This window comes from Diorhabda sublineata, chromosome 2 (assembly GCF_026230105.1).
Source record: "Diorhabda sublineata isolate icDioSubl1.1 chromosome 2, icDioSubl1.1, whole genome shotgun sequence".
NCBI lineage: Eukaryota > Metazoa > Arthropoda > Insecta > Coleoptera > Chrysomelidae > Diorhabda > Diorhabda sublineata.
Genome location: NC_079475.1, coordinates 36,720,008 through 36,777,941, shown reverse-complemented (window position 1 = coordinate 36,777,941; position 57,934 = coordinate 36,720,008). Strand labels below are relative to the sequence as shown.

Here is a 57,934-nt window from a genome sequence, read left to right as displayed (position 1 = left end):
AGAAAGGAAGAGTCAGAAAAAAAGTGTTTAATAGAGCATACTCTTATACGAACTTCATAAGGATTTGGGTCAAAACACTATGAGAACTTATTGGATTGAGGCTGCTTAACCAGGACCACATCTGGTGCCAGTTAAGCAATGAATTGCTGCTGTTCAACATATCCGGTCATTTTGTGTTTGTTAACAGAGTCTTGAGATTTTACTTCCATGTTCCTTACTACATGTTCAATAGTTGGGAGGCAACCAATTGGAAAGAAGTATTTGGAAATCATTGTGGTAGTGACGCCGGGGATTTCCAGAAATTTGGTGCGATAGTTCATCAAATGTGCATCCAGCTCTACTGGTCAGTTTCTCTTTTCCACAATAGTGGCTTCGACAGTCTTTTTTAGCTTTCCAAAAACCCTTTCTGGAGTGCTATTAGCTTCTGGTTAGTAAGGTGTGCATGCCTACTTTTCGCACTACAGCCGAAAAAGAAATCAGAAATGAAATAGTGGGTCATTGTCTGATTTAAGAAAGTCAGAGACCTCTAGCGACGAAAACTATTTCTGCAGACCTCGACGAAACTATATCTACTAGGTACGAATTATATTGACATCAACATCTTCTTTTGCTTTCCTTTTTTTGAAGAAATAAATTCCACGTGCGCACCTACCAGGATTTTCATGATAACCTTAAAATTAAGACGGTCATTCAACTCACATGTGGAAGAAGTTGATCGCAATCTGGTAAAAAATTCAGAAAACGACTCATTTGGAAGTTGGCGAGCTTTCCTAAATCTGAGAGTTTTAAAATAAATGTTTGTTCAAGCAGTTGATGTGCCCCCATATGTTACATCAGTTCATGTGATATGGAGCGAACGGGATTTTTTTTACTCATGCCGCTATTAACTCCGACTCCAAAAACATATGTTTCGAAAATATTTTCGTAGTGGTTGACCTCAAGAAGAAAGTTTCGAATGTGGAGTGAGCTGTGTCCTTACTGATACCTTCTAAATGAGTGGATTGCAAGTCGTGCTTGAGGAACTTACCATTGAAAAAACTTTTTGTCCTTAAAAAATAAAGAATAACTTGTATCCATTGATAATTTATCTCAGAAAAAAATGTAGCTCTATCTTATACGAAATTTGATCTATTTCAGATAGTGCTATCCTGTAGAAACCATCTTCTGTAGCAATATTATATCATTATGAACATAAACGATTCAACGAAACAAGAAACATTCCGGTTTTGCAATAAACATTCAAAAATATTCTTTCCCCCTTCACTTTCATATTCGTCTTATCTCACTCAAGATGCTTAAACATAATTCGCAATTATATTTATCCATATCAATTGACCTTTCTACATTAGTGATTGTCTTTTATTGTTAGAAAAAGTTGATGTAATAAACATGTGGAAGTATGTGCTTTTCATTTTTAATCTTCTTTTGGCAGTAACAGTTCAAAGTGATCTTAGATTCAGAAGACAAAGTGATATTAATAATTTTATAATAGAAACGTTTAATAATTGTAATTGTGTGAATTATTACCAGTGCGACTCAAATAATGAAATCGTCACCGACGGCGAGGGTTTATTAGAGCCGAGGTGAGTTATTTGTTCATAAATATCTATTGAATTCGAAACTAGCAAATTCTATTCCCTTATTCTCAGTCACGTCTTCTTTACAAATCACGTGTTTCAGACTAAACAATGAATGATTCTGAATAAAGAAATAGTAGATGTAATGAAATTCATCAAGCGTAGGTTTCGAAAAATATATCAAAAATTCACAGCAATCGAACTTATCCGACGGGGACACAATATCCTCAAGAATTAATTTTGATTTTTTATTATTCAAATCAAATAAAAAATTGTTGTTTAATCATGAGTTTGCGGAAAACATTTAAAATTAGATGACATAAGACTAGGCTAAGTATCAAGACTGCTGAAGTAAATAATTATCCCTTAAGGGCGACAACCTTATGAAGCCGAGGGTCTCTGGCATCAGGATTCATGAGTTGCCAAAGGATATATATCTATTGGTACCTGTGGTACATATAACTTTTATATCATATCATTTCGATTGGAATAATAAATATTTTTTTGAATGTAAATTGACTTATACAGGGTGTCGCACGACGAGTTAAAATTATTTGTAAATGGCAAAATACTCATAGTAAAATCATGAAAATTTCTACGTTTCCCGTTCTGCCGGAAGTTGACAGTAACATTGTTATTTTAAATAGAACACCCTGTATATTAATACATTTTTGAAATTTGCGTAATATTTTAATATACTTTTATCTAAAAACTTTTTTCGAAAAACGCTTACTTTTTGAGTTATTATTTTTTTTGTAAAAAATTTGACCATTGCAGACTCTCATAAATTGTTTTTTACGAGGATACCCTTAAATATATGGAAATGGTTTCTGTTCGATTGCTTTTAGCACGGTCAAACCAATTTCAATATATGTTGACAAATATTTCCTTTTATACAAGGTGTGCAAAAAATTTATTCAAAGTTTAACTTCATAAATATCAAATTTCTTTATTTTTTTAAATAGAACCATCCGGTTTTTTGTGTTTTAATGCAATCAGTAGTGAAAAATAAGGCAAATTCATATATATTTATCTATAGTTATATAGCTAAACCTCACCATTATCCAGATATTAAGTATTTTCTGTACATTTTTAGAGATGCAGGTGCAGTTTAAATTTTATTTTGACCCGTTGATACAAGCACTAAGAAATAAAAAAGTATTTTTCTTTATCTTGTCAAGGTCTGAAAAAAAATCAAATCAAATTGTAATTACTATTCCTATTCCAACCATTGGTCGTTTCCGATATATTTGAGGTTTTAAATTATTATTATATTTTTTTAGAAGTTTTAATTTTTTATGTATACTTTTAGTAGGCTTTGCAATAAATGTCTAACAGTTATTAGTCAATTGTTGATACTTTCGAAATTCGTTAAAATGCCTCGTTCTCAATTTAATAACGAATAAATAAAATTTAAACCATACCTGCATCTCTAAAAATTTATAGAAAACATTTAATATCTGGATAATGGTAAGGTTTAGATATAGAAAAGTATAAAGATAGTTTTAACACGTCGTGGGACACCATATATATATATATATATATATATATATATATATATATATATATATATATATATATATATATATATATATATACGCTACACACAGGCCGTCTATTCCCATTCCTTGCCTTCGCATTCTATACCCAAACTCCTCCCTACATTAGATCTCTTTGTGCCCCCGCATACCATCTCTTTTTAGGTCTTCCTTTTTTTCGTGCTCCTGCCATATTTATATCGGTCATTTTCTTTGCCTCTCTTGATTCCAACATTCTTTCTAAGTGTCCCAGACATCCTAGTCTACCGGAATTCATGATTTTGCTAATTTCTTGTTGATCATACGGGTTCCAAGAAATTACCGGGTGTGTCCTCCTTCTACATATGTTTACTTCCTTTTCCCTCCTAATATCCTCCCAAGTATATTCTTCTTTCATATATATCTTCTCCGTTTCACTTGCCTACAAAAGTGTCGGTCTGATGACTATGAGATACAGATGTAGTTTAGTTTTTTTTAGATTAGTATCTTGTTTATCGTTTGTTTGGTTCCTCGAGTTAACCTTGGTTCTATTTTTTTTTCTCTTGACATCATTTTCTCTCATAAATGTTCCAAGATAGATGTAACTGTTGCTAGAATTCAATTATTTTTGGGTGTGTAATTCCTTTCTAGAATTTCCCTTATTTTCATCATTTCTGGGATACTTCATTTTCATGAATTTGGATTTCGGATTTAGGTTCGCTACTTCTGCCATTTCTATGGAAGTCCTGCACATACGTTTGAATTCCCTTTTACTTTATAAAATACCACGTCATCCGCATATGCTAGCAACTGTGTTTAATCCGCTTTCTCGTAGTATCCATTCCACTATTATGTTGTACAACTTAGTGAGTTGTTTCAGTCCTGTATTGTACTCCATTCTCTGTGTCTGCTTAAGAGTGAATAAATGGTCTGTTACAGATTTTCCAGTTCGATCTGGATATTTCGCCATTAATTTGTCAGTGTGTCCAAAAATTCAGTTCCTCGACAATTTGGACAGTTATCCTATTCAGTTCTTTTATCTAGTCTCTTCATCATTCTATTTTTCTTTGTATCTTCAATCCACACATTGTTATTTTCAGCTTAAATTTGTTGATTAGGGCCCACGATTCCGAACCATAGATCAACATTGATAGTAGCAATGAGTCGTAGATTATCGTTTGTGAACGTGTTTTTATCTCTTTTTTGTTGAAAATCTTTTGTACGGTGCTAAATATGTGGATATATAGCTACCTCTCCATCAATTCTTTCATTTTCTCTTACAGTTCTCTCTAGATACTAGCTTGTAAGCGCTCTTCTTTTCCTGTTGGTTTTTTGCATGCCCATGCACTGCTGAGATCTGGAATACATGTGCTGGAAACTTAACAGTCTTCTAGAGAACTTCTATGGTCGTACATACAACATCAAAGCTCATCCTCAGCCTTTAAACCTGCTTGTTAATTAATCATACATACATTTCATGGATAGTGTTTGTTCTTCATAAACATGTAGCAGCAACCGCGAGTTTCTTTCGGAACTAGACAATCCTGAAACAAAACTTTGAATGGACCTGATCTCAGAAGAACAAACGCACCAAACAAGCCCATCTCAAACAAATTTCACAGGACAAAGGACGCTCATTTTGAAAAAGGTGATGGTCAGATGATCAATATCTGTCGCTACGAAGGATACTCGGTTTTTTTCTATCTAGCATTGTTGGCAGATTTCTTGTATATGTTGGATGTGATTGAATTATATATTTCAGCGATCTTAACTACTTGAAAAGGCTGAAAATTATAACAATAGTCTGCATGAAAGATGAGTTAGAACTTATATTAGAGTTATATTTTTTTAATTAAAGGCTCAAGGACATCAACGAAGAATCTCAAAACAATACCAGAATTATATGTAAAGGCGGAAAATTCGAAGGCGAAATAGTTTGCTGTAAGCTTAATGATAACAATAGAACTGAGGTAATTATAATCGATAACAAAGAAAAGCATGTAAAAACTAATAGTAGCGGGGTGTTCTATATTTTAGAGTATAGATTTTAAAAATAGTACAAATAGAATTTCTACAGAAAAACCAATTCACGAATGTGGTGCACAAAGAACTCAAATCAACGTAAGAATTATAGTCGATAAAGAGGATAACAATGATATAATTCCTATTGGCGGAGAATTCCCTTGGATAGCAGCTATATATGAAAAAGACAATGCGGGCAAATGGGTTTTTTATTGCAGCGGGGCGTTAATACATCCTAAAGTTATTTTGACAGCTAATCATTACTTTCATAGGTAAGTATCTCAATTTGTTTTGTAAATTATACGGATTTTGACGGATATCGATAATCTAACTCGAAATTTAATTTTTGACTTCCACACTTTTCTATAAATAAAATAGTTTTAAAGCTTCACCAAGGAAAGTCTTATTTCTAAAAGTGTTCAATGTCGAATGACAGAAGTTTCTTTCTACAGGGACAATCCGTAAGTGAAGGAATCCACCTGCCCATTAGTCAGCTCAAGCTAAAACCGTGACACCTAGATATTCATTTATTGAACAAGAAAAATCCGGGATTGTTGATAATTTTTATTAGCATGACAAAGAACAATAATTATATGTGATTAGTAATTATTACTAATTACATATAATTATCCATTCAAATTATTATTTCGACATCAATAATATTATATTTAAAATGGTTTCAACACATATGCGATATAGCGTTATATAAGTTATTTCAAGTAAAAAGTTATTTCTAGAATTTTCGGCTCTTAGCCTGGTTTTCAACTCAAGTACACAGCTCTATCCCACTACAAATATAAAGTTTTATACAATCGATCAATAAGTCAACTATTTGACAGATAGAGGTCACCATAAATAACATTTTTATATTTTTTATTCGACGAAGATCTTTCAGTTTACATACATACAGGTCTAGAAACGAGGTTAACAGGGTGGGTTCATTTCACAGGCTCTAAATTACCTCACTCTGTGGCCGCCAGGTCGGTGTTGTAATCAAGAGATAGTGTTGAATTGTATTATTTCAATAATAATAGTTATTATTATTTCTAAAGGTAATAAAATGTTATAAATAAAAGTAGTTAATATGTAACGTGATTATATAAAATTAGTTAAATGAGTACAAAATTGTCATCTCTACCCTACATGTAACTGTCTTCTACCCATCTTTAGCATCTCTAGATAGCAGCGCCGCACCATGGCTATTTTGAACACTTCGAATCAGAACAACAAGAAAACAGACCTGTATCTAGGACTTTGATCTACAGCTATAAAATTCCATCCAATAGATTAACTGTTAGCAACAATTAAACATGATTTTTTGCCGTAAAAATTATCACTCAGGCTAAGGTTTAGCTTATAAAGTATTCTTGTGACTACTTTTTTAGAAAATTAGCCACAAAGTTTAAAGAGATAGTAGACATCAGAAAAATATCATATGGAAATGTTTACACACTTATACATGAACATGTTAGCATGAAAAAGGCTCTTATAAAATAGGTGCAGCACTGTACCACAAAGCGTTAAAAGCGAATTTCTTTACACCTACCATATTTTCTGGATATAGCTCCCAGCGACTACAAACTACTCCAAAGAAGACATATCAAGAAAATTGGAAAGTCATCGCTGAAAGAGAAGCCTATTTTGAAAGTAAATAAAACTTTACGTTGATTGTATCATTTCAGCTACTAAAACAATCTACAGATGTTAATACAAAGATACATGGGAAATTATAACCAAGGAAGATCTCATTAGACACCTAAAGTCGCTAGGTTTGGCAGACAATTATAACTGGGAGCGTCTCAAATAGAATACTAGCTAGATCCATGTTCTGAACATTCTAAGGGGAGTGACAATATTAGAATAGCTAAAAATTTTGAGGATGACCAGTGCCACAGCAAGTAATAGGGGCACAATAGATCCTTTGGGTCACAGTGTTTATGACGCTCTGATTTACATACAGACGTACATCATTCTCGAGAAAAGCTGTCTGGATAAACAAAACTAGTTTGTTGTTTAAAAGATGGGACTTAATCGATTTTTTTAAACAAAACTACTTCCTACTTTATTATTTCAGAAAATTTTATTCACATTCATATAAAGGCAAACGCGCGTGATAATTTCGAGACAATTGGATTAAAATACTACGTTTTCTTAGGTGACAATATCTAGATTTCCTTTTTGGTCAGTCTTGAAAGCAAAAATTTAAAACAATATCTTTATGAAATATGTTTTTATTGTAGAAAAAATGCAATTGACTATAAAGTAGTTGTAACTGGAGACGTGGAACTGAGCTCTATTGGAAAAGATGTCAATAATGAAAGAAATATAGTGGAGATTGTGAATCACCCCAAATTTTACTCAGGTGGCTTGTACAACGATGGATCTTTATTATTTCTAGATAAACCATTCGATATCTCCAAAACCAATTCTATAAATACGATTTGCCTACCTCCTGATAATCTAGAAATGGATAGTGGTAGTTGTTTAACTGCTGGATGGGGTAAAGGATCAATTATCGACGGTAAGATTAAAAACTTAAAATATCCTTGCACATTTTAAATTAAATTTGATCTAATTTTCTGTTGATTTAATCTAAAAATAAATAATCTGAATCAGTCCATAGTTGTCCAGATAGAATATTGGTTTATCAATTATAGATATAAATATGCCAAATGAGTTATTGAAAATGTGAAAAAAATATCAACTTGGTTTTTCCTTCAATGTTTGTCTTCATCTTCTTCTTCTTCTTCTTCATCGTACGTTAGGACTTAGTCTTGTGTTTGCATCAATGGTTGCCTAGCTACAGCTGGGATGATGAAGGCCAGCTTTCATACCATCTTGTAGGTGGTCATCCTAGTGATCGGCATGTATTCGGTTTATCTTCCTTTGCAATCTTTGCCAACCTGTCATCTGACATTCCGTCTACGTGGTTGTGGTCTCTCCATTTCTTTCGCCGATTTCTCGCCCAACTCACTACATCCTGGATATCACATATCTCCCTTATTTCATCATTTCTCTTGTAGTTAAATAATGTATGCCCCCTATTGATCTCAGCGTTCGCATTCCAGAAGTTCTTTAAAGCCATTTAGTTATGGTGTTCTCTGCTCTGGTCATTACTGGTCTCACACAGGTCTTGTATATTCTGACTTTACTCCTGGTAGTCATACATTTATTTCATTATTTATTATTATTATTTTATTAGTACTAATCATTTCTTTGTGTTTCGCTTAAGTGATCCCTTAATTCTAAATGTTGTCTCTTGTACTGATTCCGTTATTCATTAATTTTTGTCCACTATGCTTCTTGGTGTTTAGATTTCCAATATTTATTTGTGTCTCAACTTTCTTTCTAAGTTGCATTATATATTTCCATCCTCATATATATATTCATGCTTCATTTATTAGGGAATCTTCAGCTGAATCTATTTTATAGGGGTCCAAGTACTTAAAAAAGTAGCTTTACCACTGGTTCCTCGTATTCAATGCCAAGAACAACTTCGACAAACCAGATTGGGTACGAAATTCAACCTTCATGATTCGTTCATCTGTGCGGGTGGCGAAAAAGGCAAAGATGCTTGCAGGGGAGATGGGGGAAGTCCGTTAATGTGTTTGCTACCCGGCGAAAGAAGATACTTTCATATGGGCATAGTGTCTTGGGGTGTTGGATGTGGTGATGAAAATGTTCCAGGTATATATACCAATGTTATTAAAATTAAATCTTGGATCATAGAAGAGCTACAAAAGAAAGATATTAATGTATAATAAGTGTTAACTAATATTATCTAGTATTATTTGGAATGGAAGGAAGCTTTAGTTTGTATTCAATAAAATCTAAAAACAAGAAATCGCTTTTTATTTTAATAATGTGATATTTATTACTCACACTAACCAATAAACCATGTATACAAACATTTTTATACTTACATTCAGAGATTGACTCAACTTACAACATAATTTTTCTGCTTTCAATTTTCCGAAAACGGATACTAAGGTTTGATGAACTTAGTTTTGAGAAAGAAAAAGAGTGGTCTTTGGAGAGGAAATTTGTTACTTGAATATAAAATTCCCTCCTCAAGTCTACAATATTTTGAAAAAGTGTAATTTCTATATTAATATATAGACAGAAAAGTTTTTATTTTGGAAACACAAGTTAAAGGTAGTTAAACAACAGTGAATAGATTAATTGATAGAAGTTAACCAACTAACAACTGATTGAATTTATTCTACGTTATTTAGATTATCCATTAAACCACATATTCTACCCTTAAAGTTTCATAGAAGCTTTTTATCTGTTAGTTGATTTAAAAAATTTCTAATCTGAAGGATTACAGAAAAAGTTATTTCAGTAATTTTAGACTCATAGCTTCCCAGTGATGCAGCTTGGTATAAAAGTAAAATTGAATATGTTCAAACTGGGAAAAATTTCTGAATCATAAACATGATTCGGTTGAATATTTTGCACCATAAGGACGATTTGGCTAAAGCTAAAAATGTGTGTACTATTATGATTTTGTAAACTATTTCTCTTTATAAAATAGATTCACGTATCTCTAGTTTGATTAAGTCAACACTTATTATTATTATCTTTAGAAAGGTCACCTAATGCAAGCTATTTATAGGTAATTTTGGAAATACCACAAAATAAAAGATTTTATTAGGAACTAGTAGACCTGTCAGACTTCGTACTGCCTCAATCGATAAATCAAAGACCTAAACTTTTGTATAAAATAAACTAAAAAAAACCAAAAGTTTTCTTATTATTTTCGATTAATTACACATAATGTTGCTTACTTACAAAAGAGAGTTTTGCTGAAATACTGGCTAATTATAATTTGATATTGACAGACACACAGTCGATCTGGTAAACTACATTTTTGGTTTTGTTTTGTGATGTGTAAATAAACAAGAACACGCGACGTATAAATGTCCAAGTGCGAAACTGGCAAACTCCAAGTTGATTCCGCAAGGTTCCAACGACTGGCTTTTATTTATTGTCATCGCAAAGGCCAGACGTACCGGAAATTATAAACGTTTAAAATCAAATGACTTTATTCATCACCTTTTTCATAGCTAATCTTGTTCCATTGTTCAATCGAAGTTGCTTAATGTTACGCAGCACGACGACAACTGATCGTAATTTTAACTGCAAATTGTGAGGTGGTAATCCAGGCAATTCCAATGAATTTAAAAACTTCGTGGGATAGTTGACTACACATCCTGGTTCATAACGGTGTCGACTGATTTCAAGGACTTTCCCGGAAAGAATTCTGAATGGTCGCATTGAGATTCTCGACATCTTTATTTTTCGCCGCCAATTTTGCTCGTTGACCCAGCCAATTATAATAATTAAAATACTCGCATGTTAGCACTAAAGTGTCACTATCACAAGAGATCAACTTAAGAAGAGCACATAACTTGAAATGTCACTATTACAAAGTTTCGCCGAAGTAAAGAAAGTTCTCGTGTACGTAGTGGTAATCGTCATTCACAAAGATATAAGGATGCACTCTTTGTCTTAGATATCGTCCGATATATTGGTTGTTTGTCCAATGTCAAATATAGCTGTGTTCAAAAGTTTAATTTGTGACAAAACATTAAGGGAAAACAAACATTTTTTTATTTAATTCCGAGCATTTTCATATTTATTCACCTTTTAAACCATCTCTGCTTCTCAGCTTTAACTGAAACTAACTAAATAGTTTGGAAATCTAGAAAGATGTCCACATCATGCATGAATTTGTGTAGAATATGAAAGGGAGAAGGCTTCCATTTGTACAATTTAGTATATGAATAAATAATCACTTCATGGATAATATATAGTTTTAATAGTATTAACTCTAAATAAAATAAATTGAAAATCAAGGACTGATCTAATCTATATGTAGTTGTATCGCCGTGCAATATTATATATTTATAAATGCAAATGTAATCACGACATTCCGGTTTTTCCAAACACTCTCAGACATCTGAAATCTCTTTTGTCTTATCCAATCCTCCGAATACTACTATTGAACGTGAACTTTAACCTTTTTCGCAATACCATGCTTTCTTATCATCATAACAGATATTTAGAGTGTTCTTTCACATTTGAATAACATTTATAAAATATGTCGTTGTATAGATTTTGGTGGAGATTTGTGTTTGTTAATTGTTTGTGGGTGACAGTTCTAAGTGGTAGAAGATTTAAAAGAGAAGATATTGTAAATGTTGCCATAGAATTATTCAACAATTGTAAATGTGTTTATGATTACCAATGTAGCACAGTCAATGGGGAGAATATGATAGATCAAAGGTAATTTTTATGACTAATACTTCCCGAAATCAAATTTGAAATCATCCTAATGATTTGCAAAGCTGTGGGTAGTAGATTCTGCAAGATATCAGGTAAATGCCCTTTTGGTATGGTAAATTTGGCCAGAGGAATTTGAGGTGCCATATACTGAATGAGATATTATGAGAATATTTCAAATGAGTAAGGAAAATTGAAGTATATATCTGATTTAAAATTCAAAACTGGCTTTCAAGGCCGAACGAGGGTTGTTGGACCACTCTGATGAGATGTAACAACGTCGAAACTACTCAGTGGTAACAAACTCCTCCTTGTAACTACGAACCATTGGGGAAAAAGTATCGACAATATTCGTCGAGACATTAGCCAAGAAAAAAGTGTTTTTCTCCTTTGAAGAACGGTAGAATACATTTTCGAAATATTAAATTTCAAAATTATTTCAGAGGTGAATAGTAGGAATTGTTTATTTCCCTCCATGATGTCAGAAGTGTAAAAATATTTCAGTAACCGAAAAAAAATTATATATAGCCCAAAAACTTTTTTAAAATTTTATTCTTAAGTTACCGTCTTTTATATAATATATAGAAATCTAATTTAGGGAGTTTTTTAAACATAATCACCTTCCTCATGTACTCAGATACCTTTGACACTTTTTGACAATTGAAATAACATTTAACCATTTAACGTGTCTTGGTCATTGAACAATCAGAAGGAAACTAAGATGACAGTTTTTAATATTACCAAACAATGATATTTGTTGTTGCAGTTTCTCTATAATTTGTATAGAAAAAAAGGATTTTCAATTTAGAACTGAGAACAGATATTTAAAATTGAGATAAGTAGAATTTACAGCGAAAACAAAGTTATCGAAAATTATATTTGTGTTGTTTGCTATTCAGGAGGTTAGGTTTACAAACATTTTTGATGCTTTCCAATTGCACAATTTGGGCACTCAACACATGTTCCAAATTGTCGTTTTGCAAAATCTATGCGTATACCTGATTTAAAAAGCTAAAGAATGTTTAGTTCTGATGCTGCTTTGATGTAAGATGACTCTCCAGTCCATCATTCCTCATTTGAGGCTCTAATTCAGCATCGAACGTCAATATGAAACTGCTTCTTCAAAAGTAGGCTTCAAACACAAACTGTACGAGTAGAATTGAGAAACGAAACATCTACTTTATTTGTAATTAGATTTACATCGCATCAAAACCGTGCTATTCATAACATTATTCTCTTATATTATCAGGTGCAAAAACAAACTCGGCATATGCATTATTACTTAATGAAGATTATAAAAGGGCCCAAAAAAGTAATCTATAGTAAAAATTCTAGTTCTATTGTTTGGAAGAAGAATTAAGCAGCAGAATATCATTATACCCTCTTTTCCCCTTCTCCATTTATAATTTTAGGGGTTTAGTGATGACTTGATGTAGTTGATTGTGTTGTTGGAGTCGCGCTAATTTCTTCTATCCTATTAATAAATATTACTAGCTATTAACTGATTTTCTCTAAAAAGGTAGCGTACAAAGATTCATGATATAAATCTTCTTTTTCTCATTTTTTTTTGACCCTCTCCTTATCAATTTACCCATTTCCTTCATATTTCCCCGTTCTGTGCCATTATCATCACTTGATTCACACTGTTGTCATTTTTTCCTTGATTTTTTGTTGTTGTAAGTTGTTTCTCATAATATCGTTTTTTATTCTACCAATCTTAAGTAGTTTTTCTTTGTATTTTTCATAGGTACTTCATCTCTATTGCGTTTACTTTACTAGATATTTTATTATTAGTATATACACAGTATATCTTTCTGTGATTTTCTGAAATAATTAGAATGTCGTCTGCATATACTAAGCAAAGTTTATTGGAAGCATGTTGAAGTATGCTATGTTCGTTATAATATGAATAAATCACAAAATACTTTCAATTTGAACAAATATTTAAATATTTGAATAAATGGATATAAAACATTTTATTTGGTGAAACTACTAATTTTTTTTCAATTGATTTTTCGTTTCATTGAAGATCCGGTGGTGAACCTAAGAACTCAACCAAAATAACGTGCAAAGGTGGACGATTCGATGGAGAAATAATCTGTTGCAAACAGACATATACCAACTGGACCGAAATAACTAATTTAGACTATAAAAATAATACTAAAACAGAAATGTTTCTTAAATGCGGAATACAGAGAGCTAAAATCAACGTGCGGGTATTAACCGATGAAGAAGATGGCAACGTTCCTTTTAATGGAGAATTTCCTTGGATAGTAGCTATTTACAAAAAAAATATAGCAGGGCGATGGGTTTTTTATTGCAGTGGGGCATTGATACATCCTAGGGTTATTTTAACGGCAAACCATTACTTTCGAAGGTGAGTAGCACAGAATAAAATTTTAATCTAACAATAAGATCAAATACCACATACTAGAAACGCATGTCGTCATATGGTGAGACTCAAACAATAATACAAATCTTGCTAATATGTTGGTAAATGGCAAAAATAAGATTAATTGTACATATATTGGTGGAGCCCAAGAGCAATTAGCAAGACTGGGAGAATCCATCAAATCAATTAGACAAAGTTCCCATTAACATTATAATATGTAAAAGATGGTTCCAACAATGCTTATACCTGGAAAAAGAGCTCATATACGAGGATATATTGAAGAATTCCTACTCTACTCTAGAACCAAACAAAATTTCCATGTCAAAATATTTTAATACTCAACATATTCTGCTCTTAATTGGACCTTTAAAATTCAAAGCCTAAATCACGAATTTTTTCCATGGCAACAGGAGATTTGTGAGCAGGAGCGTTGTCCTGCAAAAACAAAACACCTTTGGATAGCTTTCGAATAGTAATCTCCAGTTATTGTTCTTCCATGATTACTCCATGGCAATCCCAAAAAACTGAAGCAAGAACTCAGAGAACCAGAGTGTCGCCATTCTATCGATTGTTGCTTTGTTTATGGATCGTAGAAATGTACACAAGTCTCATCCATAGTAACAATTCGGTTTAAGAAGTCTACATCTTTACCAAATCGAGCACAGATCGAACGCGATGCTTCTACCTTTGCACGCTTTTGGTCAACGTTCAAACAGTTGGGATCCATTTTGCAGCAATTTTTCTCATGTCCAAATTGACGTGAACGCATTTGTATGGAATATTCAGTGCTTCAAATATCCGTTTTAGCCTAATTCGACAGTCTGATAAAATCATGTCATGAACTGCATCGATATTTTCGGGGACTGACACAGAAACTTGCCTTCCCGATCGGTCATCATCTTCAATGGAAAATTTACCTCTTTTCAAGCTTGCAGTCCAATTTTTCACGCATACGAAGGACCTTGATCGACAAGGGCGAGAGAAGGACACATATTCAATGGTTTTGAGTTCTTGATGACAAATCTAGGCATAAATTGGAGTCAAAACAGATTGTACTTGCTCAACTTATGATTATAAAAGATATAATATATTTTACACTATAACCAAGAATATTTTGAATACAAATTTATTCATTGTAGTAAAAATGCAGCTGACTTCAAAGTAACTGCAGGTGGCTATATAGAATTAAGCAGAATTGAGGATAATTTAAACTCTACAAGACAAGTAGTTGAAATTGTGAACCATCCCAAATTTGACAAAGATTCTCTTTACAATGATGGTACTTTGTTATTCTTAAACGAAGCTTTTGAAATCACTAAAACTAATTCAATTAATACCATTTGCATGCCCCCTGATGATCTAAAAATCAATAATAGTAGATGTCTGGTTGCTGGATGGGGTAAAGGTTCAACTATCGATGGTAAGAATGAAAACTTTCATTTATGTTGTATTAAAAGTATATTTTTATATAATTCTTGCTTGCACTACCAATTTTTTCCTTGGGTTTAATAACTTGATTTATATTGCATTGATAGGTTCTCCTCAAATCTCTGTAAAAGATAAGTTGGTCAAAAAAATCTGTTAATACCACAACAAGGGCCCCCTTAAGAGAGTGCCTGTATGCAAAAAAGAATTTTGGATGCCCTTAAGGCATTTCGGATCATATTTCTTTATTTATTTTATTGAAGATATGTAGTTGTTTGAAAGAAAGCAAAGAACTGAACTTTATTAGAAGACTAAAATATTAAAATGAAACAAACATAACAATATAAGCTAAACTAAATTCTTGTTCACGCCCATTTCAAAGTATTACTTAACTAATGAGGTACAGACAAGTTTATAAATACTAGAAAATACCCAAAACTAAAAATCAAAAAATATAAGTACTACTTTCTACTTAGATATTTTCAAACATATGCAGATACTTCTGATATCGTATAGGTACCTAGGTAGCACATCATCATCAAGTCGTGTGACTAACTAAGAAAAATATATTTTTTGTCAAAAATCAATTTTATTCATCAATGTAATCTCCTTCAAGAGCAATATAATCATTCCAACGCTTCTCTCACTTCTCGATACCGTGCTTGTAAAATGATTTGTTTATTGTCTCAAAATATGCTTCAGTTTCAGCAATTGCTTCTTCATTTGAGCTGAATTTCTTACCGGTGAGCATTTTTTTGAGAACAGCGAATAGTCAGTAGCTCTTGGGGCTCAGGTCTAGATGAGAAAGCAGTTCGTTCAATTTGACCATCGTTACCATCGTCTTCTGAATCGTTGAATTATCTTGGTGAAACAATGGTTTTTCATCGACATATGCGGCCGTTTTTTCTTGATTTTTGCATTCAAATGGTTCAACAACTCTATGTAGTATTCGCCTATTAATTGTCTCTTCCTTTTGGAGATAGTCGATGAACAATATTCCATGCGCATCCCAAAATACTAAAGCCATAACCTTTCCAGCGTCCAAAAGAACAATAGTCAGTGCCTTTGGACGCTTTGGACGTGGTTCACCAGCTGCAGTCCACTCAGGTGATGGTCGATGCAAAAAATCTGATTTTTTACGTGTAAACATAGCCAAACACTGCTTTGAATCAGCAACACGTTGTTGTTTTTGATCGACTGTGAGTAAACGCGGCACCCAGTTTGAATAAAGCTTTCTCGTGGTCAAATGTAGGTACAATAGAAAAAAAATAGCTATTGTAGTATAGAGACGTTAGCCGTTGCAAAGTCATTAATTACATCGCTAAAATTTATGCTATCAAAAATTTTCTTGTTCCATTGCTAATATTACTAGCCCAGACTGTCTTCATTGAAGCATTGCAATATTTAAATGATTTTTAACTTTGAAAAAGATCGCTCTCCAGAAACTACAGATACAGGCAATGCCAGAAGAATTCTTAATGAAGTGGTTACGTCTGTAAGGATGGAGATTAAATTGTTTTCAAATATATATTGTAAAATACTTCAGGCGCCAGTATTATCAGCTAACAACTTTAATGCTTTAATCTCATTGAACAAATCATTGTTCTATGTCTGTATCCTTATTATTCTGATCTGTCAGTTGTTATTCAACATAACGTTTTAAGAGATCAATGACACTTTATTTGAATATGTTGCTAAAAAATCCGAAAATATGATCAAACTTATTTAATGAATCCAATCGATTTTTTATAGAGCTCAAAGTTTGATCTATAATATTCATAGTCAAACAGTTTCCTACCGACCGTTGGTAACGATGGAAAGTTTTCTCCAATTTCGAGAGAGACAGCTACTAAATTTTTGAATTAAGTTTAGGATAGTTCAATATTTGTTCGCTGACCATCTTTATAAGAAATAAAACGTCATGCCAAACAATAATTCCACAAATAAATTGATAATTTTGTACAGATGTTAAAAGGGAGCTCGCTTTATATCTCGCATCAATGTGAAAGGAATTATCTTAAGCTACTTCTAGAAGTCTTTCGTAAACCTTAATTAAATAAATTTCAAGGAGCTTTATTCATTAATTCCGCTGGTCCGTCTTGTCTCACTTAGAGGCTTTTAACATAACATAACCTTTTTATGGTCGACGAAAAAAAGAAAAGAAACTTATATAACTCTTGTACAAGATTAAAAAAGTCTATTGTTGTATCTCACACCTTAGAAGCATCAATACTGTTAAGTTCAAAGTATAATCCGCACAAGGTACAAAAAGGCTCTCAGATCGCATCAAGGAAGTCCAATATTAATTTCTCAACTTTTATTTTAGAAATAAATGCTGCTTCAGGCTGTTTTGGTTTTGTTTGCAAATTTTTTTTCGAATTTTTATTAATCCATGGGTTTTAGTGTTCTTAAAGGATGAAGCCTTTGTGTATTGCACACTTTGACAATATGGAGTGGGGCCCCTGACCATAATAATATCATTATACCAGCAACTTATGTATATTCTTAATTCTTTTTAATAATGGAAATTTAATGGGAAAGTACAGTATCTGTAAACTGTAAATCTACAATTAAATATTTTTTTTTACTTATAAAATTTGTAACTACCAATGGCTTGAATTATTTTTACTGACAAAACTGACTTACAAAAAATGTATTATTTGATATTAAATCAAATTACTGAATCGTTTAAAAGCATAATTCTGTTCTTCATCTTCCATAACACTATTTTCTTTCTTCCAAAGAGTATATCCACATGAAAAACTGATAAAATCTAGAATCACACCAATAATCAAAAAAAGAAAGACATTTTCGTTACCAAATTGTGTCTTTATAAGATCTGTTATAGAACCGACACACCAAAAAATATTAATAAACATGCAGTATGCTGCAGCACTTATAAAAGGTACCATGGCTTCGGTACCATTGAAGCTTATTCCTAAAATCATTGGTATACATGTTACCAGGAACATCGACTGGAAAGCCACATTGATTTGAAATGGTCGAAAAGTCCGTGAAACTATCTTGGATTTTTCTACGCAGTAATAAATGCTAATGGAGCAATGGATAGCGAATAAAATTACAACGATAAAGGTGATTCCTTTCAAAATCAAGTTATTACTGCTCATTTACACGAAGCTGTATTGAGATAGATTATGATTAACATGTGACTTTTGTTATATTCAGTTTATTTCAAAGCAAAGGTGTACTCTGATAGAGCAAATTATTTTGCTTAACCAATGAGAATAAAGGAATATATTGATGTGTTCAATCACATTTCAACGTTGTGATTGTGACGATAGCCTAATTGTTTCCTATATGTTCAACTTTTCCGAGACTACAATTGGGTTAACCTAATCATGATCTGATTGTTCAGAAGCAATCACGTTCAGAACATATGCCAACCGAACGGGTCCAAAACCTATCAGCTGATTGCGGATCTTAAACCAAAACGGGATTTCCATTCAATTCAATCTTCCGTTGAAATTTCAAATTTGATTTGATTGTTACTACTTTACTTATTTTTCCATGATATTTATACTGTTGTATAATAAATATTTACGATATGTGTCTAAATATTCATATTACTAAATGAGATGGGATATATACGATACGAATATAGTACATTATTTCACCTACTACCAATAATGTTAATTATTTACTCAAAATGAGTCAATATTCCTGAAATTAATGATTAGAATCATGTAACAAGCAAGCGTTGCAGTTTGGTATAATTTTATCGACATGAGTTCCGACTATGAAAGTGTGGATTCTGATATAGCACTTGCTACAAATAACGCAATACAAACCCTATTACCCGCTAAATTCCGCAATAGATACGAAAAAGAATAAAAGCGATTCGAAACACTGGTGCAGTTCAAAAAAAGTCCGTAATATATCGGAGAAAATTTTATTAACTTATTTTGCTGGGAAAGCTGAAAAAGAAAAAGCATCATCATTATGGACACATTATAGTATGCTGAGAACAATGATATTTGTGAAGAAAAATGTGGACATAAGTAAATATTCACAGCTATTGGCTTTTTTGAAGCGGAAAAGTGTCGCTGAAGGATATGTAGAAACATCCTTAGAAAACAAAAAAATATAGCTACTAAAATAATGGGAGGAGAAACTGTTTCTACAAAAATTCAATTGAAATTGAAAACTACAATTCTTCAATTGCCTCCACGTCAGGTGGAATAAACGTCACTAATTGTACAGGTGTTGTGTTTAATTATTATTATAAATGAGGTTTCATAGTTTCATAGCTCATAGTATCTATCGTAATGTTTGATATTACATATTGTTAGTACTCTTAGAATCATACATTGAGCCAATCGAATTCTGTTATTGAATTTTACATGTCCATCGCGACCAGAGAATCCGACGTACGGAAACTCTGGTAAGAATCTCGTCTTGGGCTAGTATCAGTAATGGATGACGTCACAACCAGTCGTCATATTGTCTTGGGGAGGCATTGCATTATTTACATTAAAATTATTATATTATAGAAACTAGAGTCGAGACATCAACAACATAAAGAATAATGAGAAGCACAGAGATGAAAATACTGCGAGCCATCAAGGGAGTCACTCTCTGGCACCGAAAAACGAATAAGGAATAATGACATAAGAGAAGAATTGGGCGTACAGGATGTGGTGATATGGATCAGGACACGAAAAAGATTCTGGAGGGATAACGTAGAAAGAATGCCACAAAACAGATGGGCAATGTGAGCTATAACTCAAAGACCGAACACACGCAGACCTGTAGGCAGACCACCAAAGAGGTGGTACGAGAGCTTCAATTCAGCTTCTCAGGAAGATCCAGGAAGAGGGCCAAACGTACAGGATTGAACAGTATCTGGTCCTATTAAAAGAGGAAGAAGAAGAAGAAGAAAATTATTATTAGTAGTGATGATTTATTTTCCCCTTTTTGGCCAAAGATATCCATTTCAATGAAAAATGCGTTCGGAACAATCTCTATACCCAAATGACACAAAACTTAGTCCAACTCGAAAATATTGTCAATTTTTCAGGTCATGTTGCTCGAAATGACCTATAACGAAACGTAGTGACGTTTCTAATGTAACCTAGGACAGTGAATTTAGTTGACATTAGCTTTGTTCGCGGGTCAGATTCCGAATCGGACCGACCGCAGGCGCACTTTCAAAATTGTTCCTCGCGGTTAGTTGAGTTCTCAATTTTTGGTTTCGTGTTCGCGGGTCCCATCGATTCGGGTTAATGGTTGATTACGAATCAGTTGAAGAAGTTCGCGGATTATTATTGGAGGATAAAAATCTCAGCTGCTTCATTAGCACTAGTTGTAAATCAATTATATAATACCCCTATATTGCTAGTGGCCATAAGTGGAAGCGTGGCCCATGAAATGAGCTTACGTATACGGAGATTCTAATGGTGCATTCCAATAAGCCTTCACGACGATCCAGAGCGTCATAACGGTAAACCAAAGAGAATTTCGAAGGTTTCCAATCGTTAGGGTAAATAATAATAAACTGCAAACCAGAAGAAATAAAGCGAAGGCTTCAAGAAGTTGTGTTAGTAAAATATTTGATGGTGCGTCACAAGAATGCTTCAAAAATACCATATGGCATCGAATAATGAGATAGATTTTCATTCCCATGGTTGCAATCTGTGTTGCTTCAGTTTTCAAAATTCCGCCAATTCTTGACGAGGATCGTAATGAGCGTTAGTCACGACCACGTAGTCGCTATGAAGAACGGTCAAAAGAATATTTCAAGCGCCGTGAACGCACTATTAGTATCTCCGAATGCCCATAAATCGGTTACCAATCGATTTGTTCTCAATTCTAAATTGACCTATGAACAGAGCTAATAATTAGCCATAAAGTTATTATTAAAGATAGAGAAACCGAGGTATGGGAGCTTGTGCAAATAGGCCAGAACTTCTAATAGAGAGAAAAAATATCGGTATCACCACTCTTTACACTATTCTGATTAGATCGCCATTTCGTGCAGCGTGGTTTAAAACATCGGCCATATTGTCGTGGTGGACAAAGATTTTTTTATCATTTGTGTATGGAAAATTGATTGTTTTCAGCGTTTTTATACAAAAAAATTAAAATGAAATGACATTATTAATAGTAATTTTGATGTAAATAACCAATGTTTGTCTCTCAAGACAATATGGCGCTTGGTTGTAACGTAAAGTTTCGAATGATGGGAAGGAAGAGAATAACAAGTTTTGATTTTAATAGTAGAGTATAGAGGGATAGAAAGTGGTAAACCGGGACTCTTACTCTCCCTTCCAATAGTACAATTCCATCTACTTACGTTTCGCTCTCTCTATATTTAATATTAATTCTATGTAATTAGCACTGCTGTGTTTAAGTTATTCTTATTGCGTCTAACTTTGTAAAATAACGATCCGAGAAACAAATGATGATGAGAATTATTATGATAAATGAGACTTGTCAACAAAGTAGTCTTGAAACTTTTAAAAAGTAGATTTGTTGGCAACGAGAACACGGCAAAAATGTTTGCAAAAAATATCTGTTGTTTAGAACTTGGAAAAAAATAATTTCTTATTATTTATTTAGAATTACCTTAAGTTACGAACTAAACTTTCTTTACCAATCGATTTCCATTTATAGGTACAAGAGTACTGAAAAAAGTGGATTTACCTTTGGTGTCAAATAGTAAATGTCAAGAGCAACTACGAAGAACCAGATTAGGTAGAAGATTCATTCTTCACGATTCATTCATTTGTGCAGGTGGTGAGAAAGACAAAGATGCTTGCCAAGGTGATGGAGGAAGTCCCTTGATGTGTTTATTATCTGACGAAAGAAGATATTTTCACATGGGAATAGTGTCTTGGGGAATAGGATGTGGTAGTGAGAATGTACCGGGAGTATATGCTAGTGTTATTAAAATGAAATCTTGGATATTAGATGAATTAAATAAGAAGGAAATCAAGTTATAAGTTATCTATAATTATAAGATTTGTAGATAAATTAAAATTGTTAAATTTTGTACAAAGTCGATCAATTATTTTAAATTGAACAAATTTCGTAATTAACTGATCCTCATTGAACTTTAATTATAAATAATGTTGATTTTCCTCAACTTTTCACTTCTAAGGCTCATTTTTATGTTTAATTCTATTGATTTTAAGTCTATTTATATATAGAAAAACTTTTGTGGGTGTTCTAGTTATTACAGAGAATGTAGGGTCTAAGTCCATTGAACTAACCCTTCAGGATTAGTAAACAATTAGATAAAACACAGATTTGATTTATTTGTCTATCTGTTTATTTACCTGTCGGACCTATTCTAAACTGTAAGTAGTTTTTCGCATATTTAAACAACTTTATTAATCAAGCCTTTTTCGTCTGTCCAGAATAATGCTTCTTTCAAATGTTGACATAGTCCAAGCTGCTGCCTTGGTCAGAGAAGGGCAAAGCTTGCGATACGTTTGGGGTAGCGAATTCTAGCATTTACGATACAATTAGGCGTTTCTGGGAGACTGGTAGCTACGATAGGAGGGCCGGCAGTGCACGACCAAGGGCAATAACGGCAGTAGACGATCGGTTTATTACGTTGTCGGTATTGTGAGACGGCTCCTGAGGTTCGGGAAAGACTAGAAGTGGCTCGAAATACACGTGTTAGTGCAGACACAGTGCGGCGAAGACTGAAGGAGCATGAAATTGTATCAAGACGACCCGCGACAGAGCCCCAATTCCTGGAAAGGCATCGAATAGAAAGGCGATTTTTTGTCAATCCTTATTCTCATTGGACTCTGGAGCAATGGGGTACTGGTTTATTCATAGATGAGTCTCGAATTGCTCTATACCACCATTTGCTCCATTTATTGGAGAGCAAATCATTTTAATGCAGGATAATGCTCGTTCACATATCGCCAGAATTATTTCTGAATACTTGGAGCAAGTGGGAATTACAGTTCTGGACTGGCCTGCACGATCGTCCGATATGGATCCCATAGAGCATTTGTGGCATACTTTATGGAGGAGTGTTAGACGTCGTCATCCTCCTCCTAGTAATTTAAATCAGTACAAATGACTCTTCGAGAAGAATGGGATGCTATGTCGGTGTAGCGCGTTCGGAATTTAATTTCTTCAGCAGCCCTTCGCCGTAGCAGTGGGAGTAATACCTTCTATTAATATTACAAAAATTGCTAGAAAACCTGATAAAAATGAAGAATAAAGTTTTACCTTAATTCAAAGAAGTCAATCCAAAATGCTACGAATGATAGCTGATGCTCCATTGTACGTGTCAAACCAGACTCTCCATGAAAATCTAAGAATCCTCTTCGTACTGGACATAATTACAGAACACAGCACAAAACATCATAAAAGCCTAGAATCATCCCTTACTCTATCCCCTTTTAGAACCCCTAGCTGATAGAAGACTGAAAAGGAACTGCCCAGCTAATATAACAATAACCTTATCACGCTAAGAGGCGCCCCCATGCTCTTGAGCCAACTTTCTAGCTTATAGAACTGTTATGGTTTTGATTGCTAATTAAAGTTTAACCAAAAAAGACGGTCATGTTATGAAAATGGGAGAAGAACGTTTAATACATAAGATATATGAAGAATGAACTTACAAAAAAAGACAGCAAGATCGGGGAGGATCTGGATTGAAGAAATTTAGAAGGCAGGAGAAAATACAGTATAGAAATGAATGGATACAGCTGTGGAAAAGGGAGACCTCGTAATGGTCCTAGGCTACCAGTAGAAAGCAACCGAAAAATTAGTCCTTGAAACTGAAGTGTTAGTAAAGATTGACATGTCGGATGTTATTAGGAAATTTACTGTCTTAAGGATAATAAGATAAGAGAAAATTAGGACCTACAATCAAAACAAAACCAAAGTTGTCACTAGCAGTAAACAACCGAAAAATTAGTCCTTGAAACTGAAGTGTTAGTAAAGATTGACATGTCGGATGTTATTAGGAAATTTACTGTCTCAAGAATAATATTATAAGAGAAAATTAGGACCTACAATCAAAATTAGTCCTTAACATTGAAGTGTTAGTAAAGATTGACAACATTTCGGATGTTATTAGGAAATTTAATGTCTCAAGGATAATATTATAAGAGAAAATTAGGACCTACAATCAAAACAAAACCAAAGTTGTTACTAGCAGTAAACAACCGAAAAATTAGTCCTTGAAATTGAAGTGTTAGTAAAGATTGACAACATTTCGGATGTTATTAGGAAATTTACTGTCTTAAGGATAATATTATAAGAGAAAATTAGGACCTACAATCAAAACAAAACCAAAATTAAATATCCAGAACGCTCCAGGGAGTTCTGGATATTTAATTGAAGTAGATTTATCATTCTACTATGACGAATGCACACTTTTTAGTAATAAAACACAAATATATTTTCAACTATTTATATTTGATAATCCAACAAACATCTTTGATCTAAACTAATATCACCCAAATTGTGCGATTGCCACTGTACAAATTCTTTTTTTTTTTTTTTATTAGAGGTATTCATATCTCAACAATTTGGCATTAAAAAATCACTAGAATTTGTTTATTATATCACTTTTAGTCAGAGCAGGATTCATTAGAATGGAAAAAGTGTAAATGTACCTCTAACCAATGGAATTTGGAAAATACACTCTTCAGTAAAGTTAAGCTGTTATTTTGTTGAAATTTATCAATAGTTTTTTGTTGTTCAGAACATAAATTTACTGAGATGCAAAAAATGAAACATGTTGTCATGAACATTTACCGTCAAATAAAAATCTTATCGCCAAAGTGTACTGCTGATTGGGGAAGGTTTCTTACCGGTACAAGTGGTGCAAACATTGGAAAGCTTTTTATTAAAAATAAAAAGAGAATGCTTAAGCTCCACTTGTTACTATTTCTTTTGGTTCAGTTTTTAAATTTCTGATGCATTCAGGAAATTTTGAAAAATATTTGTAGTAATCAACTCAATTCCTTTTTGTTTAATGAGTTTAATAAGTTTAATAAAAAGAAAACCTCAAAGTATTTTAAAAAATAAAACAATTTACATATTTTTACCACATAAATTAATAAATCCTGCCCCATAAATGGCAACAATGTGTGAGCTTTACACAGTTTGTTCACAAAATTATGGAAAAAATTCACAACCCTTAGAAAAAACCTACAGGCTTCTACAGTTTAAGCAAAAAGTAATATGTACCCTTTGAAAAACTCCCTATTTGTATACATTATAACTGAATTTTCTGATTTGAAAATTAGTGCAAATATTAAAATTGTTCATTTTGTTAATATTTAAAACATATTTTATTATGTACGTCCAATTATCTAATGTAAATTTGAGCTAATCTACTAATGACTAGATTGATTCAACATGAGATATATCGAAGAATAATATTTGGATTAACTACACATTTGTTATTGTCAGAGGGAATTGTCTTAGATAGACCAACCACCACGTATTTATTTTAATATAGCTCCAAAGCCGAAAAGAAGACATAAGGGGATGATTCTGAATAAAACGGTGAAATAAAACGAGTTTTAATATGGTTGGACTGAATGGTCTTCGAGTAGTAGATGCATGAACTTTAACCCTTTGAGTTAGTTTACTTAGGCGAAGTTACAGTGGACGAGTCTGACTGATTATTTGAATTTGAGAAGCAGGCGTTGATTTTTGCGGTGTCCTTGTCAGTTGGCGTTGACCGCAAACAATCGCCTGTCGTTTGTTTTTAACATCTTTCAGTTACAATTAAGATTAATTCCAATTATAATTATTTTATTCCCGTTTCTTTTTTGATACGCTGTTTAAGATGAATTAAAAAATTCATTTTATGACAACGAAAATGATAGTTCTAGTGAAGTAGAAATAAAAGTTATATGATAACAGTGAGTTGGGAGAATGAAAATAATGAAAACGACCATAAATTGGAAAGTGATACTGACGATAGTGAAGTAATTTCAGTACATCGAAAGTGCACGGGGCTTTTGCCGAGCGATAGTGAATCTTCTATCGAACAATTGCAAGAACAATGGATTTGAAACGAGAAAAAGAAAACAATTTCAAGAAATAGCTGGACACCACCATTGAAAGTGCTAGACCAAATTCTTACTGAAATTGATGATGATGATAGTAGAAGAAACGAATAGATATGCCAGTCGAATAAGAAAGGTCAAATAAACGAAGCCTCAAGTGGTTTCCAGTAATTGTGGATAAAATGAAAAAATATATTACATTATATATTCTAACGTTAAAAGTAAATAAAATTTAAATTGAGTTCATATTGGTCGAAAAGAACTATTATAAATACTCCAATTTTTGCAGTCACAATGCTACAGGATAAGTTTTTGATATCACAAGATTCCTTCACTTTACAGACAATGAAAAGTTATATAAAAATGATAGGATTAAGATCAGAAATTTAGTTCATTATCTGAATAATAGATTCGACAATAATTAGGCTGAAAACAGACGGAGCGACATTCAGACGAATTTAAATTTCATCGCCATAACATGTACTGAACATAGACGGAGTCAAAACAGTATCAAAAACCTGAGCAAACCAAACCAAAATAGTAAATTCGCTATTTTTGCATACTTTTTAATTATTTTTGTTACCTTCATTACTCATAGGTAAGGCCCTACAAGATGGCATGTTTTGTAAAATGCCACACGGTACAAAATCATTAGACTTTAACCCTTAATTTTGCAGGATACATGATTTTTTGTTTAAATTTAGCGCGTTTATTTTAGTTCCATTATCTACCGCATCGACTCTTTAGGCCTTGTATGTTTAATTTGCAAATTGGAACAGTGAAATCAGCAACATCCAAGGAAATGGCGTCGGCCTCCTGTTGGGTAAGTTTAAAGTCAATTTACTATTATTTATCATCTGAATTCGGCTTTTTAAAATTATGATTCACCTGTATTGACATGTAAACATATGTTTTCAACATAAACTAGTTCAATTCAATTGATATTGATCTAGAAAATTACGTTTTACCCTCCGAATCCTGTAGGATACATTGCGAATTCGGTTGATGATTTTTATGAGAAAAAAAGTCTTTACTTCAATAACTATAGTAAATTCACGTTTAATAATTTTGTAAAAATCATATTAATGTCAAACAATCGAGTATAATTAAAAAAATTTCAAATTCATTTTACATCAATTTAAAATTTATTTAGTTTTATTATTTTGGTTTTCGTTTTATTTAGGAATTTGTTAGCATTTTTGTCTTCTCAACCTCATTTTGATGTTTTTTTCTATTTCAAGCAAAAATTTTACTTCAAGAGCAGCTTCATTACTTCCTAAGCCAAAGGTGGACCCCGAAGATGAGGAAGAAAATTTGGAGGATGAAGATGTATTACTTTAGGCAGCGAGCAAATTGTTAGATGTAACGTTGAAGTACGTTTTAATGCAGAGGATGCTTCACAAGCTCCAGAGGTGTCAAAAGATGAATCAATGATGGATGGGTCGACTGCTGACGAACCAGTATCGGTAGATGAATTCTACAGATCTCCTAATGAGAGATCTTTGTCCATCTGTAAGCACAATTGAACAGCAGAATGAGCCAGCATCACTCACTGATAATCTAGCTACCACCTCACATCCGTCTGGAGCAACTCGTCACCGGAGACATCAACCTCAAATCATAAAACCAATATATTTTATTTTTTATTAATTTTAATTAGCTTAAGGAAAAAAATGTTTTGGGTTTAATTGTAATATTTATGTATGAATAAAAGGTTTTATTACTTAAATTTATGTGAGTTTCATTACTTGTACCATCAACCTTAAACCAGTTTATTTGGCAATGTATCCTACAAGAAACATCTCATCCAAAAATTAACCCAAATTCTTCAAATTATGAAATTATCTTATTTAGACCTAAAAGAACAATTTGAACAAAAAAAATTTTTCAATCAATAAATTAAGCTCTTGCCAAGTTAAGTGTTAAGTTAGTTCTTGTTCTTTATAAATATTTCTATGTTGTTTCATTTATATGTTCATTTACATTTTACAACTCTTACTTATTAATTCATATAGCAACCAATTAAATCAGTTATATATGCATAAAAGTCTTTCAGACAAATAATTCAGTACTCAAAGGGTTAAGGTCCCGCATTTGTCTCGGTATGTCGAAAGAAAATATTTTTCTAGGTTTTCTTCAAGTAAAATTCTAAATTAGTTCATATAAAAATAAGATTTGTTATAAATATGCTACTCGATAAATTGTGATTGTATTCTGTAGTGAATTTTCCTGCATTGTATTTTTTTAATATTCATCAAATGTTTAAAATTACGTGGTATATATTTGAAGCCACCACAGTTCTACTACTTACACGATTACTTCTAAAAATTACGATTAAAAACAAAAGTTTCACCTAAAAATTTGCAATTTAGAGTTTTTACTAGCTCAAAGCGATCTACCTACACCATATATATTTAAAAATGGACGAATTTCGGAAATCTTTTTAAATATATTATTCTTGACATATCATTCTTAAATTCTAAATATTCTGGACGAAAATGTCAGATCACAACAAACACAATTTAAGTATAATGTCATTCTATCACTTACTAGAGGTCAATTATCAATATTAAAAATAAATATGTAGACGTATAAAATTTAGATTATTTTTTTCATCTATTTAATTATCTTTTATTCTTCAGAAGCTTAGGACGTGTTATCACCTAGTTGATAATTTTTTTTTTAAATTGTCATACATTTGAAAATTCAATTTCTTCTAAACATTAAACAGTTCACTCACATTGTATGTTGACTACAACCAATATTATAAAATGTCACCTATAGAGTTGTTCGACCTATTTTTTAATGAAGATGTTTGCCAACATTTGCATACAGAGACATTTTTTAAAAACTATGCTGATCCAAACATCACAGTTGATAAACTAAAATGCTTTATTGGAATTCTTGTTTTTAGAAGGTATAACATCCTCCCCGAAAAACGTCGTTATTTGGATTATGGCCACTTTTGAATAGCTGAATTAAATGTTTCTTAAAAAATTTGTCTCCCAGCAAAACCCAAACTATGATGTATCAATTATCAAATATTTTGACCTTCATCCTAGTAAGCAATGCATCCGTAGAAAACCGATACGGTTTGGTTTTAAAATGTGGTGCATGTACAGCCCCATTTGTTTGAATGTAGAAATAGCAATGGAGAAACATTTTCCATACAACTTTTTCTTTGATAACCTTTTTACAAGCTTCAATCTGTTAGTCAACAAAAAGATCATGAGTAAACAATATAAAAGATGATCGCAAGAGCGAACGAACGGGGTTTTCTTAAATAGATGGAGCTTCAACTACTGTCGAATAAAATTACTGTTGGACTGTTGGCGACTTTCAACCTCTGTCTTAATATGTCTCCTGTAGAGTTGTGTTCGAGCTATTTTTCGATGAAGATGTTTTCCAACATTTGACTTGGGATTAAACTATATTGGATAATTGGAAAATTACAAATATCTATCGAGAATAAGTTATTGGTATACAAGATATTACTTGAACCTATTTGAACATATGGAATCCAACTGTGGGGTACAGCGTCAATATAAAACATAAATATTATCTCGAGAGATTTAAGTTAAAGTTCTAAAAATGGTAACAAATGCTCCATGGCATATGCCCATTAACATCAATGCTATGGATCTAGAGGTGTTTTTGGTAAGAGAAACAATTAAGTGAAAGTGAAAAGTATAATGAGAGACTTCAGTTCTACCCCAATCGATTGGCCGAGAACCTAGTGTTAGAACCTATTATCTGACGTAATCTCAAATGATATTGCTAGCAGATTTTAATATATTTTATATAGAGTAGTTTTAGTTCGGAAATATTTTATTATAATTTAGCATATTTAGTTTTAAATTTCTTTAATTCCTTATTTATTAAACCTTTAATATGTTTTTTTTTTAATATATTTTTTTTTAATAATTTCTTCAAACAATCATTTTATTCCATATTATGGTATTTAGTATATTTAAGTCTATTTTTTTACTTTTATACAGTGACTTCAGCTCATTAACCTTGTAATTAATATATTGAGCAATAACTAAAAAAAGTCATTCGTCTGCCCTGCGATGGTTAGGTTTTTTCCAACCAAAATATTCTAGTAAACACGACCCTAAATCTAAAGAAATAACTACTTGAAAAATAAAAGAATTTCAAATAGGAGAAATAATTACACTTCAAACTATCAGGCTGTAGTTTTTGTCAGGTATTGAATTATATATGTAACAGTTAAAATCCGTTTTCAGTTTATTCTATTTCCGGTCAAGAGAATATTAGTTTTCACACAGTCATTTCGTTGAAACTTGTTTTCACGAGTAAAAACTAGTTTTTCCTCATTTTTCACTAAGAAATACTATAATTTACTAGCTTTTTTTCATTTAAAAGAATTTTCAGTTGAAACTAACTTCAATTGGGGAATTCTACTAATGGAAAACAGTTTTTCCAGTAAAAAAATTTATTGTTTTAAAACCGAAAAAACAGAATATTCGCTTTGGAAAGCAGTGAAAAAGGTCGAGCGCCCGCAATCAATAAACCACCCCATCGGCTCTTTAGAAAGCCACTAGATAAGAGACGACAAAAACGAATGTTCTTGATAACCACTTGGAAAAGTTCTTACAACCAAATACTTCAATATAGTCATGAAGAAGAATTAAAACAATCAATCGTATCAATTAGAACTACTACTAACAAAAATATCTGAGAGAAATCAAAGATCTCAATATGAAGAAATCACCACGGTATGACTTGATGAATACTAAAGTCCTCCTCGAACTGCCCCAGTGTGCTTTAAAGTTGATAACAGGTATTTATACCACAATTTTGAGGTTGGGACATTTTCCAATCCAATGGAAAGTGGTCCAGATCATCTTAATCCCCAAACCTGGTAAACCAACCGAATATGTAACTTTTTATTGGTCTATTAGCTTACACCTTATCTTATCCAAAATACTAGAAAAGCTATTAAAAACTTAACTATAAACAATCATCTCAGGAAATCAATTTCGTTTTCAAGAGGAGCATTGCCACTATTGAACAGGTACAATGGGTCACTAACAAAATAATGCAATGTCTAGAAGATAGAAAGTACTGCTCTACTGTTTTCTGGGATGTGAGCCAGGCTCTTGACAAAGTCGAATTTACTGAACTGTTATATAAGATTGAGAATTAACCTTTTCCTCAACCTTAAATCCTATTTAATTAATTCCTTGTTGAATGCCAACATGAACACTCGAAGTTTCATCCCATAAAATCTGGAGTTCCACAGGGAAGTGTACTCTTCTTTACCTACTATACTCTTTGGACTTGCCTACTTTGTGAGAACTAGTTTTACCTAATCAAAACTAAAATTAACTGAAAACGGGTCTTAACTTTAACATGTATAACAAGAAATGTAATAGAATTATAAACTCCAATCCAATTTTGATATGCTGGACATAGAAACCGATATGTTTGAAATGTTATTTCTATTCAAAAGGATCTAAGATTTATCTTATTTTTTTAACAAACAAGACATCCAATTAGGTTACTTTTCACAAATAAGTGATGTGATGACAAGATATTATCCTCATTCAGAATAAAAAATTCCTTAAAGTTAAGCATCCTCCGGTTCTAGAAGATGTTGTGCTTCTATGATGTTGGGGTGGAAAGTTTGAGGGAAACGTTTGTTGAGAGCTGCAGCTGTTGTGATAGTTTGTTGACGTTTGATAATTAGAAGTGCTATAGCAGCAGCTACGCTAATGAAAAGTAAGGCGACCAACACTCCTCCCACTGAAACAAACACGGCACACATTTTTTGAATATAGTTTCAAAGGAGACAAATATATTCAACAGGAGGAAACTTTAATGTCTTGATATATAGAAAAAAAATACATAAAATATGAGAGATTAAATTATACAGGTTGAAAACTTTTATTATCAATTTGGTATATGTTACAAAATGAAATAAGAATATATCACAATTTTAAATATCCAAATTAGATATTGCTGTTTTAAATAACTTACCAGTAACCATAAGAATTGATCCGATGCTATACCTTCCCGGCTTGTCACTTAAAATATCAATAATGTTACCCATAGAACCGTTATTGGGTAATTGAGGCAATTCTAATATTTCAGTAAAAAGATTAAAAAGATCTACAGTGTGGAACGGAGCCACTTTGTGTTGACTTTTGATTTTTGGTCCACGAGCCATGAAATAAGGATGCATATCACTAACATTGTAACTGTAACCATGAACACCAAACTCTGAACTATTGGTTACTGAAAAACGAGGAATATATGAGAATGTAATATTGTGCTATTTGTTTTTGCATGTCATGAAATTGAACATTCACTATTTATTAGCAGTTTCAACTTAAATCATTGAGGAATCACTCACATGTAAAGTTATATGCTTTAGCATACTTTGGTGCTGCAACTATCAAATCATCCAAGGCATACCCCACATCTGCCATAATGAGAACAGGTGGTGCTCTGGAACACTTCTTATAATGCCATTGTTTTGGATAATTCTTCTTTTGGTAAACTTTGAAATGTCCATTTATCAATGAACCTGCTTTTAATGCTTCATAAATTTCTTGTTCATATCCTAAATAATACTTAAGGTAAGCAGATATATTTGGAATAACAGATATTTTTTTTAACAAATTTGATTTTTTAATAATTTCACCTACCCTCATTGTCTACAAACTTTATTTATATCAACAATAACCAAATTAAATGTTACTGGCAGGGTTTCAATATCAAAATGCAAACTTTTTTCTTGGTCTAATAGTGTTTTTCCTGAGATCCTTTCTTAGAACATCCCGCGAAGTTATTTGCTCTAGCTACTTGTCCTCTTAACTCGTCTTCTAAGTCTCCATAACTAGTTATCTTAATGCCAAGGTAATTATCATTCTTTGTTGTATCATTTGACCTTATAGTTCTAATTTGCATCTAATGGGCATATAGTAATGTTGTCATGCATATAGTTTTATCAGTCAATAATAATTTTATATTGTTTTTCATTTAATAATCTTCAAAGATCATCTTCATTTCTGGCATATATCATGGCTTCATTCCATAACATTTGCCATACCTTTTTTGTGATTTCATCCAATATTATGTTGAATAACATGAATTATGTCACAACTCAACATAGGTTCCCATAAGAAAATGCTTTTGGCACCCATGCCACAGTCGATTTTCCTGACCCACCCTTCTCAGAAACTCCAACAAGTTCGCTGATGTTCTCAAGAGCAATAATATAAAAGCCAGTCTTGAACTCGCCTTCAATTCAGTAATATATATTTCTATTGCAATTGTGTTCATATTTTCTATTAATTATAATAATAAATGTTTATAATAAACAACTCGAGCTATCAAATTTATTATTCATGGGAGGAAATCACGATTTTCTTAACAATGTGACTCATGTGGTATTGTGTCTTTATCGAAGATATATAAGCAATATTGTAGATAAATATATTACTAGGTTATCATTGCTCAGTAATGGTAAATCAAATAAAAAGAAATGAAAATTGTTAATTATAATAATATATACCATCTTTAGGATAAATCTGAAGACAGGGACTTGCTCCAGCCACATCATATGTTCCATTCTTCAAATACTGAGTAGTGTTGATGAAATAAGGAGGTGTCACACCGATTAAACCATGATCACTTAAGTGAATTACATTTGTTTTTTCTGCTAATTTATGTTTGATCAATTGTTCCTAGAAGTACATCCTAATTATTAATAATAAGCTAAGGAATTTTTGCATCTTCTCACCTCTAAATAAGCAGTAATATTATCCAATTTAACTAATAAATCTTTAACTTGTGGTGAATTAGGACCGTATACATGACCATGAGTATCTGGTTCTTCTATGTATAACATAACCAGATTTGCTGGCTTTAAAGGATCTAACAACCATGATATTACCTTGAAGGAATAATTATTTATACAAAAAAGTTTTATTTAGATAATTACCATTCAATATCTCGATCTTAAGCCCACATTAATAGTATTTTAAAATATCTATACTATTTTTTTTAATTTACCTTGTCAACTCTTTGAAACCAATCAAATTTTGGATTGAACTTTTCTCTATAAGTAATATTTTTTCCTTGATATGGAAAAATTGCTCCAGGCCACATCATTGAAGCGGAATACCTACCATTCCCTTGGTCTTCATTCCATCTCTAAATAAGTAAAGAAATATTTTTCAACTCATGTAAAAACAAGCATCTCCATATAACTCCACAGTCTCAATTATTGGAATTATTTAGAATTGAAGTATGTAATGTGGGAATTATTAAGATACCTAAGCAAAATCATTTACCTTTCAGGTTAATCTATTCATGAGGTGGCAACTCAAATTTAGACTTACAATTGATAAGTAATGTTTGAATTCTTAAAATGGAACAAAAATAAATGTTAATTTAACCCATATTCTGATAAGCAATATTTTAATATTTGATCCTAACATATTTATATCTTCAAATTCAAGAAGCAAACTATGAAAAGAGAATACTTGCCCATATTGGCACAACGTCTTTATTATAACTATACATCTCGGTTCCAATTTTCTGAACAGTTCGTGTATTTAAATCAAGGTAGGTATTACCTACAATTCCATGAGATTCCGTGTATAAACCAGTTGCAATAGAATGATGATTTGGAAAAGTTTTCGTAGGAAAAACATTTATTAAATAGTCCGAATAAGTCCCGACTTTCTTGAGCCTATCCATATTAGGAACCAATTTTGTATCAAAGAAATTGTATCTAAACGCATCATAAGATACGATTATTAATATTGGATGACGAGACACTGATACCACACAACTTATTAATGAGTAAAATACTATAATTTTCAATATCATTTCCAAAAATGTTATAATTTCCTTTTAGTTACTATGGAAAGTTCACTTCTTGTCTATTTTTTAATTTTAATGTGATGGTGTTGACATGATTATAGTAGTTGTCAATACATCTACAGCTGATAAAAAATATCCAGTGCTGACAACTCACAGATGACATGGGTTTATTTTCAATATAACTTTATTCAACAAAGTAGATAATTCAAATTGGAAAACATTTCGTTATTAATTTCTTGTCTATTTTTTTTAAGAGAATTTTATTTATTCTAACCAAATTGACATTGATCTGAACCTGAAGTGACTTCTTTCATAAAATATTGGAAAATTTGAATTCTAATAACGGCGCGTAATTTAAATTATTTGAAAGTAATTGATAGCGCTAGATTATTAGTATTATTATTATTAGCAGTATTTATAAATTTCAAAGATGTTTTTGTTCTTAACATTCCCCAAAGATGCATACTTTTGAGATTTATTATTTGAGAATTATTATGAATAAAAAATAGTTGTAATGTTAACAGGATAAAATATTGACGTTATTTTAAGAGCACCTATTTCGCACTCAAGTGAAATATATATAAAAAACCTTTACTTTTTATTAATATGGTGAAAATAAAAATTCAAGAAAATATATATTTTAATTTATTTAGTATTATTCATATCCTAAGACTTATCAGGATTTGGGAACAAATCCATTATATTAACGGATTAATAGATGTAATACAAAACATTTATTGAGAGGTATCTAGAAACTTAGAAGCAATAATTCACAGGAATATGGAGGGTATAGAGAAGGAAACGAATCTCATAAATACGAGAAAAGTGTCCAGCTGCATACGGTAAATAATAGCTCAAAAACCTTCCAAAATGGCGCTATTGTAAACTAAGGTAATGAATGTATTGAATTGTAGATAAATTGAAGTATACCAAAATTAAAAAATGTTATACCAAATTTTAACAACTTGGTTTGTACAAAAATTTCTACAGGGCGTAAATATTTGACACTTCCTTTAAAATTTCCCCTTATGCTAATGAGGCAAAGTATAATCAGAAAAAAAAATACGAGCATAATACAAAGATACTAAATTATCAAAATTATGCAGAGTAGAGGTAAGGAGTACCATCTCATATGATACCTTAGCTTAAAAACGCTTGTAGACGGTAAATTATAATTAAAAATTTGACCAGAATGGCGCTCCTGTCGGACGAGATATCATATGATCGTTCAGCTCAGTCTTCCGTCCGTCTTATTTGAATATGCAGTGTTAAAAAATTTTAAATGACTAGATTTAGAATCGTCGTTTTATTGAAAATTTATACTCATGCGATAGAAGCGCCTCCCTAAAGCGTAAACGTAAAGAATTTGATGGACACTTTCTGTAGCACAGAGATGGTTCTCCTTACCTCTACCCTCCATAATCAAAAGAAACGGTACAATGCATAAGTACAAATATTATATCAAATTCGTTAATTTTCTTTCTATTTATGCTGGCAGAGCCATCTGTGTGATACGTCTATAAATTAGGTGGTTTGTATTCATAGCTACAGATCATTTATATTTATATGGATCACGACAATGTTATTTGCTCTGATCAAATTGACATCGACTGGGGGTCTGAACTTGAACTACTATTGTGACATCCTTAATAAAATACTAGCAAATTTGAATGTTATTAATGGCGCGCGATTTAAATTATTGGAGATAGTTCATACTACTACCTTACAACTGATATAACTAAATAACTTTCAAATTTGTTTTTGCTTCTAATATTTCTCAAAATGGCTCATTATCAAAATATAGCATCACAAAAGATGAAGTTTTTAAAACTATTATGAAAAAAATAATAAATTTGGACATTTATTAGTTTCCCTTTTGTTAGAAGAAAAATATTAAAGTTATTGTAAGAGCAAATTTCTCCTTACTCAAGTGAAATGTAGACAAATCCTTTAATTATAATAATAATCTAAACAAAACGTGTTATTATTTATTAATAAAGTGAAAATAAAACTTGTAGAAAATATACATTTTTAAATAAAATATTATATACAAACATAACCAATTAAGATGTAACATATTAAGAAATTAAACCTAATTTTGATTAATTTAATCACTTGTACTTTGTAACAAATCATGGTAGTTGATTTAGTATTGTTTATAGTTGGCAGCCATCTATTAAAACCTAAGTCCTTATGAGGATTTGGGAATAAATGCATTACATTAATATGTAACAACATCTATTGAAAGTCGTTTTAAAAAATTCACAACAACTAATTCTATACGTAATAAAATTGGATATAAAAACATGAGCACAATACAACGATTATGAATCATCATTAGAAACTGGACAATGTGTCAAATTCGCCAGCTTGGTATATAGTTATGCTGGCAGATCCATCTGGGGCTCAGAACCTTAACTACAAAAATGTTTCAGCCTTTGGCCATCTGTGTGAAACGCCTATCAAATAGGTATGGAGGGTAAAGGAGAATCGTTTTGTATGGGGGATTTGTAGCAAGTGGAAATAATATGAATTCAGCAGTTATATATTTTATGAACAATTTTCGAGTTTTTATATTAATAGTTTCTTTGAAATAGTTGCAAATTTAATTTACTATCCTACTCTAATAGTTTGTGGCGCTCTTTTTGAAATGCTTCCAACTTGCTACTATAGCGCCACCTTAATTTGATTCCTGTCAACAGACACTTTTCGATACACCAAGATGGTTCCCCTTACCTCTACCTTCCATAGAAATAGGTGGTTTGTGATTCATAGTGATATTAGATATATTGAAATTTGCGAAAATTACGAAGTGGGCGACATCTGTTAATTTTCTATCAAACTTCAATAGAGGTGAACAATAAAGTCAGAATACGACCTAATTTTGTTGTTTTATAAACAATGGAATTTTAGTCTAAATAGGAGTGTTCTATTGATAAATAAAATTCTTGTGTACTTTTTTGGTAGTTTCCTGTAGATATTCTAGTTTCTCCCTCTCTTTCTTACATAAATAAATGCATTCCAAATCTTTAACTACATCATTCAGATCAATTGTTATCTAATGAGGCTGGGAAGTTAGACCTGACGTCTGTAGACACAAACTTTTAATAGTTTTTGAATTTGTTCCTTCTAGGCCACAATATTACTATATGTCCTGCTTCAAAAATCGCTTTACCTTCTTTTAGTGGTCTGCATATGTTTCCAATATACGAGGTCTGACTATTAAATAACGAGACTGCGCGCCTAGAGGACGCCCTAGACGGGTGGAGTAAAAAAACAAGTAGTCCGATCGGTATCTAGTAGATATCTTGTCTATGCACGTTCCGAAACACGTTTTCTTCACTATCTGACTTTAGTGAGTGCAAAGAGAGCACTGAAGATGACCAGCGCCCAGGTCGCCCTGTAATTGTTTCAACTCCGGAAATAGAGACCAAAATCAACCAAATTGTGCATGCAGATCGTCGAATGAGCATTCGCATGCTTACCGAGGCTGTAAACGCCGATAAAGAAACGGTTAGAAACATTTTACAAGAGGAATTACACATGAAAAAAGTCTGTGCGACCAAAAGCTCTTGTGTCAACAGGTCTGTTCAGATTTCCTTGAAAGGTTAGAAAGATCTGCTTTGAAAAGGACCCAATTTGAGTCGATGGAAGCGGTAAAGCAAAAAACGGCAGAGCTCTTAAAGCAGCCACCAAAGAAGACTTCCAGCACTGATTCGATCAATGGTAAAAACGTATGGAAGGGCGTGGCGAGGGAAGGGGTGTATATTGAAGGGGAGCATTCGAATGTAGACTAATTTTTATAATAAAACCCTTTTTCGTAATAGCCAAATCACGTATTCCATGATGTTACAAAGGGTGACTTCAACTTTCGTCATGTTTAGACCAATTCTTAAACACAGCTTCTTATTCCAACTACACATACACGTTTAGGAAATAACGGAAATTACAAAAATAAAGAAAATCCTACCAAAATCACTAGAAACACAAAAAAAACTAAATAACATTACATTAAACACCCTTAAAGAATTGCTGCTCTCCACTTTAGAAGCCAAATTCAGCGCCATCTGGTGACAAGTGGTTTTCGCCAATACGGATAAAACTAACAGAAAAAGGTACTATCGTTGACAGCTTACAAAAACAGGCATACTTGCTATTTCTTCTGATTTTTTTTCATATGGATACATCTTATATATTAAAAAAATTGATGATTCCCATTCCGAGTCCGTTCAGGCGTTCTATCCAACCGATTTGTTTAATTTTTTTTTTAATGAAAGGTATTGATGCACAGATCAGCCATCAACCATCGGATTTCATCTAATTTTCACCATTCTCAAGTTATACTCAAATGCGATTTCCCCCTGTACATTACTTATGGGAGTTTTTCACATACACAAGTTCTATCCTCAATATCTCAGGTTCTATTCAAGATAGAGACTTTGTTTTGGTTTAAGAACACTCGATGAAACACCTTCTTTCTTTTGAGTTTTGAACACTTAAATCGGTTGAGTTGAAGAGGAGCTAGGCGCGGACTTTCAATGTGGAATTATGGATTTTTGTAGGTTTTTGGCAATTTTTCTACATTCAAAGATCTATATCTCAGGTTCTAATATAGCTACAGAGTTCGTTTTGGTTTAAGAACACTCGCCGAAACACCTTCTTTCTTTTGAGTTTTTGAACACTTAAATCGGTTGAGTTGGAGAGGAGCTAGGCGCGGACATTCAATGTGGAATTATGGATTTTTGTAGAGTTTTGGCAATTTTTCTACATTCAAAGATCTATATCTCAGGTTCTAATATAGCTACAGAGTTCGTTCTTTTCTATTATAATGATTTCTGATACTTATTTAATGGATTCTATGCGAGCGAAGCCGCAGGTAAAAGCTAGTTTCTTTTAACTTAATTTTTCTTTACTAATAAATAATTCAAATATTTCGTTATTACAATTGGTTTATTCAGATAATTTTAACAATGGTTTATTCTATACAGTACCGGACGTTGAATTAAGATTTAATTATGGAAGACAATAAAAAATTATTATAAGTAGTTAGTAATAATAAAATTAGTCTTCAATACAGATTATATTCGTGAAATAATTTCAAATTGTTTTCAATATAAAATTATTTATTAACTTTGTTTTTGATTTTACCACCTACGTCTTTTTCTTTGCGCTTAATTTCGTAAATTGCTTTAGCTGGAGGCTGACATCTTCCGCAAGAAGTTATAGCATATATGGATACATGTAATGGCGCGGTCATTTCCACGGAATGTATCATAGCGCACGTTCTCCAGCCGCTCATTATCCTAGATTTATACTCCCCGTTGATTTCAATTTCATAGCCACATACAGCTTTACTTCTCGGAGATTTCCACTCGATTACAAGACTATCTGAGGTTATTCTTTTGATATTGATTATCCTGAATCCATTTAAACAAACATGTTTGTTATCCTTATGAATTCTTCCGCATTTGCACGGAACGCCTTTTTTATCTTTAAATAAATGATCGATTTGAGTTTGCGCGTTTTTTGAAGACTTTTTCGCAGCGACGCTAGTATCGGCGTCAACTTCGATGTAACGAGGAATTCCTTCGATACGATTCATAAGATTAATCAATACCGAACTACTTAAGTGTTGTCGTAATTTCTGTGCCGTTTCTTCGATTATTTTATCTTTTGCCCTACATTTAGCTTCCAATGTTGTAATTGCTACTTTTAAATCCGACAACGTATTCGGCCCGATACTAGAAGCTTGCTTTACCAATATTGGGTTTAACATTTCTAAATTACCGCGTTTATCATTTATATCACGTTTATCAGAATCTCCCATTCGCGTTTGATGAAAATTCGACGTGTGATTAAAAGAATGATCTGATTGTGGAACAGAATGGAAAACGCATTCCGATTCTCTTGGGCTGAATTGTGGACTTTGTATACGAAACAAATTATTGCCTACTGGATTAGAATACGATTCGTAGTTTCTAGTTTTCACTAATTTGTTTCTTCCGGATTTCAATGTTGTATCTCCAGAATGGTACATGAAATCATCGTTGGATTCAGTACATACCGGGCAACCACATACACGTTCTAGTCTGTGTTGACCTGGTACAGCTGACGATGGTCGAGTAGAAACCATTGTCGGTTGTAAGACTGGTATTGTTGGTACTGATACCCTCATGGGATGGTTATGAGAATGCGCTAGAGATCGTGTACCTGGAATGAAATTGTTTTTATTCTCTTTTTCCGATTTGCCTAATAGATTAATGAATGTTGTGCTGCTTGTGTATCGCTTGATTTCCTTTGCTATTGCTTTGATTATTTTATCATTTGGTTTACAACTTTTTTTCAAATAATCAAAAGCGATTCCTACTTCCGACATTGTTTCTATGAAGTCTGCTTTAACAAATGGTTTATTATCTTTAACTTGTTCTTTGGCATTTTTAATTTTTTTCAAAGAATTTTTTATTACGTTGACAATCTCTTTATATTTGTCTAAATTCGAGTAGTCTCCCGTATTCATATCATTATAATATTTCTCGTAACTCTTGTTCAAAAAGTTTTTTATTTCTTCTGGCGTACATCCAACTAATTTTGTTGGTTCCATCGTTTCATCATCGGGGAACATAAATTCAGAATGTAGAGGCACTTTCTTATTATGTTTATTCTTGTGGCTATGCGATGTGAAATTTTCTGGTATTGATTTGAATAAGCTTTCCAGTTCAAAATGTTTGTGTGCAGCTTTAGGTGGAGATTGCAATAAAGTCGGTATTTCAAATTTCTGGAAATTTTGATTTGTTATGATACGATGACAGTCAAAACACATACAATTGTTTTTAGTTGACTGTACTGTCCGGGGAGGATTCGTAAATTTACTGATATCAGTTTTAGCAGTAGCCTCAACTTTATTTGGTCCCATCGGAACTTTGAGAGAAGAACATTTGAATTCCAAAACAGGAGCATTCGCTTTTTTGCACTGGCAGTTCTTCGTCGCGAATATGCAATCGACGCATTCGCAAGGTTTACAATCACAGATAACTTTGTTTCTGTTTGTGTCTGATTGTTGAACTTCTTTCAGTGTTTTGGTAAGACAGTCGACGCAAGCGCAAGGATTACAGTAACAAGTTGCAGCCGATGGTTTCTTTTCTCCACCAAAAGGACATTTTGAACAAGCACATGCTCCGCAAATGCATTTTTCATCTGCGTATTTCTTATCATCGGGGCAATCACAAGTAGTACAAATACAAATCTCCGATTTTACATCCTTAGTGGGTTGTTCTCCGATAGCATCTTTTTTTTGTTCATTATATAAACAACGGTCACAGTTACAGGAAGCACAGTGACATTTAGGAAGCACAGTTGCGGGAGAATTCTGTTTTTGATTGGATTCGTTAATGTTTTTCTTCCTTTCGCAATTTGTACAAGTACATTGCGGACTAGTGCAAATCAAATTGCGATCATCTTTGTTGTTATTATCCTGTAAATATAAAACATATTAATTGATAATTGAAATATACAAATTTCATATTATAATAGGTCATCTAAAAAGCATTTTCTGATTATTACTGTAGATGGTGTTGGTGGTGGTATTCCTAGAATGATTGTCTGATTGAATCGACTTGATGCAGGTTTCGTAAGCGGTATTTAAGGTTATAAACCATCATAAACATGCAGAAAAATGTTCCAGCTGGACTCTCACTAAAAAGCTGATGAAATATTGCAACTGGTTGAGACAAATCGGCACGTAAGATGTCAAGACATCGTTAAAGTACTGGTTGTCAACCATCAAACAGTTTGGAATCATTTTAAAAAGGCTGAATGTGAAAAACTCAATGTTTAGGTACTGCATGAAATTTTATAAAGCCGAAATCGACATCTGAATCTTATAAATATGATGTAATGAGTCATTTCTTCAGAGATTAATAACGTGGGTTTAAAAAAGGACAAATAACTATTTTTGAAAAATAAAATGAACGAATTTTTTAAACATTGATTGAGCGTTCGGTGTTATTTGCTTCTCATTGTGAAAATCGCAAAAACATAAAGAAACTAACTGCCAGGCGATGTAAGATCAAACTATTTTTCTAAAAGTTGATTTGACAAGATATTTGGATGCAGAGTCTAGAAAATAAGCGAATAACCTATTAATAAAATTCTTCTTTTTGAAAAGCTTCTTATATAATCATTAGTAAATAATTTACTCACAGTTTTTGTGGATTCCTTCACATTTGGATCGGCGCAAGGTTTACAGGTACAAACGGGACAGTCACAACTTTGTAGCAACGTAGTTTTTTTACTATTACATACGCAAGGATCGCATAAGCACGCATCGTCGTTTCTTACAACTTTAGATTGTTTTTCAGTAGGCTGTTGGGCATTAGGATCTTTGCAAGATTCGCAGATACATACCGGACCCTCGCATATCGTTGGTTGTTTACTTTGTTCTTCTTTTAGTTTATTTATATTTGGATCGTTACAAGGGTCGCATTTACAAACGGGACAGTTGCACGTATTTGCAGCTTTTTTGGAATCTTCACAGGCACAAATAATACAACGGCATGCTCCGTTACCGTTCTTACCTTGAAATAATCGAAAGTATGAATAAAAGAATTAAATAGATTGATTTAAGCAACAGCTAAATAGGTTATTTGTTTTTGTATTCATCGATAAAAGTCTGAAAAATTCCCTAAACAAACATTTTTTCAGATTATATGTTAAAAACAAAATATTTTCAGTTCAACACCCACTGTGTTTCTGTGAAACATTGCCAAACATTCGATGGAAACATCTTCACGAAGATGGTTGTGAGCAAACGCGACATCCGTCTTGTGCACAGCTTTCTCATCTCCAAATTTTTTAGTTAACATGCGATGTACCGCATTTTTAAAATGCCTACTATGTCTGGTAGCTTGCGCACTTTCAGTCGACGATCATCCAGAACTGCTTTGTGGACTTTCTTCAAAATTTCTCTGGAGTCGTCACCTCATTTGGTTTCCCAAGTCGTACGGCCTTGTTTAAACTCCGCTACCGAAACTCCGAACTCCGAAAATATTTTTCCACTACTGATGGCTGCCAAACAAATACTAAAGAACGTGGCGTCATCAAACTTCACACATATGCTGTATAGATTATGTACTTTTTAATACAGTGGTATTTTTAAAGCAACTACCGTTATCTCTAGGTCAGGCCAGGTACTTCTGAGATCATCTGAGATCATACATCACTTATAAATTTTATAGTTGACTGTTTTCAAGCTATCTACTGTACCGTCAATGAGTGTTTTATCATGTAGCTTACACCGAAAATTTAAAAATTTGATTTTATATGTAACTAATATAAAAAAAACTTATTGTTATAATTTTTAATGTCAAGTTAGAGGTGCATTTAAATTTTTCAAATATCCTATTTCTATAAAAAATAAAGAAAAAGAGTAATCACTAAATCAAGTTATAAAATAATTATAATTACCTTGTACGGTGAGTTGTGCATTAGGATCAACTTGATCTCCTTTCCCTTTATCCGATATTGAACAAAAATTACAAGTACACTTCAAACAGTCACATGAAATTCTTTGTTTTACTTCAAAACCCATATTTGGTTTGACCTGTAAATATTTTCGAATAAATATATGGGGTGTGTTCCTGAAATTGATGCGAAAAATTCGGGAGACGAATACATAGAAAAAATTTTCCCATACGACGATATTAGAATTAGAATTCCTGTATAAATAGAAAATTGCTAGGGGACTGTATTGGTTAACTCACTACAGAGGGTTTGTCTCGAGAATAATTTATTTTCGAATGTACGAAAAAAGAAAATAAAGTTAATTATTTAATTCAAAAATACTAAAAAAATGAAATCTTGGTTCAATTGGTCTAGTTGCTAATGATGACAAAGGTAAAAAACTATTAGACTAGGAGGGATTGGACCGAAGATCCTTGAGGTCCCTTTGATACTTTACTAAGAAAATAAGATTTTCGAAAAGAAAGTAAATCCTGCCGCGGATTTCTGATCCTTACCATATTTAAAGAACGATAGTTCATCATCGATTTTATTGACAAAATTTTTTTGGTAGGTGGATTGTAAGGGTTCTAAGGGTTGAAATAAATAATTTTATGATTCCTGCTTCTTTATCTTAGAAAATCATGAACTCAGGGTGAACATTTTCCGAGTTCCAATACCGGTTAGACACTGTAATACATCCTGATAACATTTTTCTGATCATTTCGAAGCAAATATGTTTTCATTGATTCGGTTCGCAGGTTTTGGAAAATCAATTATTGACATGCATTTTCTTGCAACCCTCATGCCAAAAAATTTTGATAACTCGAGAATAAATTATCTTTCTAAGAACATGGCAGGGATCAGAAAATATTGGTGGGACTCACTTGTTTGCAAAGAAAATATCATTTATCCAGGAAAATATCAATGGAAACCCAACGATTTTTCCAGGAATCATAAGTACTTTCTATACTCTTTCAGTAATCCAATAGGCAGAAATCAGATAATCGCGGACAGTCACTGGTCCAGCCCCCCCTACCTGTCTATATAAGGTGAACATTTGTTACAATTTTTCCTGACCCTACAGCGATTATTCTAGAAAGTTCTGTAAAAACTTGAAAGGACAGAAAAATCATAAACTTTTAATGAATAAGTTGGTTATTTTTGGATTTAGACTAAATGAGAGCTTTTATATTCTGTGAATAATTTGGAAAAGTTTGAGCCAACAATATACAGGGTGTTCTATAAAAAAATATTCTATTTTTCCGATTTACTCGAAAACCGAATTAAGAAATTATTTTTCTGTTTTCACCATCACTACAAATTTAAGCGACTTCGTATCTAGAATATTAAAAAAATTAGAAATAGTGCGCACTTAATTTGAAACACCCTGTATACACACGTTCGCGAACCATTGACCTATCGAAGCTATTTTACATTGCAAACATCATATGGCGGCTTACGAAACAAGATGGAAATATGGGCGGTTGACTAGGCAGGACTTAAAATATATTACGTATCCATATAGTAGATAAAAAGGGCGGTAGCTAAGTTTGTTTTAAGGTTGGTGAAGAAAAAAATAGCGTTTAATGCCAATTGTAGGTAACCGGAAGATCGTTTGCATGCACACCTGGATTTAATTATCAAAATTTTTATTGCAGATAAAAGTTGGGTTTATGGATATGATCTTGAGACAAAATTCATACACTTTAGCGTTTGAATGTTGAAAATGAAGTAAAACTAATAGAGACACAATGAGGAATTGATGGGTTAGTGCTTAGTACCAAGGGCTCAAGACTTAGAATATGAATCTAAAAAAATCAAAGTCCCTCATCTACATCCACGATAACTAACAGTAGATAAAGCGCAAAAAATTAGTTGCTGCTCTGAAAATCATGGCATATCTAGCAGTTAGGACCGGTTTTTCATGTACAGGTTATCAAGAATCTTGAAGCAAGAATAGCTACTGAATACCAAGACCAAAAGACTGCAAAACTGAGACCAAAACGGGTTTAGATCTTGATCTTGTTTTAATCATCACTAACGAGGAATATTATCAGGGAAAACAGATAAGCTCGAAAGCTGCAAGTACGTTAAATGACACTCACCTTATTGGGATCTATACACGGGCTACAGTCACAATTATCATTATCGCATACAAGTCCGTTTTTTTTCTGCTCTTCTATTTGGTCTTTTTTATTTTCATCGGCACATGAATTGCAAGTACATTTATTGCAGATACACGCTGGTGGTTTTCTAAGTATATCCTCTTTTAATTTAGTAGGATCGGAACAAAATTTACATTCGCAACTTTGACCTTTTAAGTCACATGTACATTTATTGTTATAAGCACTCGATTCTCCGTCTTTTGTTTTGTTTGGATCACTGCAGGGGTTACATTTGCATGGAGAACAAAAGCAAGTTGTAGGACTTTTGAAAAAATCTCCTATGGGATTCGTTAGATCGGGACATTGACAATCCCCCTCTTCTGTATTTGTTCTAACTTTTGTATCTATACAAGGATCACAATTACATTTTATACAAAAACATTCCGTTGGCGGTTTGAAAGGGACAACAGGTTGCGAGAGATCCGGACAGTGACAATCATCACTGGAGTCGGTTATATTAGCAATTTCTATTTCTTCGTTTATTTTGGGGTCGATACAAGGATCGCATTTACATTCGATACATTTACAGGTAATTGGCGCTTTTAGAAGTATAGATGACATATTGGGACATTCATTACAATTACAAATATTTGTTTGTGTTTCCTCTTTATTGCTTATTTGTTGTGTGGAAACTTTGACTGTTGATTGAATTTTTGAAACCGAACAATCACATTTGTTTCCTTCGCCAGTTCCTTGATCCGTTGTTGGTTTATTAGTTTGGGAAGATTTTGCCATACTATCGCTTTTTTTAAAGGGGCAAACAGCACAGAAGCACCTTTCACAATTGCATATCGAATTTGTCAATTTGTTGGTGGCTGTATCTCCCACCTGTGATGTAGTTTGAATGAATCGCTTTGCCGGTTTTGCTGGACAAACTGAACAAACGCATTTGGAACAATTACAATTTATTACCGATTCTGCTGTTTTTTCTGAACTAATTTCACTACATGAGTATGAGCTACAGGAGCAATCATCGCCCTAAAATTGTGGAAAAAACTTTAATACTATTTTAGACCAGCATGTTTCTGTTCATAAAGCCGTCAGTCTACATTCAGCATGAAGGGTTTTTTTACTTCATGACATACAGTAGTGATCTTAAAAAAGTTACATAAACAAAAATGTACATTATATACAGAAAATTTATGTCGAATAATGCAGGCTGAGTCAGAATCTGTTTTTCGGTCTCATTATGAGAGATATATCTGCAAAAAAGATCGTCCGAAAGGCTGACAATGTCATGATTGTCCAACTCAAAAAATTAGTTTGTATAGCTGTTCGTTTTGGCCGTCACTAAGATGATATAATCAATATGATCAACAATGTACTATAAGAGAGAAGGCATTGTAGCGACAGTTTACATTGATTAACATCTTACAGGTTAGACAAAAAATTTCTGACTTACCGTAGCTGTATTATAACTAGTTGTGGTTTTTACTGATAACATGGCGGTACTTCGAACTTCACAGGTACAACAGGTACATTTTTTATCGTTCTAAAAGTATAAAAATTTAAAAATTATATCGATATCTAACATACAACAAAGGCCATTAATTTCCATCCATTCACAACATCAAAATGAGAGCTGGCTACATAAAAAAGTTTGTGGTATACGGTTGAACATGTGATTATGAAGGACAGAGATTATGATTATGGCTTGTAAACTTGTATTTAGGAAAAGCGCTAGAAGTTAATTAAAGGAAATCAAGACGTACATTAACAAAAAATAGTATTTAAACATTAAGAAAATAATTTATCAAGCGGCAGATAAAAAAGTAGTGACGAAAGCCTTAACAGACGGCTCTAATAGAAGATTTGAAGATTTAAACACTCGTTTTTTTTATGGTAGCAATAAGCAGAAGCACAATGGGTCAAATATCAGTAATAAAATTGACAGTCACTCTTTACAGCTGTTTCTTTATTTTTGCTTCATAGACTTTCTGATAGACCCATTGTGCCACACTACAAAATATTGAAGGCCGGTTTTCTTGGAGAAGAAAATGAGATACCTCGGACTTTTCAATGTCAATGTACAAACTGTGAGGATTGTGCTTAAGTCTCATACATGTGAATGCGCACTTAACGATGACATGTCCTATAGATTCTTCCTCCTCCATACACCAGCGACATTGCGTGATGTCTCTAGCATGGAGATGATATCTTGGATGAGAGTAACAAGTAAAAGTCATCAGTCATATTTTGCACAAGTTTAAATGGACTCTCATGAGTTTACTATCAATTCTAATAACGTTTTCAAAGTGAATATTTACTACCAACATCTGTGGATTACGGATAAATCTTATCACTGTATATAATCCGTCCTCATAACATCTGGGACTTTACATGAGAAGAGAGAACTTCTCTAAGCTCAGTTCTCATCACCTTCATACCCTGTTGACACTCGTAAATCCAAACATGGACTCTGCAAGAAAAATGCGTTCTTCAACTGAATTAAAAAGTATTGTCTAATGAATCGAAGTAACCTTGAAGATCTTAAATTGAAAATGGCAATTCGACAAAATGCTTATCTAGACATTAACCTCTAGCTCTTTCTTTCCTAAAGTAACCTAACAGAAAAGTTATTTTTGGCTTCAATTTCAACTAATGTCTAAATTTGTTAAAATCTGTTTTGTACAAACAATTTTTGGAATTTGAAGAATCATTCCATTGAAATAGTTGTTGACTAAAATTGTTTGAACGAAACTTTTCTTATTTGTCGGAAAAGAGTTGGATGAAACAAACAATGTAACTGTTAGTAGATTTATTCCGTAAAATTTGATCATATTTTTACGAAATAATATACCGTTTAAGAAAATTGTGTTTGATGACTATTGATTTTATAAACAACACGAAAAAAGTATTTATTAAAGCTTCTTCAAGTGTTCATAAATACAAGGAAGCACTTTCAGATGTGCTGTTGTCTTTAAAGCTAATAGAGACCCGGTGGGGTGCGTGCATTGAAGTGGCTTAGATTAAATATAAATTGAAGCGAAATTTAAGTGTTATTATCAATAATTACAAAGTAATCATTGAAATAATTTTCAAACTACAATAAATACAGAAATTTCAAAGTCAAAAAATGAAGTGTTAGCTAAAAAGGCAGGCTTTTATTTATGACTTTGACTTATGCGTCAAAAGTTATTGAATGGAGAATTTTCAGCAGACATAAATTTTCAAGCTGAATTATCGTTAGCCTTAAAATATCCACCGAGCGTTCCCACGGGATTTGATTCACGAGAATGATCAACGCTAATAATCGTAAATTATTTTAGATCGTGATATGAGTGTGAACCAATGAACACTTCACTCGATTTTCCGTTCGTGGGCTCATCAATTTTCAGGGTTAAACTAGTTGTTGAAAGCTTTGCCGTTATGAGTTCTTTTTTTGTATTATATTAGCAAAAAAATCAGTGAGATACAATGAATACAAAACGGAATACAAAATGGATAAATACAAAATTAAAAAGCAGTTCTCAAGATGATTATAGAAACCTTCTGCGAATAATCTCAATTTGAATACCTCCCAAACATTTTTCATAGAATATAACTCCAAAAAACGTATGGATTCATTGTCAGTAAACTTTATAGAGTGACTCAGTTTCAAGAATCACGCTCCATGGGAATACACCATAATGAAACAATACAATAGTACCTAATAATAACAGGTAAATATTTGTGAATAGGTATATTATCTAAAGAAATAAAAAAAAGCATCTTTGTGAAAAATTCGAGCATTTCCAGTATTTTCTATGCATATAAATCCCAGCATTAATTCGACAAGTACAGCAAAATGGCAGATATTTGGAAAACGTCAATCCAGTCATGTGATAAACTTATTGACATCAAGTGTATAGCTACCATATTCAACCTCAAGAATATAATTCGTGATCATGTTTATGTGCAAACTGCTTGTGCTACTCAGTGTCTATTTGTTTCAAGACTTGGCAACTATAATATTAGAAGAAGTGTAGGACGAAATGACCGAGGAGAAAAGCAAAAAGTGATGAAACAGACTACTAGTATCAAACCTGCATTTGCTGTACTGATTTATTGCGTATAGAGCTATCTTGTTTGCGAAAATTTTACAATATTTGTTTTCCTGTTCAAAAAAATCCAAGAATCAGCTGAAATATTTAAAAACATGACATATAAGTATAAAGAACGGTTATGTAATAAGTTTTTGCTTACCTTTGATGGAGTAAATGTGAAGATGTTTGAAAATTTCACGACGAATTTTGGTTACCTACATTCGAAATATTATGAATAATAAGAATTTATTTGAAGTTTTCGATACATTTAAATGATCGATGTTAATGGAACGTCATTTTTTTGACATCTGCATACTTTTCAATTGAATTTAGTAAATATGATCTATGTTTCCTATTATTTCAAACTAGATTATTATGGAAATTAATTATTTTCTTATAAAAATAAAAGTTTTCTATGTCTAAAAATCATTATTACAACCCTTTACGTAATTAATGGATTGTTCAGCTAAAGAAGCTAAGATCATTCTATTAATAAAAAAGAAGAATAAAAATATATACAACTTGGTTCTTCTTCTTGTTATTATGTTGAAAAAATTGTTCAGTGGAGAGTTTAGGCATTTCTATACTTTTTTAGCAATTATCAAATAAGATTAGTAATCGATCTCTATTCCTTTAAACTAATATAAATTATTTCTAATTCTTTCAAAACAATGTTTCAACCCTTGTAGCAGAATGTCAATTCTTTTGAAATCATTATATATAATTGTTCTTCTTAGTTGTACAAGGTACTTTATGAAGTATTGCCTCTTTCTCGACCAATTATACTGTCTAATGTGGCAAGTCACCGATAAAGATATTAGCGATGAGGATTCTTCCAATACATATTCTAGATACTCCTTTTCCTTTCGACTGATATTAAATTCTCATTCATCTATCACGTATACATCTTTTATTGAATTATCTATCATTCTGCAGATTCTTATCGACATCCAGGATAATTCTGTGAAAATATTATTTCCATTATTTCTATTTTAGACGATCAAGTAGTCGAACGTCTATCAAAAAAATTAATTTCATGTAAAAATTGTTAAGAACGTTAACGTTGTTATACCTAAACCAAATTCAATGTAAATACAAAAGTGAAAATGCTATGAAGCACGCAAATTGTGGCTGTTGTTACCAAAACCTCGATTATCCGAGGTTTGCAAGATCTAGCACTTACTCTGCTAAACAATTACTAGCAAGAGGGTCCAAACTATGCGATGAAGTCTCCGAAATGGATGCTCAACTAACTTCACAGTCTAATTTCTACAGGTAACTAATATAGAATTTGATTTTAATTTTATAACATAAAAGTTAAGAGTAAAAACCTCTTTTAAATAATAGCTTTCATTATTTGTTAATAAAATGTACTGAAAAGTTTTTATTTTTAACACTAAAACTTCACACCTTAATTATTGATTCTTTTATTTATAAAATTGGGACTATGATAGAATCGGGAAGATTTAGTAAATAAGGTCTAAAGCTTTAGTGCTAGAAACATATAATTATCAGCTTTTTAGTTCATTTTATTAGCAAATAATAAAAGCGCGTTTTAAAAAAAGGTTTTTGCTCTCTTTTTAATTTTTTGAATGAATCTTAACTTTTTAATATTTTTATTTCGAAATTTACTGTTTTTTCTAATTGTTGCTGCTTGTGGACATCGCTTTCACTAGTAATCTTTTCCCGTCGTTTCAATTTCGTCGTCTTTAAACTCGTTTTCTTTGTGTAGTAGTTTCTTTTGTGTTCATGTTGCTCCTACGGTCCATCCCCCCATTGTAAACAGATAAGGGGTTGGCCCTGGTACCCTGAGGCACAACGTTAGTGATATGAAATGTTTATACACCCTCACAGCTTCTGTTCCCAAATTAGTTGAAGTTGCATATTCAGGCCGACCAAGACACCGAAACTCGATGGGGTTGCGTCGTTTATTTAATTACGGACTTCCTATGGCCATCTTCCCCATCATTAGACACTGGTTACCATCTATTAACAAAGTACTAGTCAAGAAGAATCAAATGAACCGTAACTCGATGGGGTTGCGTCGTTTATTTATTTACGGACTTCCTATGGACATTTTCCTCATCATCAGACCCTCGTTACCATCTAGTAACCATCTGCTCGTGTATGAAATATTTAAACTAACTTTGCATGTTGTTACCAATAGATCTGAGTACGATTCTTAATACGGGGACCATCCGAATGATTTTTTTTGATTTACTGTAAATTATTCCTTTTTCTTTCCATTTTCTTAACACGTTGAACTTCGGCGCGGTCCATGGTTACGTAAGTGAACTTTCTTCACGGCTCACGCCTATAGACCACAGTTATTTTAAACCTCCAATCTCAAAGGACAGAATTTTCTCGTGTTTTATTTTTAGATTATACCGCCTTAGGCCTTTACCTTACACTTGTTTCATTTTTTTCTTCATCGTAAACCCAAAATGTTAAATTTCCAAATTTTGGCCAAGTTTTTACGACATCATGCTATTAAACTTGCATTATAACTTCAAATATGTGCTATATTTACATTACATAATTTTCAAAGATTTTCTCATATTTGGGAATAAAAAAATGACAAATTTTAAAAACAAAACTTTTAATCTAACATTTTAATATAAAACAATTTTTCAATATGTATCGTTTCCTTTTTTTACTTTTACTCTGGGGAAATTTTTATCAATAAACTTACCCTCGGGCCCTGGATGGGCCTAAGGGACGCACATAAAAAACACAGTTTTCATTTCAAATAAATTTTCTCGTTATTTTTCCTTGAAAAAACATCCCATATGGAGATTAAAATATAGAAAAAATTGTTAGGTCACGAGGAAATTTCATCGATGGGGATCAACGAGAACGGTAGTTCTTTTCGGTTTCTTATGTTGGTCATTGAAATATAAATGCGGTACATATCTCTTCTTCTTCTTCCAGTGCCTGCTTCATTCTAAAAAAGGTTGGCAAACATCCTTTGGAATTCCTCGCGATCTTCAGTTATACGTATTAGATTTACGGCATCACGTACATGGAACCAATCTCGAAGGTTTTTCAACAATGAAAATATTTATTTACCCAGAAGGAGCCTACCTTCTATCTTTCCTTCCATGATCAGCTGTAACAAGCTTTCCTTCTCTTTACAATGGTTAATAGTTCTCGTTCTCTATTCATTCATCTTAGCACCTCGTCGTTGGTCACCCGATCCGTCCATGGTATTTTGAGGATCCATTTAAAAAGCCACACCTCAAAAGCTTCCACCTTACGCATGCTGGATACCTTAAAGTCCAGCTCTCAACACCATAAAGTAGGGTATTCAAAACATAGCATTGTGCTATTCTCTAAGGTAGCTTAACTCTAAAGCTTCTAAATCTGGCTTTAATTCCTATTCCGGGTCGTCTGAATTATTTTCCATGTACCTACACAAAGTAAGTCTTCTACATCTTTTATTTTCCGTTTCTCCATCTACCCAGCTCAAAATGTTGATATCGAAATTCAGGACTCGAAGTCACTCGTTTTAATTTTTTATTAGTTTCATTCCGAAACACAGATTCAGTTTTAAAATATCACGTTTTTATAATGCTACACATTAATTTTATCATCAGTCATTTCATTCATATATCGAGAATTATTTTTTAGTTTGATTATTGCTAAAAGTGTGCTTCTCAGTTTTCAACCTTCCTGCTTTTTATTTCCATTTGATATGTACAGATATGTTGATGATTATATCTCGTTTTTGTAAGTCTGGAACTGCGCGCTTACGTAATTCACCCTTTATCTTTCTTATTTTCATGTAAAAATTGATTATATTCAAATTTTATTTCCATATGGCAAATCTGATGATGCTTCCTGCTTTGTTTTATTTATTATTGTTACTTGTATATTTGAATAAAAGATGTTTTGTCTATGTCTATGAGATTATTGATATTTTCTAATATTTTTAGTGAATCTATTGAAAAACCTACCTCAACTGAACCTTCAACTGGTACAACCATATTAACCGACTCCGATGAAGTGCCTAAAGTGTTCGTTCAACCCAAATCATATGAAGAACATCTACCTAACAGTGATAGTCATAAATGTACTTCATTCATACAAAAAATCGTGGATAATGCCAAAACGATGCTTGGTACTAGGTGTTCTGCTTTACACCCTTCGTCCGGTAGCGAAGAACCTACTAGGGAAACAGATAATTGTCAGTATGACTCCAATACGACAACATTCAATAGTTCAAGACAAGACGATTCTAAGAGTTTTCCAAAATATACTCCAAGGTAATTAAAGGATGATTTTGATGATTTGAATTTATTTTTTCTGATGTATCATTTGTACGAAGAGGGGGAGAAAGTAATGTCGCTTTTCCAAATTGAATTTAAAAGAATACATTTTATATCAACATTTTACCATCTAGTGTGAAAATTGTTGATGCTGGACCGATAAAATCAATTGGTTTCTGAGAAAAATATCTCGAGATAGCAATTGGGAGATCATCAAAATTTCTTGCCAATAGGAAAATGTTTCAGTTAAGTTAACGAAATAAATTAAAATCCATGGATACGATATTTGGCGAGTACGATGAACAGTTAGCCCCATTCATAAATTTTTTTGGTACATTTGTTAACAAGGAGGATAGATCTGCATCAACGGTTGGCCAGGTTTCAACACTTCAAAATTAACTTTGTGAGGATTCATTTGTAGACAGCCGTTGCGTTTTCATATTTTGATCATCATATAACACTTATTTTTCGACTCCAAAGATCAATAAATCAAAAAACAGTTTAGTACGATGCCGTTGAAACAATACGTTGCATGTGAAGGATTAGTTATTTTCGGAAGGTTTTTGAGAGTTCCTCGGTAATCTGACATTGATTTTTCCTTAGCATGTCGATGTCTAATGTTGTTGGTCTTCCTGATCAATGGGTATCAGAGAGATCAAAATTAGGGGATCTGAACTGAGAGCCATTTTTGCACTTATGAAACTTGAATGGTGAATATGTTATTTACTAGTTGGTTGGATATTCCAAATTGAAAAAAAAACATGTGATATTTGATGATTTAGACGTGAAAAACTCACAATAACATTTGTCTTTGAAAATATATGCAGTAATCAAAAAATACTTTGTGTTAATATATAAAAATTGTTCAACAAAAGAAACATGATGGAGTAGTGGCATCAAATGAAAATCTTTGGAAAGAAGGATTCCTCTCAATTCACTGCTTTATGAGTGATTGAATTGATGAGCAATTTCCAACCAAATCCATCCACAAGTTTTCATTTTTTGCTACTCTAGATTATATTCTAGATAACTACTGATAAGAATGTCATTTTTTCAATTTAATTTTATGTATCCATTTTAAGTGACTACTGCCTTTGCGATGCAGACAATCAAGACAGCAGCAGTAAGCTTGATGTGACAACGACAGCTGAAACTTTACCAAAAGAAGTTTCTAGAGAAGAAACTTTTGCTTCCAGTAACAAAACCTTCCAAATAGATCGAGCAACATTAGAAAGCGTCCATTCTAGTAATACCAACACACCTTACTTTTATTCAAACGCTACATCTAAAGATGTATTGGAAAATATTGCGAAACTACATAAAGAATTGAAATGCGATTATGGTATTAGAGATTCACATATCGATAATTCTGTTAAATACTTTAAAGAAACGTCTGATGAACTTGATTCACATAGCTGCCATTTAAATAAGGACGACAGTATTTATATACAAGTTAGTAATCCAGATAAATTAGTGAAAGATGATGGTGAATGCGGTCCAGCTTGGTAAATTATTCATAATTACACTCTATTTATAAGTCATACATCATTCTAAATAGCTCTAGAGAAATTATTCCGTTTAGTTGCGTTTTTCTCAAATGTATAATTTTTCGATTATTATTGCATATGATGGTATAATTATATAATTTGGCACTAATTCAGTCCCACTTAATTTATCTTGAAGTCTTTTGGATGCTTAAAATAACTATATCACATGCACCTTCACTGCTTCATCTTCTGTTAAATATTATATCAAAATTTATTTCTTCTCAAACAACTCCAATCATTACTAAATGAAACTGTTGCATCGTTGAACATTTTTTATTATTTCAGAAACCCTGCATTTATTTTATCAAAGCCGTTAAACTTGAATTGTCTCCTACATCTATTTTGCTATACACTAATCATCTTATGAACATCATTTCGACATAAAAACATTGATAGGAACCAAAAATATTACGATATGAATAAAATTTTGATTTTCTTTGAAATAAATTCGCAGATATCATATTTTGGACAGTAAGAGGTGTGGCTATTAAGTAACGAGATTAGTGCTGCTACAGAAAAAGAACGCGTGCGCTAAATATTAACGATTGTCAGCTGATTATCCTGATGCCTACTGTGTGTCTGTGTAGACAAACCAGTATAGCCGCGGTGTTCGCTTGTATAGAAGATGTTTTTGTGTTTTGTCGTCAAAATGATTAGAGCAACGGATTGTCGTGAAATTTCAAATGAAACTTGGAAAAACTGCAAATGAAACTTGTAAGCCATCAAAACCAGTGTATGGCAATGAATTTTTTTTGCGTCTACGTATCTTCGCATGGATTAAACGTTTTCAAGATGGACGAGAAAATGTTGAGGATGATTTACGTTCGGGTCGCCAATCCAGGTAAATCCGATGAATATATCGAATAAGTCGTTAATCTTGTTCAATCTGAACATTGACTAAATATTCTTGCGATTGCTGAATCCATAGGAATTGACAAAAACTGTGTGGGGAAAATTTTAACATGCGAAAAGTGTGTGGAAAATATGGTACCTTAAAGGCTCACATTTGAACAAGAAGAAAATGTTTGTAGTGACACTTTGAATTCGATTGAAAAGATAGAAAAGGTAATAATAATGTGTGACGAATCAAATCTACATTGAAAGGAACAAGATTTGATTTGAAGCTGTGAAAGAAAAAGCGACGTGAAATTTGAAGGAGCTGACAGAATTCCGACAGAGTTCCGAATAATGGAATATTGGCATGGAGGTATAGAGAAGGGGTATACATTGAAAGTGATAATAAATAAACATCCATAATACCAAAACAAAATGTTTTATATCACCTGTCTTGTTATTTAATAGCGACACCTCGTATATCGACGGAACGCGGCCACTG

At 32.5% G+C, this 57,934-nt stretch overlaps 3 protein-coding genes across 3 annotated transcripts; 2 read left to right on the top strand and 1 right to left on the bottom strand.

The window, feature by feature from the left end:
• The first annotated feature begins 1,237 nt into the window (after nt 1-1,237).
• On the top strand, nt 1,238-8,960 carry LOC130440516 (phenoloxidase-activating factor 2-like). Its single transcript, XM_056773742.1, has 5 exons — nt 1,238-1,583; nt 4,953-5,064; nt 5,132-5,388; nt 7,357-7,637; nt 8,549-8,960. Exons 1-5 carry the CDS (start codon nt 1,390-1,392, stop codon nt 8,875-8,877), a joined length of 1,173 nt encoding a protein of 390 aa, XP_056629720.1. The 5' UTR covers nt 1,238-1,389; the 3' UTR covers nt 8,878-8,960.
• A 2,135-nt stretch (nt 8,961-11,095) lies between these two features.
• Nucleotides 11,096-22,815, top strand: LOC130452997 (phenoloxidase-activating factor 2-like). The gene is made up of 4 exons (XM_056792565.1): nt 11,096-11,407; nt 13,434-13,781; nt 14,936-15,216; nt 21,855-22,815. The coding sequence occupies exons 1-4, from the start codon at nt 11,223-11,225 to the stop codon at nt 22,181-22,183; spliced, it is 1,143 nt and encodes a 380-aa protein (XP_056648543.1). The 5' UTR covers nt 11,096-11,222; the 3' UTR covers nt 22,184-22,815.
• A 1,795-nt stretch (nt 22,816-24,610) lies between these two features.
• Nucleotides 24,611-35,258, bottom strand: LOC130452996 (bis(5'-adenosyl)-triphosphatase enpp4-like). The gene is made up of 7 exons (XM_056792562.1): nt 34,757-35,258; nt 34,280-34,420; nt 34,008-34,160; nt 33,780-33,951; nt 32,616-32,825; nt 32,240-32,497; nt 24,611-32,005 (listed from the first exon to the last, which is right to left on the bottom strand). The coding sequence occupies exons 1-7, from the start codon at nt 35,099-35,101 to the stop codon at nt 31,830-31,832; spliced, it is 1,455 nt and encodes a 484-aa protein (XP_056648540.1). The 5' UTR covers nt 35,102-35,258; the 3' UTR covers nt 24,611-31,829.
• Between the last annotated feature and the right edge of the window lie 22,676 nt (nt 35,259-57,934).

What these genes read in the sequence shown, in the direction of transcription:
- LOC130452997 (XM_056792565.1), top strand. Translation starts at nt 11,223, where the DNA reads ATGTCGTTGTATAGATTTTGGTGGAGATTTGTGTTTGTTAATTGTTTG. An exon ending in GCAAACCATTACTTTCGAAG is followed by an intron (nt 13,782 to 14,935) that starts GTGAGTAGCACA and finishes TATTCATTGTAG; the next exon opens with TAAAAATGCAGCTGACTTCA. An exon ending in TAAAGGTTCAACTATCGATG is followed by an intron (nt 15,217 to 21,854) that starts GTAAGAATGAAA and finishes TTCCATTTATAG; the next exon opens with GTACAAGAGTACTGAAAAAA.
- LOC130440516 (XM_056773742.1), top strand. Translation starts at nt 1,390, where the DNA reads ATGTGGAAGTATGTGCTTTTCATTTTTAATCTTCTTTTGGCAGTAACA. An exon ending in GAGGGTTTATTAGAGCCGAG is followed by an intron (nt 1,584 to 4,952) that starts GTGAGTTATTTG and finishes TTTTAATTAAAG; the next exon opens with GCTCAAGGACATCAACGAAG. An exon ending in ATGATAACAATAGAACTGAG is followed by an intron (nt 5,065 to 5,131) that starts GTAATTATAATC and finishes TCTATATTTTAG; the next exon opens with AGTATAGATTTTAAAAATAG.
- LOC130452996 (XM_056792562.1), bottom strand. Translation starts at nt 35,101, where the DNA reads ATGATATTGAAAATTATAGTATTTTACTCATTAATAAGTTGTGTGGTA. An exon ending in AAGACGTTGTGCCAATATGG is followed by an intron (nt 34,421 to 34,756) that starts GCAAGTATTCTC and finishes TTACTTATTTAG; the next exon opens with AGATGGAATGAAGACCAAGG. An exon ending in GGTTTCAAAGAGTTGACAAG is followed by an intron (nt 34,161 to 34,279) that starts GTAAATTAAAAA and finishes TATTCCTTCAAG; the next exon opens with GTAATATCATGGTTGTTAGA.